The sequence below is a fragment of the Acartia tonsa genome, chromosome 7 (genome assembly GCF_053477335.1).
Source record: "Acartia tonsa isolate MP-2025a chromosome 7, ASM5347733v1, whole genome shotgun sequence".
NCBI classification, from domain to species: Eukaryota; Metazoa; Arthropoda; class Copepoda; order Calanoida; family Acartiidae; genus Acartia; species Acartia tonsa.
Window position 1 is genome coordinate 38,328,449 of NC_137266.1, and position 72,089 is coordinate 38,400,537.

Genomic DNA, 72,089 nt, shown 5'->3' on the forward strand with positions numbered 1-72,089 from the left:
AACACAGTCAAGTAAAGAAGGAACAACAATTTCTTTTTTCCTCTAAACATGAAAGTTATGTTTTTATGTATATTGTGTAATAGAGTGAAGAAAATACCGTGATTTATAAATCCACGTACTTCCTTAGATTTATAAATGATGGATTTTTTGAGGGATAATAACTTATTAAAATCGATACATTTGCCTCAAGCCATTTAGGAGATACAAATGGTCTTACTTCTTTTAACATTAATTAATCTTCAAGCAATACATATTGGTAAAATGAGCGCCTGTTTATGGGCCAAGACACTATACTGAACTTTATTAAACATCAATTACATGCAGAAAAAATTAACTTAATTTTTTCCTAGAATTAGGATCATTTTCAATTAGTGCTTTTGTTTTATATTCGAAACCTATATCTACGTATATCTACAGATTAACACGTTTTTAATTAAGTGAACTTCGTAGCGGGCTTAAATCACAAGCCATCCCACCCCACCCCATCCCCTCCCTTCCTACTGGAGGATCAAACTGACAAAAAAGTGATGTCCATGTTAGCAACCTAAATGGACGAGAAGTTTTTCCCTTGTCATAATATGCACGTATAATGTTCTACATCCATTGAACCAATAAATATTCAAGTTGTCTCAACCATGACACTTTGGTTGAGTATGACTTCCGAATTAGCGGGAAGTTCACGAGATCAGTTGGCGAACATACAAACCCCCAATACCAGGAACCATCAAGTTTCAACAGCAGGTTTGAATATAGATTTATTGATGAAATTATTTCAAAGTCCTGAAATTACAAAATCAATTAGTTCATAATTCCAGTTATTTATAACCACGTAATCTTAATTGCTTTTTAAAAATCATTTTTCTCTACGATTAAGAATCTTTGGAAACTTTGGCTTTAAAGGAAAATTATTTGGTTTAATAAATCATTGTTAAATGCAAAAATAAAGGCACATAAAAATTACTAAAACATATATTAATCATAATTAAGTTTCATGCTTAGCTGGCTAAAGCCTTTTTAAAACTACATATAATCGTCCTATACACCATTCTTCTTAATAAAATTAACAAATTCTACCTGAAGTTCTTATGGTTTCAAATCCCTGGTATACTAGGGTCGTTCACACACTATGAGACCAATGATAGGCCCAATTTTGTTCTCCGAAATCTTCACACACTCATATCTCATTCAAAAGTAACGAACGTGCGCATCAAAATATATAAACAATCCATGCCGCGCCACATTATGAAAGGAAAGCCACAAAAGACGACATTTGCGCTTAGTTTTTGGATAATGATAAGGAATTAATTTCGAACTTGATAAACACAAAGCTTCCTCGAAAAGAGGTTAAGACACACCCCCCGTTTGAAAGTCAAATTAACTTCCTTAACGAGATTCAAGGTTTTTTTTTTTGCGCTGAGCACTAGCAACATTTCTCACTAAACTCAACTCACCATAATCACATGAGAATGGCCACATCCCGAAAACGTGACAATTTTGCTCCTAACTAAATGAAACCCCGTGAAATGCATACACAATATTATACTCCTCACTAGGACTCATAATACCTCACATTTTAGGATAGAAGGATGGGGATTGGTTTGTACCATACAACATTCCATGCACATGACAATCACAAGATCACATACACAAATCCTAAAATAGATAATCCTATTAATCATGATGTTGTAAATATAACAACTATACTAAATAATAATCATTTCATAATCAATAGGTAATAAATCATTATAAATAAATCAATAAGTACCTACGAAATCAGGTTGAAATGTAAACAATAATGGTAAAATAAAACGAAATAAATCTTAGACAAGAAAATTAAGATTTATAGGTACTTAAAACTAAGTTTGTTAAGCATCAAAAAGAGTAGTAAGAAAAAATATTTCAGAATCCTTGGGCAGAAAGTTTTTCAAACTTAATGAATAAGAACTGTACTATCTTAATCAACAATAAAACTTTTTAATACTTAAAGAATAGCAAAATAATAATCTCTTCGTTAGAATTTTTTTTTTTCGGAATTATAAAAAAAAATACCAATTTTTTTTTTGTAAAAAAATATGAGACTTTAAATATGAATTTTCAATCATTCCTTGATCTGAATAAAAAATGTTTTACTTGATTGGAATTCATATATAATTTTTAAAAAAATCTGCTAAAAAATACTTGATTTTTTTCTTAGAATAAATATCGAATCACGCAACCTCGACACATTTATTCCTTTTTGTTAAACTTTTCAGGTAAGTTTTATAATGAATTGTGCTTTTGAAAAGAATTTAAACTCAATAAAATTAAATTTGAGCATATGAAATAGAATAAAATTTAATCGCATTTCATTTGATTCTTATTTTAGGCATAAAAATAGGCATATGAAAAATGTGGCTTTTTTACTAAAAAAAATCTCAATTTCCACAAAATAAGAATCAATTATTAATCATAATTTTTAACAACTGCCTGACTGATACAGCATGTTCTTCCAGGGGAGATTTATCTGTCAGCCTGAACAAGACTCTTGCAGTCTTTCTCCCATCCTCAATTCTCGTCACTCGGCCCATCCTCAAACATCTCATCAGCGGATTGGTACTCGTAACCAGAACTATATCTCCGTTAGCTAGTGGCTCTGCCATCTCATCCTTCCACTTGGACATCCGTAATATCTTCGGTAGGATCTCCTGGCGGTAGGCAGTCCAAAACTGGGCAGACAAATCTTCTAACAACTTCAACCTGGAGGAAATTTGGTCCTCCGGTTTCATCGCCACATTGCACAACGGCTGGCGGTCAACATTTCCCAGCAGCTGGCCAGGGGTAATCAGCCGCCAATTCTCCACGTCGTTCGCAGCTTCTATCGTCAACGGTCTGCTATTCATCAACTTGCTAACCTCCGCCAACAGCACCAGGAGCTCGTTGAAATTAACAGAACTATTTACCAACTTCTTGGACAGCAATCTCTTGGTTAATCCCACCATTTTCTCAGCTTGCCCAATGAAATGGTGGGCTCGGGCCGGGATCTGAGACCAAGAAAACTCTACCTGGCTGCCCAACTTCTGCTCTAAAACCTTGCGAGCACCGGATAATTGTGTGCCCATGTCGCTTACTATGACCTTCGGCAGACAATGAACAGCCTCCAACTTGCGCAGGGACAACAGGATACTGCTGGTATCATACTTTTCCAAGGCATCTAACCATAACGCCCCTGAGAACCTGCAGACCACCACGAACACCCACACCTTCTTCGTTGCTGTCTGACTCCTCGTCTTGGCGGCAGCTCTCCTCGTAACCAGCGGACCCATCAGGTCGACTTGCACAGCTTCAAAAGGCCTGCTCGGGACCAACTTGTCAGGTAACACATCCTTCATGGTAGTACGACATTCCTTAGCCCTCTCAACACTGCAGGGCCAACACTTCTTCACTTCCATGATGGACAACCTCCTTGCCTTCACAATCCAGCACCAACGGCGGCTCTCAGCTAAAGTTCCACGGACACCAGAGTGAAGCTCAACATGCGCTTCTCTCATAAAAACAGCGGCTAACCAATTACCAGGCTCCAAAATTATTAAACCTGGCATGTCTTCAAATATCATTTTACGGCCACCAGTAATGGCGTCAATGACGGGCTCTCCACGACCAACCATTTTAAGAATTCTCATCTCCCTGGTCACATAATTTCCTCCGGGACCAACGACAGGCCAGGTCAATGATACTTCATGCACTAATGGATTCAATGACGCATAATTGCCTTTAGCGTCATTTATCCACTCATCCTCTTGGCTTCGTGACACAATGAAAAGTTCCGCCGCCGCCATAAAATTGTACAAAGACGGCTTGTACACAGAATCTGCGGCTGCTACATGACTACCAGCGGCTGTAGTCTTACCTTCTTGTCTGCTCTTTAGCTTCTTCAACCAGGTGTTCGCTACTTGCAGGACAGCTGCCATAATACGTTTGGCCTGTCCAAATGATCTCCTGTGCTTAAACCTAAAGACATCTTCAGCGGCTTCTCCGGCAACTTTCATTGAACATAACTTAACCATTTTGGTATTCAACTCCTCTGGGGGTAAAACCTGCTTGACTTCTTCGGCAGTTCTCACCGGCCACGCGCTTTCATCCTGGCGCAACCATTCTGGGCCCAATCTGTACCTGGAACCTGGTCCCAAATCTGATACCTTGCAGGTGCTTCTGGTGCCCAAATCTGCAACATTGTGTGTCCCCGGGACCCACCTCCAGTCATCCTTGTTGGTTGCAGATTGAATTTCTCCAATGCGATGAGAATTAAAAGTGTTCAACATAGCACTGTTGGAAACTATTTGTGATAAAACACACGATGAATCAGTAAAGTACATCACTCTGACAATATCAAAGGGCAGGGCATCTCTGATGGACTTTGACAACCTTGTGGACATCTGGCACCCCATCAATTCAAGGCGTGGAATTGATTCACACTTGACCGGCGCAACTCTTGACTTGGTGGCTAGCAGAAATGTTTCAAATCCTTGTCTAGTTGGCCACCTCAAATATGCATTACATGCATAAGCCTCTGATGACCCATCCGAAAACATCATCAAGGATGGAAGGCCAGTTGGTTCCTCCGGGACCACACAACGGTCAAACTCCAATTTAGCGACCTCAGCTCTGTCCTCCAGCGACTTAACAAGTTCATCCCGTAGACTTTTTGGAATGAAATCTTGCCAGCCCAAATTCAGCAAACATGTTTTCCGCAGGACAAGTTTAATTCTCAACAGAATAGGGCTGCAAAGCCCAATCGGGTCGAAGGTTTGGGCGGCGAACCTGTGGACCATCTTCTTTGTCAGATTCTCGTCCAAGGCGTCCTGGAGGTTGTACAAATCAGCATCCTCTTTCACCTTCTTTCCCTTGACTTTACCATCTTGGTTGACTCTTGTGGCGATGGACAACACATCGGTGGCTGGCTTCCATATCAGCCCGAGAACCTTGGTAGGCTGGCAATCATCTCCAGAATAAATGACTTGTTTGAAGGAAAAACTACCTTTGCCGATAATTCTGTCGGCCTCTTTCATCATCTCCTTGGCTTCTGGCTTCGATCCTGCTCCCGAAATAACGTCATCTATGAAGCTGTGCTTCTCAAGCTTGACTGCAACTGGAATCTGAGGTAACTTGAATTCCTCATCAGGGTAGGTAGGTATTTGTGGCTCCTTCCATAATTCAGGTTTAGCAACAATTTCACTACCGTTTATCTGCCCCTCTCCATACATCTCCTTGACCTCTGCTTCACTCTTTCCGCCGAACAGGCGGGACGTCAACTTCAGGGCTGTAACTGCCAAGTTTCCCGCAGCCAACTCGCCAAAATTCACAACTTTAGTCAGGTAAATTTCAAGTGGACCGTCTGGCGTCGGGGAAAATAAAACTCTCTTCATCTGGCTGTCAAACTCTGTGGCCAGGATGGAGTTATAAAACTTGGAAATATCCGCGGTTATACCAACCTTGTAACCGCGGAAAAGCATCAAATGATAAAAAATCTTCTGCATTGGCGGCGGGCCTCCCAGCATTATGTTATTAAAACTGGTACCTTTGAACGTCAGAGAACTATTTGCACACAATCTCATGGGTGTGGAACTTGAATCCTCCTTGAAAGCAACCACTATTGATGAACAAGACTTAGGCCCTCCATACTGCAATTCTTCAGGCGTGGCTTTTTGGAATACGCCTCTTTTTATGGCGTCGTTGAATACCTCCACATACATTCCATAGGTACCTTCCTTGACCATCTTGGCACGATCCTTTTCAGCAATTTTGCGGGCTAAACTCTCATTGTAGGGTAAAGTGTGAGGATCTTCAATATAAGCATATTGACCTGTCCACTTGTTGGACTGCAAGTCTAGTGTTAAACCTGCCTCAATTATCCTCTGCCTCTCACGCTGGTCCCAGGTAGTGCCGTCGGCCATAGCCTTGCACTCTTGACAGGCAGTACATCCTGGACAAAGTGCCTGCGGCTGTACGCCAAACGATTCAGACGTCAGAAAGTCTGGCAAAGTGCCTCCACTGACACTGACAGCCTTATATGCCGACTTTTGATCTCCAGCTCCACCGTCAGCACTCGTACAGATAAAACCACTACCAAAAATGGTTCGCCACAACATAGACTGGCCCACTTTCTGGTAGGTTGATGGAAACACGTCAGGATGTGTATTTCCAATGATGATATCTAAGCCTCCACTAATATATGTAAACCTTTCTGGCGGCATTTTAAATATCTCGGCGGCAGTTTCGGGGTGGACCGAGCGCATCTCGTTGGCCCCGCCGAGGGTAGGCATGACAGCTGCCTCAAACTCCCTCAAATTGCCGTCCCTATCCTTCAGATAAAACACAACATTGCGGCAGGAAGACTCACTGCCGTCAGCTACAGAAATAGTTGTATATCTGCCGGTAGATTTCAGCTTCAACTTGTTGGATAATTTCTCAGACACAAGTGGCAAATTTGCCCCAGAGTCAAACATCACAGTGGCGTGGCAGGTGCCGCCGCCAGGTGCTACAACAGGAACTAACTGAAGTAAGAAGGTACAGGGGCTGGGTGCAGAACTTGACTTGTAGACCGTATTCACACCAGCACTAGCCTCATGGAGTAACCTAGAATGGTATCTGTCGCAATTATTGGTACCACAAACACCAAGCTTATCCGATTTATTACACTTGTCAGCAGTATGGCCGTCACACAGGCAGAGTTCACATAACTTCTTCTGCTGGACAACTTTCTTTCGGTCAACCACATCCATCTTCTTAAACGTGAGGCAACGGAATATCGGGTGTTTCTCCTTGCAGCTCTCCACAGGACATGCACTGTTCCACTTGGAAGCCTTGTCCTTTCCAGCCTTTCCATTCTTATTGTCGCTGCGGCCAGATACTTGCGCGGCGGCAGCTCTGTCACGATTTCTCTTGCCGGCGTTAGTGTCATAGGACATATCACCGGCCAACATGGCACCCCTGGTCCTCTCCAGCAGTTCTACAATCTTCTGGATGTTTGGTTGGTTCATGCTACCTAGCTCCATCATAATTTTATCTCTCAAATTTTCAGGGCACTTGTCTTTAAAAATATGAATAAGAGTTAGGTGATTGTAATCCTTAGCTGCAGAACCAACGATGGTTTCTACTTCCTGCATCATGCTCTTGAAGGTAGCAATTGCGCTAACCACGTCCACAGGTTTATCCACAGGTTTCATCTTGTTCAGCTTAGTTAAAATCCTCATGAACCGGCGAGTGTTTGATAAAAACATCTGATCAAGAAACGACCATTGTTCATTATGATCTCTAATCGCTGACACTTGCTTGCGTAGTTCCGGGTTGGTTATCACCTTCTCCATACACAACATCAGACTTAACCTCTGGTCAGCAAATCCATAACCAGAGCATAGATCCTTAAAGACCTGTTTAAAGTTTGGGTAATCCGTGTCAGTACCGTCGAACGACGGCAACAAACTGTTGTCCCAGCGCCCATACTGCGGGTTGGAACTCCGAATATCCACGGCAGACATACTTCTGGAGAGCATGGCAGGTGTCCCACTCTCATCCAGATTAGATGAACGACGTTCCATCTCTCTAAGCCTTCGGTACATATCACGTACTTCTTGGCGCAACTCCACGGAAATTTTAAGCACTCCCATGTCCATCTTCACCTTCTCAATGACGTCAAGGTTCCTGGCGACAGTGCTTGACCTCGCGTCGTCTGAATCATTGTCAAGCCAGTACAGAATTTTTGTACACTGCTCCAACGACGCATAAACTTTATCTGCAACAGTTTTCTGCTCACTAGCTTCATCCAAATCACGCTTGAACTCACGCAGCTCACTAGTCTCCACGGCAGGTTTTAGACTTTTTATTAGGTCAGATTGGTCCTTGACCTCACTAAAAATGTCACGAATTGATTTTACATTCACATTTTCACATGAACTAAAACTTTGGCAGGCTTTTAGATTGTCATAAAACACTTTTAACTGTTCGTCAAACACTTCTAGCCTTTCACTGCCAATAGCGATAGCTCGCTCAATTTTCTGCTTTTTGGTTAGTGGCATATTGATTCACTAGGTACTTATTTCACAGAAAAATTGTCACAGTTTATTGCATCAATAATTCACTGGATGCTATTGATCTCTTGATGAATGCTAACGCCTATTCATCAGATACTTTGAAATTGTCTCAACCATGACACTTTGGTTGAGTATGACTTCCGAATTAGCGGGAAGTTCACGAGATCAGTTGGCGAACATACAAACCCCCAATACCAGGAACCATCAAGTTTCAACAGCAGGTTTGAATATAGATTTATTGATGAAATTATTTCAAAGTCCTGAAATTACAAAATCAATTAGTTCATAATTCCAGTTATTTATAACCACGTAATCTTAATTGCATTTTAAAAATCATTTTTCTCTACGATTAAGAATCTTTGGAAACTTTGGCTTTAAAGGAAAATTATTTGGTTTAATAAATCATTGTTAAATGCAAAAATAAAGGCACATAAAAATTACTAAAACATATATTAATCATAATTAAGTTTCATGCTTAGCTGGCTAAAGCCTTTTTAAAACTACATATAATCGTCCTATACACCATTCTTCTTAATAAAATTAACAAATTCTACCTGAAGTTCTTATGGTTTCAAATCCCTGGTATACTAGGGTCGTTCACACACTATGAGACCAATGATAGGCCCAATTTTGTTCTCCGAAATCTTCACACACTCATATCTCATTCAAAAGTAACGAACGTGCGCATCAAAATATATAAACAATCCATGCCGCGCCACATTATGAAAGGAAAGCCACAAAAGACGACATTTGCGCTTAGTTTTTGGATAATGATAAGGAATTAATTTCGAACTTGATAAACACAAAGCTTCCTCGAAAAGAGGTTAAGACACAAGTAAAACAGAACGGTGAAAAGAACATTTTTTGCAAAAAAAAATATTTTTGCAATTTGTTTTGTTTTAAAGGAATACTTTAGGTATTCTTTCAAATATCTAAACAAAGATTTTCTCTCAGAATTTTTCGTTATTTTTGATTGGCAGAAAAGTTTGAGGCAAAGTATATTTTTCTTCATACTAAGTATCTCTCCCCTAAATTTTAATTAGGAAAGATTTAATTTCTAATTTAATCAAGAATGAGCTTTTCAAAGAATATTTTGAGTTTGGCTTTACATTCAGTGAAGCTTTATTATAGTCCTGTTATTAATTTAAGTTTTTGTATGTAAGTTTCAATGTTCTTAAACATTTATGGTATTTTCACTCAAAATGCATATTGAGAAGAGTTGTTTTTTTACTTCATGTACTCATTACCCAATTTCAATTAAATAAACGTGACCTAAAGTAATAAACAAACAAATGAAAAACTACCCCCGGCCTTCCTCATATATAAGGTATGATATAGAGTAGCAGTGCTGAAACCTATATTTGTTTTAAAATTAAAAGTAGAGATAAGAATAGTTTACTATATAAACTGCATATCACAGATAGATCCGTGGATGATAAATTATTCTTTCTATTTTCTTAGTAATGAAGCTGCTAATTTATTAAATCTTAATTGGTTTGGATTATTTTCAGTGATCGGCAGCGATTGCTTAATCCTATTCATATATATATATGACTCACGGCTTTGCCCCAAGAGGTAATTTTAAAAAAAATTGGAGATGCAACCATTAATTTCAAACTTATTTTTAAAAAATTGAGGGTGATTTTTTCTTTGGGAAGGGGTGGGGGGATTGGGGGTGTCCCCCCCTCCCCCCCAGAAAATAGACTAAAACCACCAAAGAACCAGTAGGTATATTCCCTGAAGAGTAAAATCCAATCGGTTCAGTGGTCACCGAGATCTTAAGGGACGGACTGACGGACAGACATCATTCTACTTTGTATTATTGATATCCTTATACTAAAGTAACAGGATGTCTGTGTGTCTGTCTGTGTGTACCGAAGGATCTCGCTAACCGCTGAACCGATCGGGTTCTCCTTAACAGGGTAGATTCTCATATGTCCCAGGAAGGTTTATAACTATTTTGGGGGAGGGTACCACCACCCTCCCTAGAGAAAATAAATTATTTAAAAATTTCCCAATTTTAGAAAGAGAGTTCAACGAAAAACAAACATCAAACGTAAAATATTTTTTAACTTATTCTTTTAAAATCTAAAATAAGAAATTGAATTATTAAATTCGACTCTCTCCTCCTCAAGTGCCCCTAGAGGCCTCTAGGGGCGTAGCCGCTAGTACGTAGATATATTGACAGGGGAAAATTTGTCGTCAATTTACTTTATCCAGTAGGAGTTAAGGGGATTGTGTATGAGGGGTATCGTTATTTGAGCCAGATGCAAGCATTACTTTATCAGAGTATATGGAAATCTGGTGCAACATCCAAGTAATAGTATATCGATTCCTATTCAGAATTTCTACTCACATACATAGTATAACTGACCTAAAAGAATTAATTTTGTATCGTGTTACAAATTAAAAATTTAAGAGGAATTATATGTACTACAAAGGCTACAGGGATAGTACAATAGTACAGATACATTACCATTACCTCATAAGGGCGGGATTCTCCTTCGATTTAAGTGATCATCTAGAGAATCCAGAGCATCATCATTGGTGTAATGGGATGCGATACTCTAACACCCAAGAATATTATGTTAAGTAACATCCATCAGACAACTAACCCTTTGATTGCACGACCTTTGTCTGAGAAGTCCTAACTGTGCATGGTAGTGAGTTGCGCCTGTTTATGGGCCAATGCATTCCCCCTACTCTTACTATTTATGTCGCGCACCTGGCAGCAGTAGGGACCATTTTTTACGTCTTTAGTTATGACGCGGTGTCAGCCCGAGATTCAAACCTATCATCTCCTCAGATACGAGCAGATGCGCTACGTGTTGAGCCACGATCGTGGGTTAGTACAGATACATACAACCTTTAAATGTATCACACAAAAAAAACAGGGCTTGACAGTCGCTTGTCAGCCGCCTATAAGCCTCAATTAAATCATTAAAGTAAAAGAATAAAGGTGGTATGAGCTAAATGTAACTCTACCCACGGGTTTTGGACCCTATGCTAACTTTAAATTGGGACTTATCAAGTTATCATGGCCAAGTTGCTAAAAATGACCAGAAAGCAATTTGTTAGCAGACGATAAAGGTCCCCAACACTAGGTCCAGCAAGTTATCTGGGTTAAACATCTATACTCGTACAATTATTGCAAAATCAAACTCTTTAATTTTTTAGAATTAGCTGGAAGTTTTAACCTGACCCAAAAATGGCTATCGCACTTTCAAAATTGTTAAACTTAGACTATTTGTCATAAACCAATCTAAGATAAGATAAACTTTGATTTCTCAGTAATGCAATATTTAAATTGATCTTTTTATAAAAAATTCAAAACTAGCTTGGTCGCAAGACAATTTAAAAGAAATCAACTATTTTATTTTGTATCCAAGCTATTGATCAGGGGCGTCCAAGCTTTTTTTTTGGGGGGGGGTAAAAAATTTTTAAGGGGGGGGTAATTCGTTTTTTGGGGGGGGAAAATGGCGCGCGAAGCCCGCCGCAAATTTTTTTTTTTCCCCAAAAAATTTTTACCCCGGGGGTAAAATTTGCTTGGGGGGGGGGGGGGTAATTACCCCCATTATCCCCCCCCTTGGACGTCTATGCTATTAATGGTCGGTTTCTGATCAATATGTAAAAATGCTTTTCTTTTAAAAGTTTTTGATCAATATACAAGAGCATTCCACGTAACCTATTTGTTGAAGTTAAAAACCTATTATTAAAAAGATGCAAAATTTACATAACATTTCAGCAACAAAATTTTCAATAGATTTTATTCAATATTTCTTTAAACAAACTTTAAGGTAAACTCTTTTTTTTCTATTTATGAAACTTATTTGTACTTTATTTTACTCATAGACACTATCTACTTTTTAAAAGGAAGGAGTAGGGTCACTTTTTCCATTGTTTTTTTCTCAATTGGTTGGAAAAATCCTATAATATAGAATAATAGTACGTCTATTTATAGAATATTAAGTTTTATGTATATTCCGTAAGATCTCACAAATGTCTGGACCAATCCGTCCCCATTTAACAAAATTCAATACTTGGTTTAGGACTGGTTTTAGGCTATTCAGTTATATTTCATGACAGTGTCACGAAAAAATTTATACCCCACAAATATATAAGACATTAATGACTTCGCCCTTACCTGTTAGGTGCTTTAACCCTTAACAGTCGGGCCCCTTGCCGCACCTTAATCAGTCGGGGGGGGGGGGCGTTCAACGCCCCCCCTCATTATCTCAGTTCCTATTAGAGCTAGAGGGCTAAAATTTTTTGTGCAAGTCCCCTGTGTTATGGTGAATTTCCGACCTTAAGTAAGTCAAGGTCAATTTCCGCTTCCTTCACCCTTTTATTTAACAACCTTTGTTTTTAGGTACTTTTTTACTTAAAAATTTCAAACGGCTGTAATTTTTTTATTTTTAAAGCTAGAAGAAAATTTTTTTTTGCAGAAAATGTTTATTTTATTTAAATTTTATATTTGAAATATCAAAACATAAGTTTCAGCGGCCGCAGCTGTACTTGGCAGCTGCCAGCCGCCGCAGTCGGCGGTCGGCGGGAAAACGGCGGCGGATCTTTATGAAATTTTAATACAATATGTAGACATGTAAGAAAAGCTTAAGTCAAAAATTGCGGCCACAGGAGCATTTTAAAGATTTCTGGAGACCTGGAGGATCAGGACCTGCAGGATCATACCTGGAACCTGAAATTGACTTGAACACCTGTATTTAATATGAGGATGTACTACTAGAGGATATTTTAGTATTTTGGTAAGATAAAATGCTTTGTTTAAATCAAAAACAAATTTTTGTTCTTTACCTGGATGACCCTGCCAGGTTTGCTAGCATCCTGTGCCCGCTCAGTTATGTGTCATACCCATACTTAAAAAGTCAAGCAGTTTGGGCTCTTCATCTTTCACACACAGAAAATGAGATAGAAAAAACCGGATGGGGGGGCGTTCAACGCCCCCCCCCCCCCCCGACCGTTAAGGGTTAAATTTGACAGAGAAGAGGTTGCAGAAAAATAACATTAAACCATCCTAATAACTATGTAACCCTTTCTTATAATGGAGAAATCAATCGATTGAATGGTCCTATTGATTAAAAAACCTTACTACTTTATATTAGGATACAATTTGTATTTTTCAAACAAAATAAGGTTTTAGAGTGTCCTATTAACCTCTAGACTAAACAGGAAACCTTTATCGTCATAATATAGAATTATAGACAGACTATTTTTATGCAGAAGCATAGCTTCTTACAAAGAAACTTTATCGGTCAGTCTTTTTCTTCATAATATAGACAAACAGACTATTCAAACAAAAACATAGATTCTATTAATACACTTAATCGGTCAGTCATTTTGTGGTAGTCAGGGATTAATATATTGGTTTATAAAAAGTTCTATTTTACTTTAGACTAGCTACCTGAATTTTATTCTATACTTTATCTACAAACACACACACACACACACACACACACGTTGATAACGAACTAATGCACCATCCCATAACTGTTTTAGGCCTTGTTTGAAATAATATTTTCCTAGTGGTAGTTTTGAGTTTTAGCAACAAAGAACCGCCATAACATAATATAGAATCAACACTCAAAGTTTAGTAAATAGTAGATGCCTTGTCTCCTAAATAGGCATAATCTATGATTTCTTTATTCCTTGTTTTATGAACGTCATTTTCGTCTGAGAGGCAGGGACAAGTATTACTAAAAAAAATAGAATTACAAAATTATTGTGGATAGGCTATTAGGCTCTAATAAGTGGGTTGAAGAGTGCTGGGATCTAAAGGGATAAGATAATTTTGTGTAATTCCAATGATGATACACAAAATTATCTCATCTGTAGGTAGATTATAATTAGTGTTTGAAATGATTATAAAGCAACCAATCAAAATTATTTATAAGTTCCAAAAGTTGTTAAACCAACGAATAAGAAAACATTATTATTAAACTTTGCGGACTAGTGTTATCAACAGCCAAATGCCCCACTACTTCCAGTGAAGAAGGTCTTTTCCGTTTAAGCTAGATAAGTTATATTAGCTATTTTTATCCTCAAAGGCAAAACTCTCTATTATTAGAAATATAACTTGAGCTGTTTAAGAGATCCATAAGAACAAACAGACATACTAATATTCTACTTCTTTGCTAATTATTATTTTTTTGGCCTTTATTCATTTTTTTATTCTAACTTTTAATAAAAAATGATTCTCCCTGATTTTTGCTTTTTATTGAAATTATTCCCTTTTCGCCAATAAAATAAAACCATGGTTTGATGGAACAAAGCCAGGGATAAATATGTTCATAAGTAGCATAGTTTTTCTTTAAAAGCAACAAATTTTAAACAGTATGAGTGGGGCTTGGCAGCCGTGCATAAGCCGCATTTAAGCCTCAGTGAAATCGTTATGTTATAACTTTAAATTCACCTATACCTGTTTCTAAACAGACAATCCATATTTTTAAAACTCTTTTTTTCGCACAAGAGCTGGTTTTAATTTGAGGTTTATGCGCGGCTGCCGCGCCCTGAGTATAAGTGACTTAATTCTTCAGAAACCTTTAGTGAATAAAATCAGATAAAAATTTTGTGTTTTGTTAATGTTTTGGATTATGGTAAAAAAAAGGTGCATAAAAAAAAACATTATCAACCAGGTCAGTATTTGTCCTGGGTAGATTTTGGTCTATTTTAAGAAGGGCTAGGATGTGATTGGAGGGGGAGGGGGTGACTAATCAACCTTCTAATTTTTAAATGTATTGAAACTTTCAATAATATTCCTTCTCTCTTATTTTAAAAGAAACTCTTATAGTAGTAAATTTATCAAAAGTGAAAAAAATAAAAAGCAAAAATATTTTGCGTTTTAAACCCACTCTTTCATGATTACTGTTTTGCAGACAGTTCTATTTCTGTATTTAATGTTTAGTCCATATTTTGTTGTAATTTAGTTAAATAAATTACAAATTGAATTTTAGTTTTTAATTCATCAAAAAGTACACTTAATCTTAAATTTGATTTTAAGCTACATTAAAGATTCTACCTACTTTGTAAATGACTGGATTATTGATTGAGTTTAGACCTGCACATTTTGTTGAGTCGCTGCGTTACTAAAAAAGACGTGTGACATGTTTATCTTTATTAGAACAGGTTAAAACTACTAAAAGAAGAATTTCTGCAATAAATGTAAAGAATATTCTTGTCATGGAAAGAAAACGGAATTCCGGGTTTCGTCGCATTTTCACAGTAGGTTGTGAAAGGGTATTTTAGGTTAGGTTAAGTAAATGTTAATGATTGCCCCGCAAGGTTAGAAAATATGCCCCGTAGGGGCTAGAAATAGGAGAAAAGCTACTGTGAAAATACGACGAAACCCGCTACTTTGTTTCCTGTCCATGATCCGAATATTCTAACGTAGGCTATGTAAATCTATGTATTATTTTATATTTACCCCTTTAATTTTTCATGATGCTTTATCTTGGCAGGTTTTGTGCCTTTTTTATTGGGGGAAAGATGGCCAAATGCACATTTTCAAAAATCCCCCCCACAATTTTTTTCTTTTAAAATAGAAGACTGAATAAGAATATATTTAGAAAAAAGGATTTATCTCTCCTGCCAAAAATGGACAAAGCCCAAATTGTGACAAAATTGTGCCAAAAATCATCCAAGTGACGTCATAAAAATGAGGGATTTTTTTCCCACTTCTCCTCGCATCTCCCTCATTTTATGACGTCACGTGGATATTTTTTGCTTTATCTCACAAATGCATATTTTACTATATGTGACTAAATTTACTATCTACATTGTATTAACTTTAGCTAATATGAGAACATGTCCACTTTTTGGACAAAAGTAATTTTTCCGGCTCACTTACTCTTTTTTTAACACATATGCAAAAAAAATGTAAAATGAAATTAGAATTTTAAATAATTTGCAAGATTTTTTTTCAAACTAGAACATTTTATATAATAATATATTTATATAAATCTCATTAAAACACCTAGCTTCTCAAATCGACAGGACAAAGATGTAATAAATTGTAAATTTTACAGTAGCTTCGCCATTATGTTATATTTACTCTATCGTCGACGTATTAGCAGGGACGTCCAAGGTGGGAATGGGGGGTGGTAAAGGTTTGATTACCCCCCCCCCCTCCCCCCAAAAAACTTGACGTCCTTGTCTCTATGATATCAAGATTACCCCCCCCCCCCCTTCAAATGAACTTGGAGGTGCTGAAATTGTTATTTTAAATTTTTTACCGCCTCCCCCCCCCCAAAAAAAAATTATAAAAAAGCTTCGACGTCCTTGCGTAATAGTCCTTGTTTTCTATATCTTTTAGAGAAGCTTCTCTATAATCTATTCTTCTGACCGTACATAAGTCCATCTCAAAAGATGTTTGGGAAAGGTGATAGACAGCTGAAATATTTGTGAAGATTCCTTGTACAATTGATCATTCAGTATATAATTTACATGGTTTTTCGGTCTGTCGGTCATGCTCTAAAAGACAGAAAATATAACTTTTTTGAAAAGAAGGTGTCCTAACTTTTGTGATTTTTTGTTAATCCATTCGTGACGAGCTCCCAAAGTTCAAAGTTTTGATTCAACGGGGTACAACTAAATAGATTTTTTAAATAATTATTCAACATAATTGAAAAAGTAAAGTGTTAAATTAAAGACTTTGTTATTTTTGTTCATAATGGCAATTCTTTGCGTTTAAGAACCTGAAAACCAACTTAATTTTTTTAAAACTTAAATTACTTCAAAATAAGAGGTCTACAAATAAAAACTGATTGCATATTTAAATTATATGGATCATTTTACATCTACTACTTACTAAAAGCGCCGACTAGCTATTTTCTTTTAAAAATCACAAAAGTTAGGAATCGTTCTTTCATGATTTTTATGATTTATCTCATATTCTCTCTTTTTTTAAGACAACTGTATAATAAACATCTGCTACTTAACTCACTTTGTCCGCTTGTGCTCGCTAATTATGGATGTTGTCATCCTTATTTAAATTTGCAATGCTATGACGTATACACTAGGATTTATAAGTTGAAGGAATTTTAATTTTAGAGGGAGATTTGAAATCTGCATCAAATTTTAAGGATTTTTTATAAAATTCGTTTTTTGTATAATTATCTATCTAAAAGCGGAAATACAATTTAAGTTCATAGATTTTGACCAATGGGATAGGTGGATTGGAAACTACCTGCGCTCTAATTGGTTGAATGATGTGCGACACTTAAGCTTCTCAGAGCGAAGATAATTTTCAATCCACCAATCACAGATGTCAAAATTAATTAACTTAAATTGTATTTCCGCTTTTAGATAAACAATTATACATAAAACTAATTTTATCAAAAATCCTTAAAATTTTATGCAGATTTCAAATCTCCCTCTAACATTAAAATTCTTTCCAACTTATATATCTTAGTATACATTATTACATGTATCCACAGAGAGGGGGGACAATTTGCTGTTTATTGTAGTAACGTTTTCTTATTCATTAGGACTTGGAAGGGGTAATTTTGTCTGTATCATAATGGGGTATCAAAATTTTATCGGCAATTGTTTTATCACTTTAGATCCGTGACATGTATGACTCATACTAAAGGAAGATAAAAAACAACTAGTCTTGCAAACATTAAAATATATTATTATTAATCATCAGGAATTCAAGGGATAACAGAATAGATTTAGACACTTTAATTAAGGTGCGCAGCGCATCCCTTTTAAATAGAAAATAATGTAAAATGCTTTAATGAAATTTAAGAAAAAGTCATATTAATCAATTTAATAAAAATATTACCAAAAAAATATTTAATCTAAAACTGTGTTATAGAAAAAGTTGCAATCTTATATTCATAAAAAGAATTTATTCTCAAGAAACCCTCTGATATTTATCCAAATGCATCGAATTTAGCTGCTAAACTTAGATTTTTTTATGTAACATTTTTTTGGAGAAAAATCTTCTAAAATATTTGGAAAAAAATCATCCATTTGTTTTGTAAAAATCTTATATTATAAGTATCTTTTTTATAAAGTAAAAAAATGTTGTTGAAATAGATACTGTATAGAAAAAAGACTTTTGTTTCACTCTAGTAAATATCGCATATTTTAAATAGTCTATTTTTCGACATTTAATTAATTTTACATTATCTTCTAGTGCCTTATCCCTTCCATGCATATAAAATTATAGGGAGTGTTTATTTCATGTTTACATCAGTCACAGTGTCATTTTGTCAGAGACAGAATAATATATTCTAAATATCATCTAGGATAAAAATATTTATAAGTAGTACAGTAATAAAACATGGATTTTTATAAGAAAATAGCGGATTCGCCTCTATGGGCTTCTAACTTAGTGGAGGGGGAAAGATGGGTTACCCCACTTTCAATTTTAACTTTTTTAAAAAGGGAAAACCTTTGGGGGAGTTGCATACAGGTGAGGCCCCTCCCCCAAAAAAGTTATAGAACTTCCCTGGACCTACAAGAAGCTTCACTGTATATGGCAGACAGACAGTATTCATTCACTCTTGTATAAAGACAATGCAAATTTTTGTATTCTTGTCATAAATCACTGAATATGAAATGTTATAAAATATCTCTTTTATTTTTGGGTATTTTATTAATCAAGAAATATCAATAAATTTTTTTTTGCGAATACTTTTCCCATCTTAGAAATATGAATGTACTTTAATATTAATTTATTCTTAGAAGAATAAAGGTACTATTTCTATTCTTAGAAGCTATACATTCATTACTATCTCCGTAGCTATTTAAGATTTACGACTGAATTTTTATTACAATTTGCTAACCAATAAGACTCGCATCTATAATTTTTTGTTTAACCGTTTGACTGAAGAAAAGAAATGTGAAATACTCGGCTGCTACACTTTTTTAATTCTTTGTATTAAGTCTCCTTGTTTATGACATAATATAAAGTTGTTAGAAAAACATGATGATTTTTTTCAGAATGATTAGAATACAAATGCATAAAATGTTTATTGATGAATGACATATAAAAATGGGATTGTAAAAACAGTCAAAATGGAAACAAATCTAGGTTTGTAAAAAATATATTGGTGCTTTTACTCAAAGTGCCTATCGAGCACAGACCCCCCCCCCCTACACTTTTTTTAATTTGAATAATTATAGCCTTTTTGTGCTTGCCGGGGCCTTTACCCTGCGGGACTACCATGTCCCCAATATAGCCTAACCTAACCTTACCAAAAAAACTACCCCTGTCTTCTTATTTTTAATTAATTTGAAGTTATGGAGGGGGTGGCTGATTTCTGTAGTTGACTAGGCACTTTGAGGTAAACTGCCAATAGATTTTAAGGAAGACTTTTCTACAGTTAGAGTTTGTCCTACACAACATGAAATCTTTGAAAAAAATTGAGCTCAAGAAATTTAATTAGATAAAAAAAAAATACTTTTACTTGACCGCTGGATTTTTTGCAATCTTTATATGAATTGAACATTTTTTGCATTCTAGCTTTCATCAGTTTGACCTTAAGCAGAAAAAGTTTTAAAAAAGATACTTTTTCCCTAATTTATTTCAGGGCTCGGCAGTCACAGTAGTGTTTAGCCGTTCTCTTGTTATTGCATTAATAAGATTTTAAATAAAAAATAAGTTTATCATATTTTATGTTTTTCTTTTCTTTAGACATTGAGCCTTTCCTAATGGACGACAACTCAACCTTCCTCGACAGTGAAGAGCTTCTTCTTAATGTTGAAGGCGACTTTAACGCTGATCAGCTGGTTCCTTCCCGCCAAAACTTGACATCAGTTTCGCGCCAAAACTTCTCCTCATTCCTTGAAGCTGTCAGGAATATAATGATCATACTATTTTAAGAAGTATTTTGTGTTTATTTCTTTCATTTTTTGCTAAGACTGAAATTGAAGAATTAGCTATTTTACATGGTGAAGTAAAATTAATGCTATATCAATTTTATGATCATTTGTAATTGTCAGGGAAGCCAATGCTTCAGAAATCAGGGTGTTTAGAACTGAAGCAATTACTACAGAGCTTACCACTGAATTCAGTGAATGCACAGACATTGTAAGTTCAGTAGAAAATAACAAGAATGTCGACAACAATCATAAAAGTGAAACACAGAGAAAAGATGGACTTTTGTGTAGGCAATTCGTAATGAGCTACTATTGATTTCATTTGAAATTGAAATTGAACAACCAAATCTAACATGATTCAGTTATTGTGAAAATATTGACATAGACTTCTTATTTTAATTTTATTTAATATGGATCTGTAATCAATTCAAAGTAAATTTAATGAATGCGCGTTTTGCTTTGGTGATTTCTCGTAGGATGATTTCGGAAACCTTCCCCCATAATAGCTATAAACCTTACCCTGAAAGCTTCACTGTAAAGGAGAACCATATCGGTCCAGCGGATAGATATTAATTTAAAATAGACACACATACACAAACACACACACTCAAGTTAGACAAATAGACATCCTGCTACTTCTATCTATAATAAAAAGTTAGTCTGTCGGTCCTTCTGAAGCTTAATAACTGCTGAACCGAATGGCTCTACTCTTCAGTGAATATACCTACAGGTATAAATATATTTCACTATAGATAAAAATTTTGTTTTCTATTTCAGATATACAAATACCTGACTTTCATACTGGGATCTCTGCTGGGCTGCACATTGGTTGTTCTTGTTATACTCGCACTTTTCATTTGGAAACAATTCTATAGGGTAAGTAAGTTTATAGGTCAAAAGGCAATAACTGTCTTACTATTGCTGACAACCAACCCTTTGATTGCACGACCTTAGTCTGGAAGTTTTAACTGTGGTTGGTATTGAGTTTGGTCATATACTAGTAAATGTGCATATATATAATATTTATTTTTTAATCTATCGCTCTATCTATTTTAGAGATCTGGAGGTAAGAAGGTCTCCAGAGCTGAATCCTGGCGCTATGAGTCCTCCATCTATATTAATCCAGGTATAATTTATGTATGTCCCGTTAATTTCTTTGATTTCTTTAAATTTTTTAATAAATTTATATTACAACTATGAATGTAACCATTTTATGTGGAGTATACATATACTATACATATTTCACTTCACTAGTGGCTTTGCCCCGCGAGGCCTTTTATAGGGAAGGGGGAGGAGTTTTATCGACTCCCCACTATCACTTCTAGTTTTAAAAAGATAAAAAAAGTTGTGGGGGCATATTTGTTCAAAGCTTCACTATAATGAGAATCATATCGTTCTCGCGATAAGTGAGATCCTAAGCTGATAACTGTTAGACAGACAGTCATAATGATTTACATAAGGTTATCTATTATGTTTGGTTTAACTTTCCGCTTAATATGTTTTCATCTTTATTATTTTTTTAGCACGACATAAGGGTGGTGTTCCAATCTATGTTCCTTCCCCCACCCTGCCATTAACTCAACCTCTGGCCCTACACTCTCCTGGGGATCAGGAGATCAGTATAGACACCTTCCAGCACAGGATCTCCAGGTATGAAGCTGTTTTTTGTGCCGTCATATCATACAATTGACCATTGATAGGCAAATACACAGACTAAATTACCAATGGCAGGCCATACCTTGGCAATAACCAACTTTGGAATGCCAGAAAAGTTTTGGAATGACATAGGTATCCCAAAAATTTGTAATAATAGCTCCCCAGAACCTCTGGAAACGCCCTAATTTTTTTATAGTATAGTTTAGACACCTTACAGCACCGGATTTCCAGGTATACCATAAATATCAACTCTGGTATGCTATAGGAACTCAAAAAAGTTTAAGGTGGGTGGTAAAAGCCCCCCAAAACCTATGGAAACACCCCAATTGTTTTATATTATTGTGTAGACACTAAGATATATAAGTTTTCCGGAATTTTAATGTTAGGGGGAGATTTGAAATCTGCATCAAATTTTAAGGATTTTTTATAAAATTCGTTTTTTGTATAATTCTTTATCTAAAAGCGGAAATGCATTTTAAGTTAATTAATTTTGTCCAATAGGATAGGTGGATTTTAAACTACCTGCGCTCTAATTGGTTGAATGATGTACGCCATCCAATCAGAGCGCAGATTTTTTAAATCCACCAATCACAGATGCCAAAATTAATTAACTTAAATTGCATTTCCGTTTTTAGATAAAGAATTATAGGAAAAACGAATTTTATAAAAAAAATCCTCAAAATTTGATGCAGATTTCAAATCTCCCCCTAACTTTAAAATTCCGGAAAACTTATATATCTTAGTAGACACCTTACAGCAGGTTTTTCAAACACCTTGGTTATTATGTAAAGCAATACCTAACTGACAACTATTCTGATTTCCAAGTAAGTCTCAATAGTACAAACACTTTAACAAGTACTTCACACACAAAAATATTTTCAGACACTTTGAATTTATTACTTAAACTTAAATTTTCACCTTATTTTGAAGGTAATTACCCAAAGATGGTAGATAAGTATTACTTCTATTAGCTATAAAAGCTATATTAATTATAATCTTATTGTTCTTAATATTATTTTTTATTTAAGAAGTTTTAATGCTGAGATCATACCAGAAGAAGCAAGCAACTTTAACACTATTGAAAGGTAATCCTTAAAAAAAGGGTCTTTGTCTACCTGTGTGTACTGAAAGATCTCGCTAACTACTTAACCACGAAATGGTTCTCCTTAACAGGAAAGCGTCTCAGAGTAGGTCCTAGGAAGGTTTATGATAATTTCTGGGGGAGGGTACCAATACCCTACCAAGAAATAACGCCAACCCCCAAAAAAAAGAATTTAACATCTTTTTTTTTCAAAACTACAGTTGAAATTGGGGGGTCGATTAACCCCCGCTTAAAGGCCCCTGGAGGCCTCTAAGGCATTATGCTAGAACATAAATATATCAGCATATTTGGACAATTTTAAATCACGCAACCTAACGTAAACTTTAAGGTTGCGTGATTACTAATAGTTCAAATTTTTGAAATTACTATTTTTGCGAAGGTTATCAAATGAAGGAAGTACACGAGCTGCTAGCCCTCAACAAACACCTCTGTTATACAGGTGGGTCACAATTATTAATTAACATGTTTCACAACAAGACCATATAACATATATTAGATTTTTATAGAATATTTGTTTGTAGAGTACAACCTCATGAAGAGTTACAACCAATAGGAAATACTAAAAATTGGACAACTAGCAATAAAAAAGCGTGTATTTAACATATAAACTAATATACTCTAATATCTGTAACTCTAAGGGCACTCTAATAGAATGTAATCTAATAACGGTGTACAACATTTCTGTTGGAAGAAGGCAGTGAGAGAAGCGGATACTTATAGAGATGCTGTGCAACAAAAAATAGACAACGAGCGGAAAGAATTTATTTACCCATAATTCGACAGAGAAAGTAGCTCTGGCGTTATCCTGTTACAAAATTTTTTATCAATTTGAAAATTTGAGTACCCCCCCCCCCCCCCGACAGTCTGGATAGTCTGCGGGAGGAGGAAAAGATTTGAACACGGGAAAAAGGCAAGCTTCAATTTAATTCAATAACGTGTCCGTGCTGTGTGGGGAAGCCGAGCGAAGCGAGGCTTCTCCACAGCACGGACACGTTATTGAATTAAATTGAAGCTTGCCTTTTTCCCTTGTCCACAACTTGATGTCGGGGTACTCTAATTTTCTAAATTTCAAAAACTATTTTAGGTTAGGTTAGGTTAGGTTATAGGCTAGGGAGCCGAGCGCTGCGGCCACGGATGTTCGTTGTCTGGGGTACTTTAATTTTCTAAATTTCAAAAAACTATTTTAGGTTAGGTTAGGTTAGGTTATAGGCTAGGGAGCCGAGCGCTGCGGCCACGGATGTTCGTTGTCTGGGGTACTTTAATTTTCTAAATTTCAAAAAACTATTTTAGGTTAGGTTAGGTTAGGTTATAGGCTAGGGAGCCGAGCGCTGCGGCCACAGATGTTCGTTGTCGGGGGTACTTTAATTTTCTAAATTTCAAAAAACTATTTTAGGTTAGGCTATTTCTTTTAAATATTGCTACGCAACCCACAAATAAAATTGTTCTTGCTAAAAATACGCGGACGAGAGGGAGAACATAAAGGGGACTGGGAAAAGGGGGTTGTTGGTCAGATGGGAGAGGAAAGGGGTAAACAATACAGTTAAAAAACGCGGACACGGAGCGGACGAGAGGGAGAACATAAAGGGGGCGGGGATAAGGGGGTTGTTGGTCAGATGGGAGGGGAAAGGGGTAAACAATACAGTAAGAATTCTGTATATAAATAGACTGAAAGCTTGAAGCTGTTTGTTAGTCGACTACAGATTGCCTTGTAGCGAGGGACTGAGATCCTAAACTGGTTGGCATGGTTGACTAAGGAGGCAAGGCAAGGCTCGTGTCTCGCCTTATATACCCTCCCTCCCTTCCTCCTGTCCAACCTAATAATAGTTTACTTAAATTATTATTTTGTTGGGGGGGGGGGGGTACTCAAATTTTCAAAATCGCTAAAAATAATACTAAGAGGAATATACCGTAGCTCTTCCCTAAGAATCATAAACTAACTTTGCCTAAAGTTAAACCAAATAACTTTACTTGACCCAAGCCTTCAGCCTTTAAAACAGGAATAGAAATTTTTTTGTAGAAGAGACAGCCAGCTTGGAACCCCTATTGGTACACCCCAAGTTTCTCCCCATCTACACAGGAACATTAATATTTAATAGCTAATTCAGCACTGGTCAGCTTAAGCAAAATAAACAGTTTCATTTTTTTGAATATTTATTAATATAGGTTATAATTGTCTTGTAAAAGTTAGGTTTTATGAAAGATTATGACTCCAGCAGGGGTTAACAATTGTTAATGTATGTCCAGAGCCCGCCATAACTCCTCAAATACTGGACTCAATATAAGACATACGTCATCATCCAATCAAGGACTCAATGCCAGAACCGGTTCTGTCACAGGAAGGGTTGCCAACATTATGTATTTGAAAATTAATTTTGTATAATTGGAGTTGCTTTTTAAATTTATTTTTTTTACAAAAGTAACAAATGTATGCACAAAATTTTAACTTTTAAAGATTTTTTATTGAAAAAGGTAGATTTAAATGAAATAAAAAAAATATTTTGGAAGTGTTTCAGCCATGTCAAAACTGTAATAAAAATGGACAACCCTGAAACTGTACAGGAGCTACAAGTCCGGGCTGGGGAAATCCAACAGGAATTTATGACATAAATTTTAGCTTTAAGTTTTCTCACTAGGTGCTACCACATTAAAAACAAAACATTTCACATATTTCATTATGTACAATAGTTTTTTAATGTGATAAATTTGCTAGGAAGCCGACATCAAAGAAACAACTCTCTCTCCTCTGTTTTACGTGGTGTAGATATAATCAGGTTTGTAGTCTTGTATTTCTATCTACTTTTAATTTTATCTTTTCCCCATTCCTCCCAGGCGATTTAAACTTTGATTATGGGGGAGGACAAATATTGTTAATTTTTGCCTATTCATTTCGAGGGTAAACCCTCCAAACAGATTTAAAATGTCATGAGAAATACAGTATACCCATATTATAACTTTCTTTGCACAAATAGCTTAGATAAACTAGGGGGTGGGGGCTATTTCCCAAATATTTTCTAAAACTTTAAATCTCTGACACAAAGTTAACAAAGTTGGAAAATTTAGAACATAGATATATTTTCATGAATTCTTTACACTGCACTGGTTTGATAAAAGATTATGTTAAATAATTAAATTGATCTAACTTTAAAATTTCAGGTGTACAACCCCATGTCAAGCATCTCGAGCGAGTCCTTCCCCCACTCCTCCTCAACAAATGGGAACATTTTCCTCCCACAACAACATTAGAACTCAGGAATTGTGTGAAAATTATTAAAATTTTAAGGAATAATTTAAAATATTTTGATTGTTTAAGTATGGTTGTTTGAAGACAGTTAGGTAATAAGAAAGAATTCTAAATTTGTCGCTTTCATCATCAACTTTGACCGGTTAAATAATTTTCATTTTATTGGTAACTAGTTGCTACTAGGGTAGGACGGAAAATAGCATAAAACCACCACAAAATATTTATTAAGCTTGTCTGGAAAATAAAACCAATTCGAACCAGTGATATCTAAGATCTTTAGCTTCAGACAAAAAAATCTTATTTTTATATAGAAAACTAGCAGCAGCGCCCCTAGTATCCAGGGATATTTGAAGGGATATGAAAGGGCATAACAAACCATACAACAACTTTTTATTATAAAAATAAAACAGCCTAAAACCATCCCGGGACCTTCATTCTAAAGGAGAACCATATCAGTACAGCGGATAGCGAGATCCTGCGCTACAGACTAAAAAAGCTTACTTCTTTATAAAACAGGATAGGAGAAATTGTGTCAAATCAAACACTTTGCATAAGTCAAAGTTACTAAATTGATTAAACTAATATATTTGAAGAATATCTTGTAATAAAAAGTAGAATATTTGTGTTTGTCTGTTTGTTTATAAAGTATGATCTCGCTAACTACTGGATCGATTGCATTGAAGCTTCTTGTTGGCCAGGGATTTTTTTTTTGGGGGGGGTATGGTACCCCGAACATCCCAAAAGAAATCTCCTAAAAATGATATTAATCAACCACAAAAACTGAAATTTAAAGTAATGATTTTAAACTATTGTTAAATTAAATTATAAAATTTTCACCTAATATTGCAACAGCCCTCTCCAACTATCCACCCAAGAGGCAATCATAGAAATGGCGGAGGATTTATTGAACTTCAGGCAGAAGATTCGAGTGATGATTTAGTTAATGAGTAATTTGTGGACACATTTTTTGTGAAGCTTTTTAAATTTGTTGATTTCGATAAACTTTTGATTGTTTTTTGTAATAGCTTAGTGGAGTTATTGAAAGGATAGTACCAGGAGAAAGTCGTTTAAAAATCAGACACGTGACGTCATAAAAATGATTGATTATCTATCTTTTTTTATGGGTTTTCTTTCCCATTTCTCCTCTCATCTTCCTCATTTTTATGACGTCACGTTCTAATTTTTGAGCGACTTTCTCCACGTACAAAGGATAACGAATTTTTATTATTAACATGAGATAATTTTTGTTAAAAATAAGACATTTTGCTAAAATTTCTTCCTTCAATTGATTCAATTTTGTTCGTTGATTGTTTTAGCATTTATTAATAAAATTCTTTAGCTTATTTTTTTTATCATGCAAAGCGTGTTCAATAAAGCTTAAGTTTCCTTTCTTGTCTTTAACTGTACAATGCTTATTTTTCATTGAAGTTCTCTGTTGATTTATATGTTTGTAAATTGATTGAACAGTGTTCAAACTTTTTCAATCAATCATTTTAATCAACATATGGGGTAATTTTATCAATCATAATTTAGTGATACCTGAGATTTACTGGAAAATAAAATAGAACATTTTACTTTGTAAAAATTTATTAAATCTTACAATTATAATAATAATAATAATATAAAGAATTAAATAATAACATTTTATTTTATTTTATTTTTTGAGGATTTTTTACATATTGCATAATAAAAAGTGCTATTGGGTAAAATATTGAATGGGAAAATACAATATTTAATAAATAAATAAATAAAATAAATTAAACATTAATAAACTATATACATTAGGTAAAGCTTAATAGAAGAAATTTTAATATGTTTTTTTTCCAAAAATATGAGAAATAAATAAGTAACAATAATGCCATATAATTTACATTAAGGGTTTACATATAAAAATTAACTATTTCCATATTATTTTAAAATTCATGTACATATTTTAGGTGCTATTTTTAGTCATAATCAATCAAAAATACCTTTAATAATAAAACTTAATACTGATGTCAAAATATTAAAAAACAACTTCCTTGCTTGATAGGGGGGAATGTCTTAGCCTTATATTTGCATTGTACAATGTACATGTTTTACCAAAGTAGCGCAGCTACTCTGTAATTATCTAAATTCGGTGTGCGAATCTGGGGCTTGTCTTCTTGGCGAAATCCATCAAAACATCAGAGTCCTAAATATATAAAAGTTATCAGCTTTCCCTACAGTACAAGAAAAGCACAGATAAAAACTTCGCCTCCCACCCTTATTTTGACATGATTCTAGAAAAATATGGAGGGGGGTGGGGGGCTTGTATGGTTACTGGAAAGCCCTGTAGGGTTTGTCATTGGGAAATAAAACAGCAGATAAAAATTAAGCTACGCAAGCAGGTATTTAGACCCACGAAATGATCTTTATTAACGCAGCTACTTAACATCTAATGTGTGTCAGTATGTCTGTTAGTCTGCATTGTGGCTGTGCATAATTGTCAATGTTTCTAAAAGAAATATTAAAAATGAATTACCTCGCAGACAAACCATTTCTTGTGATAACAGGCGATATCATGCCAAACCTAAACATTATATGAATGATTAATAAATGTATAAGTATAGATATATATAACCCTAAAACTACCTGGCCCAAGTGGTTGGGACCTTTTTCATCTGCTAACAAATTGCTTCTATTCTTTTACTTTAATGTATGATTTTTAAGAAAAGGTGTAATATGTCTGTCCATGTCATAGAAGCTTCATATTGGTTCATATTGGTTTCATATAAAATTTCCAAAAATTCGAATTAAAGTCTTCTGGAAGTTTAACACTATCTAACTGACTTTCATTGGCCCAAAACAAGCACAACTTATTACAATGCACAATTAGAACAATCAGACAAAAGGTTATGCAATCAAATGGTTTGCTCTCATGGATTTAAAGGAACACGACAATGACTCATCAATTAATTTACATTCCCAATGATGATACACAAAATTAACCCATCTGTAGATTATACTTAGTGGTTGGAACGTTTGGAAACTTAACTAAATGTACCAACAAATTTGAATTCAAAAAGTTCCCAAAGTTTTTAAAGCCAACTTAAAAGAAAACGTTAATAAAAAACTTTTGGGGACTAGTGTAATAAACAGCCTAATGTCCCCTCCCTCCCTTGTTTGCTTTACGTTGTTATCAAACTTCCCCAGATGTATTAATCAGGTTTAAAACAAATAGAACGATACATACCGCGCCATCGGCATAGAAATTGTTGAGCATAGCAATGCAGGCCTCGTCGTGCTTTCCTTCAACCTAAGTTTTAACAATTTTATATTTGATATAAATTTAGTTTTTATATAGTTTAAAATCACGAAACCTTAAAACTTTATTGACATTTATAAATCAAATCATTATTTTAAAATAACAGTTTTTTTTGTTTGTTTGATTGTCTGTCTGTACCAAAGGATCTCGCTAACCGCTGAACCGTTATAGTTCTCCTTTAAATGGTAGCTTCTCAGTGGTCCTAGGAAGTTTATAACTATTTTGGGGGAGGGTGCCATTACCCTTACAAAAAATCGCCCCCAGAAAAAAAATTTCCCCTACTTTTTTTGCTTTTCTATTTAAATCTAAAATTATAATTTGGCGATGGCCTCCCCACCCACCATAAGTACCCCTAGAGAGTGACTACTAGGGGCGTATCCGCTAGTTATATATTCTAGTATAAATTCATAACAGATTAATATCCGCTAGATTAAAATCGGTTCTCAGCCAAACTGATTGGTTTTAATTTTTAATTTTGATACCCGCGGAAAGCTGTCTAATAATACGATTCGAATAATAACTATTATGTCTTTCTGTGTGTACAATCCATCTTTTTTTTCTTTCTATTTGTATGGCTTGTTTTTCTGTAATGTCTTTCATCCTATATGTCTTGTCTATCTTTATGTATTTTGTATAATTTAATGTTTGTCTGTCTGTATTTCTTTACATCTGTAGGTATGTCTGTCCATATGTATATCTTATGTCTAAATGTCTATCCGTTTGTCTATCTGTAACGGTACACATTTTTCAATCTATCTTACAACCCATTCATATGTATGTTTGGCTGTATGTGTGTTTGTATGTATGCATATATCTGTTTATCTATCTGACTGTTTGTATTCTGTATTCATTAGACTGTCGGTCTGTCTGTCAGTCTGTCTCAACCTACCTCGAATTCTCTATTATCAGGCTGAGCGTCTCCTGCGCCTCCAGTCTTTAGATATTAATTTGTCAATCAATCAATTAATAACATAATTTTTTTACAGTTGTTATTTTTAGACAATGAAAATTAAGAATGTTTTTACAAAAAAAAGTAACGATTGGAACATACTTTTCATGGAAGCTTTATTAATGTCTTTAGGTGGTTTTAGGCTATTTTACTGACCCCCTTCGCCCACTCATATAAGGTAAGGGAATAAACTAGAAAAAATAAAAGGATGACAAATTTTCCTTGCTCCAATCTCCGGTAACTTTGTTGTTCCTGGAGCCAAGTCTTACTCCAGATCCTGCCCAGAACCATCCTGGAATATATAGATATATAGATAGATAGATAGATAGATAGATAGATAGATAGATAGATAGATAGATAGATAGATAGATAGATAGATAGATAGATAGATAGATAGATAGATAGATAGATAGATAGATAGATAGATAGATAGATAGATAGATAGATAGATAGATAGATAGATAGATAGATAGATAGATAGATAGATAGATAGATAGATAGATAGATAGATAGATAGATAGATAGATAGATAGATAGATAGATAGATAGATAGATAGATAGATAGATAGATAGATAGATAGATAGATAGATAGATAGATAGATAGATAGATAGATAGATAGATAGATAGATAGATAGATAGATAGATAGATAGATAGATAGATAGATAGATAGATAGATAGATAGATAGATAGATAGATAGATAGATAGATAGATAGATAGATAGATAGATAGATAGATAGATAGATAGATAGATAGATAGATAGATAGATAGATAGATAGATAGATAGATAGATAGATAGATAGATAGATAGATAGATAGATAGATAGATAGATAGATAGATAGATAGATAGATAGATAGATAGATAGATAGATAGATAGATAGATAGATAGATAGATAGATAGATAGATAGATAGATAGATAGATAGATACTTACCATTAACTAGAGGAGGCTACAAATCTTCTCTTTCTATCTATCTGTCTACTTACCAATAACTAGAGGAGAAAGTTTTCTTTCTATCTATCTATCGACTTACCATTAACTAGAGGAGGCTGCAAATCTTCTCTATCTATCTATCTACTTACCATTAACTAGAGAAGGCTGCAAATCTTCTCTATCTATCTATCTATCTATCGACTTACCATTAACTAGAGGGGGCTGCAAATCTTCTCTATCACAACCCTCAAAGTTGCACTTTCTTCCAGAGGTCCAGAAAAACCTGAAATACATTTAGAATCAATGACTAGTTATTATTGTTTTAGAAAGGCGGACAGAAGGACATTTAATGACAATTAAATAGTAGCTTTGCTATTTAAAAGATATGAAGGAGAATGGATTGATTTATAAAGTTACTAATAGCCTAATAAAAGTATTGTAATATCATACAAAGTTTTACTGAAAATTATTAATTTAATGACCCCTTCTTGCCACAAATTTTATACTTTAATTATCTACCTACATATTTCTCATCCCTTATATTATCCTATACAACAAACATGATTACAGATGTCCAAGGGTTGGAGTAAAGAGGTGTTAACACCCATCAAACTTTGAAACCTCTCATTTTACCCCCCTCAAAATTTAAAAGTATATTGATTACTCCCCTCAAACCTTTGAGACCCCTTATTTTACCCCCCTCAAAATAAAAAGCTTGTACGTCCCTGAAGATGACTGTAGTAAAATTAAATTAAATGAAGAGTAAACCATATAAAGTGTGCTACAACAATTCAGTTTCAGAGTTTTCTAGAATCTAAGGGAAAGGGCATCTGACGAAAAATTACTTTTTAATGAAAAAAAAAACCAGGGCTCTAACGTGATAAGACAAAGGCAAATAAATTGTTGTACATCCCCAATACAACAAATTACCATTTCTGTCAATTACAATTAGTGGTTGAAACGTTTGGACACTTAACTTAATGAACCAACCAATCAAAATTGATTAAAGTCCCCAATTTTATCAAGCCAACGAATAAGAAAGCGTTATTATAAAACTGTGGAGACTAATGTCGTTTCTCTGTGGAAAAACAACAAATGGTCCTTTCTTACAAAGTGCCTAGCGAGGAGCTCCAACCCTGCGGGGATAGCCCAAAGAAGATAAAGTATAGAATAGAATCCAGGTAGAAGATTCTGCCTGGCTAGCCTAAAGTAAAATTGGAACTTTTGAAAGACCAAAACGGCTATAAGGCTGTTAGTGAATAACATGATTTCAGTAATTATTTAGAAAAAATATTCAAAATTAATTCCTTTTGCAATAGTTTACTAAAAGCCATGTACCCAAGAATCCAGCTTCCTCTTCCCTATTTACAATGGATTAAAAATGAATTTAATGTGCATATTGGGCCTTAAAAAAATTTAATTATGTAAATTTTACAAAAAAAAATATTGGTCTCAGTATTCATTTCTATTCCTCCTTATTCTATGGGATAGCCTATAGCAAATATAACATACCATAACTTTACCTAATGTAAAATTTACAACCCCCCTCCCCCCCCCCCCCCCCCGAGTTATTTTCCATTTATTTCATAATTAAGACAAGGATTTATGGTCTCGTCTTGGCACTTTGGGGGGAAGCCACACAACCGACCATTAGATAACACAACTTTTTTTCTAGGTTCTACATATTAAAAATAAGTTCAAGGAAAGGAGTAAAAAATGTTTTTATTTCTGATTCAAAGTCCCTGACAATCTATACTACATGAGTATGATAAATAAACAAAGTGTGCTGTGATTGATAATTTATTAGAGCCACAGAAACCCCGGGAGGGAAGGGACATTGGATTGTAAATTATTCTGGTACCCAAATGACTTTGAGTACTCTTAATGAATCTTGATTGGTTGGTTACCAATTTTTTAATCTAAGAGGGGTATAATTTGTTTATCATCATTGGGGATACCCTATTTAGGTTCATTTAAATTACAGAAGTTTCATATCATAAGATACTATCTAAATCATAGCTGTATGACAGTTCATTGTTCTTTTTTTACTCTAAAATGCTATCAGATTGAATTTGCTGTGCTACTTATGAACGTGGATACTTGAAACCCTTGTCCTAATATTCTATCACTCTAGGTTTATAAAGTTTCTATTGTTTGGCAACAAAAGGAAGTTTTATAAGTTGCAAGCAATGCTGACCTACATATTTATATCAACTATCTATCTATCCATCCATATCTATCTAATATCTGTACCTATTTGTCTATCTACCTAACTCCTCATTTGTTAATATCTATCTTTCTATTACTCATTAATCTATCTATCAAGCAATGCTAAACAACAACTATATATCTATCCATCTATATCTATCTAATAGTTGTACCTATTTGTCTATCTACCTAACTCCTCATTTGTTAATATCTATCTTTATATTACTTATCAATCTATCTATCAAGCAATGTTTACTTACTCATTTATATCAACAATCTTTCTATTTATCTACATCTAATTTTGTTAACTACTTGTCCCCAGCGATACTTTTTAAAAAAAAAGGTAGCATGGTACGTTGTTCGATATCTCAAATGGTCTCTCTCTCTCTCTCTCTCTCTCTCTCTCTCTCTCTCTCTCTCTCTCTCTCTCTCTCTCTCTCTCTCTCTCTCTCTCTCTCTCTCTCTCTCTCTCTCTTTCTCTTTTAATTTAAGCTCCTCTGTTACGATATCGATGGTGAACTCGCATGCTACCTTTTGATTGAAAGGCCGATTTTCCAACGTTTATCGCCAAAAAGTTAGGTGTTAATTTATGGAATTCGAGGTAGCATAGGAATCGGTTCATATATTGCACGAGCTCGAAGGCGACTCTTGCTGGGTCTATCTATCTATATGTCTTTCTACTATCAAGCAATACTAATTTATATGAACTATATATCTATCTATTTATCTATCTATCTAATCATATACCAATCCTTCAAAAAAAAATTCTAACTAGCTAATATATTTATTTTTTTCATCTTTCTTTCTAGTAATTTACCTATCTATACATTTTATCTATAGCTACTTATTTATCAAATATTTCTCTATCACTATCTCCTTTTAAATCTTTAGGACATTTTCTCAAGTTCATTATAATTTATCCACAAATACCTCTCCCTCTATCCCTAGAAAAAATGCGCAAGCCACGGTGATGTGCAGATTTTTGACATCACCTAGTTGTTGCTTCTTAATCATTCTGGGTATTTTTTTATAAGAAGGGCGGGCTAAGGGGGGGGGGTATTTATATTGACTTTAGCCTTTTAGTGTTTCTGGCTTTTTAGGGTTGGGTTTCGATCATAGTTCGTGTCATACTTATTTTTAGTACAAGTGGCTCCGCCCCTATTCTCCAGGGGCATCGCCTCAAGAGGTACTTCCCCACCTTAAAGCTATATCCTATCCTATTATATAAAGTAATAAGTTTTTTTTTCTCTGTAACGAAGGATCTCACTAACCGCTAAACCGATTTAGTTCTCCTTTTCAAGGAATCTTCAAATATATCCCAGGATGGTTTTAGGCTATTTTATTTCCGGATCTATTATGTCTTGGGATGGTTTTAAGCCATTTTTTGCCATTTCCGAGCTCTTGAAATACAGAGCCCCTAGATGCTAGTGGCACAGCCGCTAGTATATGTATATAATTAAAAAATATCTTATCTTTACACTCAAAATTAAACTTATGATAAAAAGCTTCCATAAAATTTACACACAAACAGACATCCTGTTACTTTTATATAAGGATATCAAATGTTTGCGATAGTATTCAATGATAGAGTAATAGATAAATATCTAAAATAAGATAAAGCTTCCCTAAAAATCAAGATAAAATCTACTTAATAGTTATCTTACACAATAGAGATAATCTAGAGACACACTCTCAAAATCAATAGGAAAACAATGGAGGAACAACCCGGTCATCCTATTAGTTAGAAAGTGTACAGATCTATAATTAGTCGTATTACTTGGCTAGATTAAATTATATCCCCGCTCGTTTAATAAGAAGCATAAGACAAAACATAAGTCAGCTATGAATAGTTGAATTTCTTAGGATAGAGATCGCTGTCGAAAAATATAACAAACATGAATAATGGTGTTTGATGAATTGTGGGGTCAGATGGACCATCTTAATATATTATGTCTTTTTTACATGTCTTATTACAACAAACAAAACCGTAAGCAAAGTATTTTAAAGAATGTAATGTCATGCTTTTAGATGGATGTTTTTGACTTACTTAAAACTTATAAATCTTTTTTCGTGGAATTCATAATGTACATTTTTCTCAGGGCTCGACACAGTCTCAGCTGCTTTCATTAGGTGCAGCTTGAATGTTATCTTTTTTGTTTATTGCTTCGAAACCGATTTATTTCCGCTGGCTTGAAACCGGTTCTCAGCCATACAGAAAAATCCTGTCTATTTTTGTATTACAGACCATTTTCCACGAACAATAAAATAAAAATCGTAATATTAATACCTTTTTTGTTAGCCCGGGTCTTAGACCCCTCAGGTCTAACAAAACTGATTTATTCTTATAATTTTTTATTTTAATATCCGCGGAAATCTGCCTATAAAACGATGCGATAAATAACTATTTTTACTCTTTACAGGGTAGCTTCTTTTAGGTCCTGGGAAGGTTTATAACTATTTGGGGTTGGGGTTACCACTACCAAGAAAAAAAATACAACACCACAAAAAAAAACACATTTTTTCTCTCTGTCTACCTTTTTGTCTATCTTTCTGTCGATATTACTTTCTTTCTGTTTGACTCTTTGACTATTTTTCTCTCTACTTTTTATCTTTCTGTTTATCAGTCTAAATATATCTATTTTTTGTCAATTTTGGTCTATCTATCTGTCTGTCTTTTAGTCTATATTTCTTTAAATCTTTTAGCCTATATACTCATTTGCCAAACGTAATTGTTAAGTGATAAAGAAAAAAATTTTAAGAAACATTTTTTAAAACAAAGGATGAACCGTACTTAACATTAAACACACGTAAAGAAATGTACAAAATTTTGGTGCCCCTAGGACATTCTTACCCGTTTTTCTCTTGGAAATGTTAAAAAGAACAATTGAAATTGAATTTATGTGACAATATTGACAATGTCATAGACATATATTCATAATTTTATTTTATTTGTTTATGTTTGTGTTTCTTTAGTGTTTAATCTATTTTTTTCTTTACCTGGGCATTGTTCTTAACTCATTCCCACCTAGCCTAACATATTTTTAAAAATAAATTGAAATGGGGTTGTGCGGTGTTCTGGCCCTGTAGAGCTTACCAGTACCCAATCTTACAACTTACTTTTAATCTATTAAAAAATAGGTTTCAGAGCTCGACAAGGTACTTTGTGGGAAAACGCCTTATATTAAACCCAAACTAGTATTTCAAAGTTTAATTTTCCCCACAACAGGGTTTAGGCACAGGACAATACAACTCTTCCCCTTGAATTCAATTTATTTTAAAAATAGTTTGGAGGAGGGAGGTTCATTGCTCGAAAAGATACTTTAAGGAAAAACACCGTCTTTTACATCTAAAACTAGTTTAATTTTCTGATTGAAGTTTGTGACTATGTATCCATGTTCCAGAAGTGACATAATCCTGTCTACTCGTGTGTGTTTCATGTCATGGCTAGGCTTTAAAAGAACACTCCTAGTAGCTTTTTATATTTAGTAGCGCAGCTACTCTATGACTAGAGAAGTTCTGTACGTCCGTCCATACGTCAAGTGAAATCATCCTGTCTACTAGTGTGTGTTTCATGTCATGGCTAGGCTTTAAAGGAACACTCCTGGTAGCTTTTCATTTTTAGGAGCGCAGCTACTTTATGACTATGGTAGTTCTGTACGTCCGTCTATACGTCAAGTGACATAATCCTGTCCTGTCTACTCGTGTGTCTTTCATGTCATAAGAAGTCTTTAAAGGAATAGTTCTGGTAATCGATATATTATTACTTGGATGTTGAACCAAATTTTCATGTATTCTAAAAATGTAAGAACGATAACCCCCATCCACCCCCTTTACCCCATCCTCTACCCTACTGAAAATCGTGTATAGAATCGTATTACAGAATTTTCTACGAATATTAAAATAAAAATCATAAAATTAATTCCAGTTTTTTGCTGCCCATCGAGTCTAACATAACTGATATTATTTTTATAATTTATCATTTTAATATCAGCGGAAAGCTGTCTATAATACGATGCCATAAATAATATTAGATATTTTTTAAACCAAAATATATAATTATTAGCTGTTAAAATGAATTGATTTTTAACTAAAGATAAAAATTCAAATATGACATAAGCAAAAAGGTACAAATCTTACAAAAATAATCATGAATAATCTCAATTTATTAAAGATAAGCAATGATTGTCCTTTTAATGTATGTAAAAGAATATTTGCTTGTTCATAGAAAATGTTTGTTTCTTTAAAACCACTAATACATATCTAATTTTTAAAGAAGTATTTGATTAGCGGAGGGGTTAGAGGCCAATTTGTTATTACTCTAATGGATATCTTATTTTAGTTCTGAAGTTATTACAAAGGGGAAAAAACAATTTTAGACCATTTTTAAGTTGAGGCTGAAGTCATAGGGAAAGAAATGTTTAAAAGGTGGAATAGTTTTTTCGCAGGCATGTTTAAACATGGGAGAAAAATATGTAAACTCCCCTAATTATCTGTAATGTTTTACAAACATAAGTAATTCTTAGATATATGTCATGAAACAACTTATTTTTATTCAGGATCATGGTTTCAAGAAGGGCTCGCAGCCGCGCATAAACCTCACCTTTAAACCAGCATATGCGAAGAAAAAAATCCCTAAAGGATGGATTGTCTGTTTAGGAACAGGTTTATACATCCAGCTGAATTTAAAATTTATAAAATGATAATTTTACTGAGGCTTGTTGGCGGCAGTCGCGCGGCTGCCGAGCCCTTGTTTCAATTTGGGACAGCAACATGTCTTGTCCGTCCATACATAACGCAGCAATACCAAGTGTTAATTAAATAAATTGTATAAATCCTAGCTTTAATAATAGAAACCTAAATCTACCATGCAACGCTATTGTAATAATAACATCATAATCATATCATCTTAAGTTGTTTTAAATGATTGAATGTCCATTATTTTTTTTAGAATTTTTGTCTCTTTTAGAAGAGAAGTTAAAGAATTCATGGTTTACTTGTAACTGTACTTGGTCTTACTTACTTCTTAAATTTCGTAGGGGAGTTGAAAATGGACATTAAATTAATCTTCCCTCATATTATAAAGTTATAAAGCCTTGTCAACCTTGCTATCTATTTACTACCCGTTGCTGTGTCGTGAAATTTATGGAATCGTCATAGGGTCATAACTAAAGACGTTAAAAATGGTTCCTACTCCTGCTATATCAGATGCGTGACGTAGTGGGAATGACTTAGACCAAAAACAGGCGCAACTTGATTACCATGCACAGTGGTGCAATCAAAGAGTTAGTTGTCTGTTGAGTGTTACTGTGGTATTCGGCGACCCTGAGCCATGTTGCGTGGCAACCCTGACCTTGGTTCGGAGAAGGGCCGAGGGCCCTCCCCCGAGTACCGGGGAAGGGGTCAGCCTGACCCCTTCCTATGCTTTAAAATTAATGATAGATTTTGACAGCCGTATTATGGTTAAGCTGCATTGTTTGGTTCCCCCACCCCTTCCAGGGATGGGGGATCATTGTTGCCCATTCTGATTAATGTATATGTATTTATATTGATTTTGCTTTAGTATTATTTATTCCAATCTGTGTATTTATTATTTGTTGTATTATAAATTAGTAACCTTTGGACCCTGAATAAAGTAACATCTGAATAGACTTTGTTTGTTATTTAGTGATAGCTAGAGAAGCCCAGCTTCTCTATAATTATACGTGTCCATGTCTGTTCGCACTGCCGTAGTCATTTGAACTTGGGTAACGGCCATTTAACCGAGGCGGTTACCACATTACCTTGCCTAATAATATGGGCAATTAAGCGTGTTACACTGCAATTTACACGGAGAGTGTGTTTAAGGTGGCGTGAAGAGGACTTGTCGTCACCTAGCCTCCAAGAGGTCATCTATTTACCTTTGTAATTAGGTACTTCTACCTATAAATTTACCAATCTTTCTATCTATCTATCTATCTCACCTGATAAGGCCATTAATCATTCTCTGTTTCACAAATTCATTCTCCTCTCTAAATAAATGAAATATTGTACATCAAATAAAACATTCATAAAAGATGCTTTAATAAACCGTCATGGATTAAATAGATTCTAAACTCAATAACTATCGCTGAAACGATATTAATTTATTTAATAATTTCGGTGTTTTCGCTCAAAGTTCCTAAGGAGCAAAGAAATCATCCTGTTTTCTAAGTCATTGAAATTAAGGAATTAGTAAGTTTTTCTTTATACTTATTCCCTTTAGGGCCTAATTTTGTGCCTTTAACGCTGTTGTACCCAATGTAACATATTTTCATTTATTTTTAGGTGGGAAGAGGGTTAGGTTGTGCTCTATTAGGTACTTTCACGGAAAGCAGCCGTAAATTCTTTACCTGGTTTCAAGTGACACAAGATCCATGCAGTGGCGCCTACAGATATTTCTACCAGTTATCCAATCAACCTAAATAAACAGGGATCTTAAGGGATAAGACAATGTATGATTAATATACATCCCAATAATGATGATTAACAAAATCATCCTTTCTGTAGATTAAAACTATTTTAGGAAACCAACAAATAAGATTTGAAATAATTATAAACCTTGCCTTGACCTTTAGGAAGCTTCATTGTAAAGGAGAATCATTTCGGTTAGTTGTCTTAAAACAGACAAACATCCTGTTATTTTTCTATATAATATAAATGCACTCGTCAAGTAATTTGCACACAGGACACACACAAGAAAATGAATACCTTAAGGTCTTTGGTTAGATCATACTCCCAGGAGAAAAAATAGTTGTGGGTTCCAAACTGGGCATGGCGAATTCTATTAGCACAATCCTAGATAGACAGTCAGATCAATAGTTTTGAGTTCCAAACTAGGTATGTCTGATCCTATTAGCATAATCCTAGATAGATAGATAGATCAATAGTTGTGGGTTCCAAACTAGGTATGTCTGATCCTATTAGCATAATCCTATATAGATAGATAGATCAATAGTTGTGGGTTCCAAACTAGGTATGTCTGATCCTATTAGCATAATCCTAGATAGATAGATAGATCAATAGTTGTGGGTTCCAAACTAGGTATGTCTGATCCTATTAACATAATCCTAGATAGATAGACAGATCAATAGTTGTGGGTTCCAAACTAGGTATGTCTGTTCCTATTAACATAATCCTAGATAGATCAATTGTTGTGGGTTCCAAACTAGGTATGTCTGATCCTATTAGCATAATCCTAGATAGATAGAAAGATCAATAGTTGTGGGTTCCTAACTAGGTATGTCTGATCCTATTAACATAATCCGAGATAGATAGACAGATCAATAGTTATGGGTTCCAAACTGGGTATGTCTGATCCTATTAACATAATCCTAGATAGAGAGATAGATCAATAGTTGTGGGTTCCAAACTAGGTATGTCTGATCCTATTAGCATAATCCTAGATAGATAGAAAGATCAATAGTTGTGGGTTCCAAACTAGGTATGTCTGATCCTATTAACATTATCCTAGATAGATAGATAGATCAATAGTTGTGGGTTCCAAACTAGGTATGTCTGATCCTATTAACATAATCCTGATAGATAGATCAATAGTTGTGGGTTCCAAGCTGAATATGTCTGATCCTATTAGCATAATCCTAAATAGATAGACAGATCAATAGTTGTGGGTTCCAAACTAGGTATGTCTAAACCTATTAACATAATCTTAGATACCTAGACAGATCAATAGTTGTGGGTTCCAAACTAGTTATGACAGATCCTATTAACATAATCCTAGATAGATAGATAGATCAATAGTTGTGGGTTCCAAACTAGTTATGACAGATCCTATTAACATAATCCTAGATAGATAGATACTAGATAGATCAATAGTTGTGGGTTCCAACCTAGGCATGTCTGATCCTATTAACATAATCCTAGATAGATAGATAGATCAATAGTTGTGGGTTCCAAACTAGATATGACAGATCCTATTAGCACAATCCTAGATAGATAGATAGATCAATAGTTGTGGGTTCCAAACTAGTTATGACAGATCCTATTAACATAATCCTAGATAGATAGATAAATCAATAGTTGTGGGTTCCAAACTAGGTATGTCTGATCCTATTAGCATAATCTTAGATAGATACACAGATCAATAGTTGTGGGTTCCAAACTAGGTATGTCTGATCCTATTAACATAATCCTAGATAGATAGATAGATCAATAGTTGTGGGTTCCAAACTAGGCATGTCTGATCCTATTAACATAATCCTAGATAGATAGATAGATCAATAGTTGTGGGTTCCAAACTAGGTATGTCTGATCCTATTAGCATAATCCTATATAGATAGATAGATCAATAGTTGTGGGTTCCAAACTAGGTATGTCTGATCCTATTAGCATAATCCTAGATAGATAGATAGATCAATAGTTGTGGGTTCCAAACTAGGTATGTCTGATCCTATTAGCATAATCCTAGATAGATAGATAGATAGATAGATAGATCAATAGTTGTGGGTTCCAAACTAGGTATGTCTGATCCTATTAATATAATTCAAGGATCTAAAGGAATAAGACAAAAGCCGATAAATTGACGTACATCCCCAATGATTATACACAAAAATACCACTTGAGTAGATAAAAATTAGTGGTTAAAACGTTTGGACAGTCAATTTAGTGAACCATCCGATCAAATACTCAGCGAATAATAAAACACAAGACTTTGGGGACTAGTGTAATAAACAGCCCAATTTTCACTCCTTGCCTAATAAAAAATAGATAGATAGAATGAAAAATATAAAAACAGATGAATAGATTGATAAATACCTTGGGATTAGGGAGGGCTAGCTCCCCCGTAGAATTATCATTCTGTGCCCCAACTGTGCACAGTACAGTAGCACCTACAACACTCATTAACAGTAATCTATGCATTTTTATTTTCTGAAATAGAAATAGAATTTAATAGTTAAAAATCACGAAACCTTTTTATCTATATAATAAAAAGCACAGGTAATGAATATAAAAGATACATCCTTTCTAAATCATCCAATAGGAACACAGTGGAGGACAATTTGGCCATATTATTGGTTGAAATGTGTACAAGATGTGGTACAACAGGGCGGTTTTTTTCTTATTTTTTTTTATTTAATCATGAACCTATTTAGAAGATAGAATATTATACATATATCTAATGTACTGTGTTAGACCAACTTTAACCTAACCTAACATAAAATAAGCGTCATAAATATGTTAAATTATGTGGGGGAGGTTTATAAGAAGATCAATTGCAAAATAAGCGGTTAATTAATTATATATAAACTTTTTTAACAGTAATAAAGGACTATTGTATACTTAATCTAGTATGCATTTTTTATTACTTTATAACAGTAAATTATTTTAGGGATAAAAGTCAGATTCTAAAATAAATCAACCTTCAATAAAATTACAGTTACTCATAAGTATAACCTATTGTGATGTTATGATAGCAACTAACAGAAGAAACCGCCCTAATTTATTCTAAAATGTTAAATGGGTAATCTATCATCGTTTAAAGCCTTCTTGTTTCATAATATATTAATCATAAAATTAATTAATTCTTTACTTCCCTCTATTAAAAACATGAGGTGCTTCGCCCCTAGCCTTAGCTAAAGGAGATGCTTTTCAAATTTTTCCATTATGGCTTTGAAACCAATCAAAATCCGCTGGTTTAGAACGGGCTCTGATTAATACTATAAAATTATGTATCATATCATATCATAAAAAAAATTTACGAATACTAAAATAAAAATCATAAAATCAATACATGTTTCGTGGGCCCGGGCCTTCTGCCCCTAGGGGCCAACTAAACTGGAATTAATTGTAAATTTTACTATCCGCAGAAACTGTTCCTTATTTTACCTTATTATACAGGAAACATATAATAGGAGGACAGATGCTAATTAAAGAGAAGCTTCACTTTTGACAAACATATTTTGGTATTTAAAATGAAAATAAAGTTTTTTTTTACATATGATGATTATTAGGTACTACGTCAAACCCTAGATACGTCAAACAGTAGATGCGACAAACGCTAGACAGACAAACAGTAGACAGACAAACCCTAGACACGACATACGCTAGATACGACAAACACTAGAATGCGACAAACGCTAGAATATGACAAACACTAGATTTTTTCTAAAGGCGACAAACAATAGATACGACAAACGCTAGAATTAATCCTATTATGTAAAGTAATACGCTTTTTTTGTCTGTAGCGATGGATCTCACTAACCGCTAAACCGATATGGTTCTCATTTACAGTGAAGCTTCATATGTGTCCAGGGAAGGTTTTTAACTAATTTTGTGGAGGGTATCTACCCCCCCCCCCACAAAAAAATATTTTTTTTCTTTTTAAAACTTAAAAAGAAAATGAAATAATCTTTTTTGTATGTAGCAAAACTGATATGGTTCTTCTTTAAAGTAAAGCTTCATATAGGTCCAGAAGGTTTTTAACTAATTTTGTGGAACTTAAATTATATTGCCTATTACTGACTAAAATTATATGGTGATTATTATTTAAAGTAGTGCCTGTGGTAGGGGTTTGTAGAGGGATGACAACACCTCCATTTAAATTTGAATTAGTATTGCCAGCATTCCCCTATTTTTCCCCCAAATGACCCCAGATGAATCGCTGTACTGATTCAAAGACAAGGACAATATCATATGTAAGTAGTGCAGCAACATTAAAGCAAGATTTTTTTCTCTTGTAATAAACAAGTATTGTAAGTATGAATCTAAAAAGAAAAATTTCATTACAATTGAAATTATTTTATATTATTTGATTTAACCCACGGCCTAGGTGAAATAAGATTTCTGTAAAACGTTTCAGTCAAGCAACGGATTGTCAGAATTATAGATATACATACATACACTTACTACTAAATAGCTGCGCTGTTGAAAAAGAGTTGTAAGGCGAAGTCATAAATAATCAAATAATTAATGCTCATAAAATATTGCTCATCCTAAGTGTATATAACTCCGCCCATTTTATCTCCCTTTGGTGTTTAAACAAAGCAACTGTAAAATAACTTTATACAAACATGTCATTTAAAAATAATAATATTTAAATTACTAAAATTCTTTATCTCTTTAATTATATTAGACTTAATTTAAGAAACCTTCTTTGATGTATCGTATAACTGTTAATGACTATAAATACAAAAAATAATACATGCTGGTTTAGTTTTAACTGTATTGCAAAATCACCTTTTCATTGCTATATCACATTTTCTGCAGGGAAGAGACAATGATAGCAGAGCGAGAGGGGAAAATGGACTGTTTAGTACAGTAGTCCCCAAAGTTTTATAAGAACATTTTATTAATCGTTGGCTAAACAACTTTTGTTACTTTAATGAATTATGATTGGTTGGTTTAATAAGTTGAGTGTTCAAACGTTTCAACCACTTATTATTTGCTATAGGTGATGTACATAGATTTTTACGTCAATTATCTTATCCAGTTAGATCCCTGCATTAATAGAAATATAAATTTAGTATTAATGAACGAAAAAATTTATAAATATTTTATAAGTTTATAGGTATTCTAGCGTATGTCGCTTCTAGTGTTTGTCGCACTTTACAAATTCTACTGTTTGTCGCGAAATGGCAAATTCTACTGTTTGTCGTAGTCTAGTGTTTGACGTATCTATCGTTTGTCTGTCTATCGTTTGACGCGTCTACTGTTTGTCTGTCTAGCGTTTGTCGCATCTACTGTTTGACGTATCTAGGGTTTGACGTAGTACCTTATTAGGTACTACGTCAAACCCTAGATACGTCAAACAGTAGATGCGACAAACGCTAGACAGACAAACAGTAGACAGACAAACCCTAGACACGACATACGCTAGATACGACAAACACTAGAATGCGACAAACGCTAGAATATGACAAACACTAGATTTTTTCTAAAGGCGACAAACAATAGATACGACAAACGCTAGAATTAATCCTATTATGTAAAGTAATACGCTTTTTTTGTCTGTAGCGATGGATCTCACTAACCGCTAAACCGATATGGTTCTCATTTACAGTGAAGCTTCATATGTGTCCAGGGAAGGTTTTTAACTAATTTTGTGGAGGGTATCTACCCCCCCCCCCACAAAAAAATATTTTTTTTCTTTTTAAAACTTAAAAAGAAAATGAAATAATCTTTTTTGTATGTAGCAAAACTGATATGGTTCTTCTTTAAAGTAAAGCTTCATATAGGTCCAGAAGGTTTTTAACTAATTTTGTGGAACTTAAATTATATTGCCTATTACTGACTAAAATTATATGGTGATTATTATTTAAAGTAGTGCCTGTGGTAGGGGTTTGTAGAGGGATGACAACACCTCCATTTAAATTTGAATTAGTATTGCCAGCATTCCCCTATTTTTCCCCCAAATGACCCCAGATGAATCGCTGTACTGATTCAAAGACAAGGACAATATCATATGTAAGTAGTGCAGCAACATTAAAGCAAGATTTTTTTCTCTTGTAATAAACAAGTATTGTAAGTATGAATCTAAAAAGAAAAATTTCATTACAATTGAAATTATTTTATATTATTTGATTTAACCCACGGCCTAGGTGAAATAAGATTTCTGTAAAACGTTTCAGTCAAGCAACGGATTGTCAGAATTATAGATATACATACATACACTTACTACTAAATAGCTGCGCTGTTGAAAAAGAGTTGTAAGGCGAAGTCATAAATAATCAAATAATTAATGCTCATAAAATATTGCTCATCCTAAGTGTATATAACTCCGCCCATTTTATCTCCCTTTGGTGTTTAAACAAAGCAACTGTAAAATAACTTTATACAAACATGTCATTTAAAAATAATAATATTTAAATTACTAAAATTCTTTATCTCTTTAATTATATTAGACTTAATTTAAGAAACCTTCTTTGATGTATCGTATAACTGTTAATGACTATAAATACAAAAAATAATACATGCTGGTTTAGTTTTAACTGTATTGCAAAATCACCTTTTCATTGCTATATCACATTTTCTGCAGGGAAGAGACAATGATAGCAGAGCGAGAGGGGAAAATGGACTGTTTAGTACAGTAGTCCCCAAAGTTTTATAAGAACATTTTATTAATCGTTGGCTAAACAACTTTTGTTACTTTAATGAATTATGATTGGTTGGTTTAATAAGTTGAGTGTTCAAACGTTTCAACCACTTATTATTTGCTATAGGTGATGTACATAGATTTTTACGTCAATTATCTTATCCAGTTAGATCCCTGCATTAATAGAAATATAAATTTAGTATTAATGAACGAAAAAATTTATAAATATTTTATAAGTTTATAGGTATTCTAGCGTATGTCGCTTCTAGTGTTTGTCGCACTTTACAAATTCTACTGTTTGTCGCGAAATGGCAAATTCTACTGTTTGTCGTAGTCTAGTGTTTGACGTATCTATCGTTTGTCTGTCTATCGTTTGACGCGTCTACTGTTTGTCTGTCTAGCGTTTGTCGCATCTACTGTTTGACGTATCTAGGGTTTGACGTAGTACCTTATTAGGTACTACGTCAAACCCTAGATACGTCAAACAGTAGATGCGACAAACGCTAGACAGACAAACAGTAGACAGACAAACCCTAGACACGACATACGCTAGATACGACAAACACTAGAATGCGACAAACGCTAGAATATGACAAACACTAGATTTTTTCTAAAGGCGACAAACAATAGATACGACAAACGCTAGAATTAATCCTATTATGTAAAGTAATACGCTTTTTTTGTCTGTAGCGATGGATCTCACTAACCGCTAAACCGATATGGTTCTCATTTACAGTGAAGCTTCATATGTGTCCAGGGAAGGTTTTTAACTAATTTTGTGGAGGGTATCTACCCCCCCCCCCACAAAAAAATATTTTTTTTCTTTTTAAAACTTAAAAAGAAAATGAAATAATCTTTTTTGTATGTAGCAAAACTGATATGGTTCTTCTTTAAAGTAAAGCTTCATATAGGTCCAGAAGGTTTTTAACTAATTTTGTGGAACTTAAATTATATTGCCTATTACTGACTAAAATTATATGGTGATTATTATTTAAAGTAGTGCCTGTGGTAGGGGTTTGTAGAGGGATGACAACACCTCCATTTAAATTTGAATTAGTATTGCCAGCATTCCCCTATTTTTCCCCCAAATGACCCCAGATGAATCGCTGTACTGATTCAAAGACAAGGACAATATCATATGTAAGTAGTGCAGCAACATTAAAGCAAGATTTTTTTCTCTTGTAATAAACAAGTATTGTAAGTATGAATCTAAAAAGAAAAATTTCATTACAATTGAAATTATTTTATATTATTTGATTTAACCCACGGCCTAGGTGAAATAAGATTTCTGTAAAACGTTTCAGTCAAGCAACGGATTGTCAGAATTATAGATATACATACATACACTTACTACTAAATAGCTGCGCTGTTGAAAAAGAGTTGTAAGGCGAAGTCATAAATAATCAAATAATTAATGCTCATAAAATATTGCTCATCCTAAGTGTATATAACTCCGCCCATTTTATCTCCCTTTGGTGTTTAAACAAAGCAACTGTAAAATAACTTTATACAAACATGTCATTTAAAAATAATAATATTTAAATTACTAAAATTCTTTATCTCTTTAATTATATTAGACTTAATTTAAGAAACCTTCTTTGATGTATCGTATAACTGTTAATGACTATAAATACAAAAAATAATACATGCTGGTTTAGTTTTAACTGTATTGCAAAATCACCTTTTCATTGCTATATCACATTTTCTGCAGGGAAGAGACAATGATAGCAGAGCGAGAGGGGAAAATGGACTGTTTAGTACAGTAGTCCCCAAAGTTTTATAAGAACATTTTATTAATCGTTGGCTAAACAACTTTTGTTACTTTAATGAATTATGATTGGTTGGTTTAATAAGTTGAGTGTTCAAACGTTTCAACCACTTATTATTTGCTATAGGTGATGTACATAGATTTTTACGTCAATTATCTTATCCAGTTAGATCCCTGCATTAATAGAAATATAAATTTAGTATTAATGAACGAAAAAATTTATAAATATTTTATAAGTTTATAGGTATTCTAGCGTATGTCGCTTCTAGTGTTTGTCGCACTTTACAAATTCTACTGTTTGTCGCGAAATGGCAAATTCTACTGTTTGTCGTAGTCTAGTGTTTGACGTATCTATCGTTTGTCTGTCTATCGTTTGACGCGTCTACTGTTTGTCTGTCTAGCGTTTGTCGCATCTACTGTTTGACGTATCTAGGGTTTGACGTAGTACCGATTATTATACTTCCTCATTTTTTCCCGCACACAAAAAAATCGTGCAAATCCAGGAATACATGGTTATGTTAATGGGATTTTATTTAAGTTTTAATTAAACAAGAACGACCACTTTTTATACTCACGCAATTTGTTACATATAAAAATCTTTCTATTTTATTATAATAGTTATTTCTCGCATCGTATTGATTGTACATTTTTATATTTGTAGAAAGCTGGATATAATACGATGCTAGGCATAGTTTTTTCGTATGGATGAGAACCGGTTCCTATCCACCGGATTCGAATGAATACGAGAAAAAGTATTAAGGTATTTTGTTTTTTAGCTTATCTATTGAACAGATTAAGTGTTCCATTTTAAGTGTAGGCTTTTAAGGCCATGGTTTTAGGCTATTTAATTTTTAGATTTTAGTCTTTGGATGGTTTTGGGCAATTTTTTATCTTTCATACCCCTAAATTCTAGGGGTGCAACTGCTATAAATCAATTGAATGATTAATTTCAAAATGTTTGCCAATAATTGTCAATAAATCACAAATTAGGACATTAACATCACATGTCTCATTAGTTAATCGGCAATTTTTTAAAACCAACTTCCCATCCCTCAATTTGTAGTGCAAAATATAATATGCTTGATAATGCACGACAATAATTAAAGCAAAAATCAAATGGAATTAAATCAAGCGTTAAGAAAAGTCGTAAATATCATCATACAATAAAAAAAAGTTTCTGGTTGCGAATCTACTCTATAGATTTACAGCTTTGGTCTGCTGTTTTTAACTGAATTGGTTTAGCAACAATTTTTTTCTTGTTTAAGGTTAGGTCAAGTAAGGTGTATTGGAGCCGCAGGGTTGAACTACCCCCTCAGATGTAGGTAGAATTAGAAAATTTTGAATTAAGGGGTATGAGGTTTTATTTGGTCCAATATATGGAGCTTATTAAGTGATAAGACGATTCTTACAATAAAGTAACAGGATGTGTGTTTGTCTGTTTGTCTGTCTGTTTGTACCGAAGAATCTCTCTAACTGCTGAACCAATCGGGTTCTCCTTAACAGGGTAGCTTCTCATAGGTCCCTGGATGGTTTATAACTATTTTGGGGTAGGTTACCACCACCATCCCAAGAGAAATCACAAAAAAATCAAAATTTTTTACGTTTCTCGATTTTAGGAAGAGAGTTCAACTCAACATAAACGTCGACGAAACATAGACATATTTGAAATATAAAAAAATATTTAAAGTGCCACTTGAGGCCTCTAGGCGCGTAGTCGCTAGTTGACGATAAATTTTAAAAAAATATTTCTTCTGCAGATTAAAATTTCTGGTGAAAAAGTTAAGACACTTAAAGTTTGAAAACCCAATTAAGATTCAATCAGGGATAAGGGATGGGAAACGTAGGAAAATATTATTTCAGGCCTATTTCAAGCCTAGGCCTAATAAACCAGTTTTGGGATGGCGCAGTGGTTCGTCCTAAACGCTAATGAAAAAGCTGTGTGTGTGTGTGTAGATAAAGTATAGAATCAAATACAGGTAGCTAGTTTAAAGTAAAAAACATAACTTTTTATAAACCTATATATTAATGGCTTTTGTTAAAATGAAGTTTTTTCTCTCCCAAAATTTTTTTATCTTTTACTTTGGTAATTTGAACTGTCAGAAAGCTATCGTTGGGTTTCCCTCAGACAGATTTTAGTTTGTATTATTTGCATTTTTATTAATGAGTAAAAATTTTATTTAAAAATTTCATTGCTAATTAAAATTCAAAATAAATAAATAAATATGCACTTGGGTAACATTCTATCAAGTTCTTTGGATACTATAATGTAATGATATATCTGTACTGTGTTGTATTGTACAAAAATTAGGGTTAAGGTGTTGTATCAATTCCATATTAAATTTTTAAAATTCAAAATACAACATCTAATTTATAAACTACCAAATGAAAATTCGTAGCTACCTTCTTTCCAAAAAATTAATCCCGTTATTTTTGTTTTTTCTATATGGCCCTTTTTTAATGTTTAACTCTAAGCAGATTTAATAATTAAACTAATGTGATCTAACACCATTTATATTTATTTTTTCGTAGCAGACAAATCATTATTTTTTCTAGAATTGTCTGCTTCTAAAATTTCCACCAATTGGTGATTGGTTAATACAAAACAAGCCCAAATCACAGAACACTATTGGTTTAGAGCGGTAGCCACTATGAGCCGTCCGCCAGTAAGGTCATTAAATTAGGCAAATGATAATAGTTGCATGATCCCTTTCAAAACCAGGCCGAGACCTAATTTATGGCCAGGTTTCCTATCCCTTATCCCTGGATTCAATAAAAATACCCAAAGTTTTTAAGGCTACCTTGTTTTACACAAATATCATAAAATTTAAATCGATTATAATCTGAGAATAATACTTTATGATTAATTGAGAATGCAAATTTTTATTTTGATGTATTTTTGCATCCTAAATATAAAACGGTCCATCTAATGATAAATTATGGAAAAAGTGTGGTTACAAAAAAGCTACAAAATTTTAAAAAATAATTTTTAGTAGCAAATCAACTCTATAATTCAAAATGCACGTCTGTCTGTCTTTCCATTCGTCCGTCCGTTTGTCCATACATGTGTCTTTCATCAACTTTTTGAAGACCACCCTAACCAATGAGCATTCAGTATGTAATGTACTTGGTCCGCCGGTCTAACAGTAATGCTCTAACGGTCATTTGATTTCATTAAGAAAAATTTGATTTAATATAAAGTAAAACGCAGAAAAACAATATTTTGTCTAAATTATGATTACTTTATTTTGGCCGAAAAAAAGGGTAATAAATAGTTTAAATTAGACATAGAAATTATTATAATCGTTTTTAAACTTTTTTGGCTATTGCAACAACTTAACTGTAATATGTGCACATAAAAAATGTTGTAAAAAGAACAAGGAAGTGAATATATTATGTAACGCAAGATAGATTAATATATTATTAATCATTTTTATATTACTATTATGATTTATCACAATTTTACATCATAAATTTGCAAAAATATGTTATAATTTTAACTGGAATTTTATTGATGTTTGAATAATAAACACAAATTATAGATAGATAAATACCCCCAGACAACTAGATGTTTCCAGTAGTGGGGACCTTTTTCGTCTGCTGGCAAATTGCTTTCTGTTTCTTTTGTAGCTACTTGGCTGTGATAATATTTTCGACACGTTTGGCTGATATTTAAAGACCCAATTGAAAGCCGGCACAGGGTCCCCACGGCGTAGCTTCTTTAAAATTATGTTTGTCTATCGTTAAAACTACTTCAACTTGATTATTGATTTTGCAAATGTAACAAGGATGACATGATCAATAAAAAAAACTCAAGGATGGATGGACAAACGGACAAAGTAAGTTAAAGAGCAGATTTCAGAGATCATAAATAAAAAAGGTGTATAATATCACAAAAACTTTAATGCATGTTTTTATGCTTTTTTTTGTAGCGTGACTGACAGACAAACGGACAAAGTGAATTGTATTTACTTAATGCTTATCATTTCTATTTTTTTTAAATCCGGCGTCAATCTTGAATAGCAGCCGTGAAAGTGACATTTCATCCATTGTGTTACAGACTGCAAAGTAATAAAAAGGCAAAAGCAAAGCAAAGCGAAGCTTACCAATCTAGGATTGGTCAAAGGATTCTCACCTCCAATCTCATCGTGCATCTGAATCCTAACTTCAGAGAATCAAGGCTACATACATACATAAAAAGGCAAAATGTTTTTTTTCTAAATATATGTACCTTATTTCTAAAACAGGGGCTCATCTTGTTCTGTCAGTACGTCCGTCCGAACGGAATGAAGAGCCCATATCGTAAATTGAGGCATGTTAGAATTGTCCTCTTAATTCGGGGACAAGGAAATGTTGGCTTGAGAAAGAAATCGAGGATGACAACGTCCTTGAAAGCAAAATTAAAAAAAAACAGACATATGAAACAGAATTCTGGACAAAAAATAACATTGTATTTGTGCCTAATCTCCTTAGGAGTCGTTATTCAAAAAAAAACTATTTGCGCCACTGACTTTGACAAAATTATCCTTGTTCCATAGTACAGTTTAGTTAATTAGAACATTAAGGTTGCATTTTTAATATCCAGGATTATGGACATATTTTCAGAGATTTTAATCAATTTAAATCCTGAGTAGGAAAAGGATGTTTAATTGGTTTTTTTTTTACTGCGATGCTATACACGATTGTTCTGTATTGCTGAGAACTGGTTCTAATCCAGCGGATATTAAAAGGTTTCGAAGCCATACTGGAAAATGATTCTACTTTAAAAGTCTTAAAACCCCTACTGGGCGTCTAACCGCTGAACAAAAATGATTCTTCCCTTAAACTTTGTTAACTTATTCTGAATATTGATGGGGGATGGGCCAAAGTAGCATTCAAAAACTTTTCAATAATTTTAACCTACATATACCAAGTGAATGTGGATATGTTACTAGACTTAAACACATAATGTTCGCGATTCTAAAAAGATTAAAACCGCTGAAAAAAATGTTCCTATCCTGTAGAATATTGTATAATGAGACAAATAAATTACAAGAACCTGGTTAATTTTGTAATACAAAGCTTAACCAAGATCATATCTTCAAAGTATTTCAACAAACGTTATGTTATATAAAGGTTTTTGATATATAATCTTAAAAACAAGAGGAAAATATTTAACTCTCAGTGGGTTTACTTATTAAAAGTCTGTAATTTTCAGGGTGGCTGTCTTTTGGTTCTAGACAAAAATTTAGGTGTAATTAACAGTAACTCTATATATGTTCGTCTGTATGTCTCGCTACACTTGAACCGAGATTTCCTTCTACTTATCCAGAGAGGTTGTTATTGGCCCAAGTAAGAATTTTTAATTTCTTGTATGTTATGTATTTAAAAAAAGAGAAATAACCACATCTCTTTCTGAATTTGGATATAGAATACATAATAAATGCCCTTAAAACTACTATTTTTTAATTACTTTGGTTATTACATCATATTAATTATTACTCCTATTTTTTAAGTCAGAGATCGAAAATTATCATTTCATAGTTTTGTACATCAATGTAGGAAACAAATTTAGTAGACCGCTTGTTAAAAATGATAATTTGTCTACCTTTTAAGTAGCGAAGCTACTCTATAACCATTGTACGTTCGACCATAAAAATCCTTACAGTATTGACAATCACAAAAAAACCAGTGAGCTAAAAATTACTATTGCTCTTTCTACTAAAATTAACGTTTCTAAATTCGTTTTAAGACTTCCGTTTACTTTACTGTATTTATTTACTGTTTACTGTCATTATCAAATTTAACGTTTAATCCTTCATTTATAAAAATTACGTGTAAACACAAATGTATGAAATGATTGTTGTTGTCCGCATGAGTGAGATTATTATAATTGTTATCTCGACCTTCATAACTTCCCTGAAAAGTCAAAGATAAAGGAATAGTTAAATTTATTGCAGTAATTTGTCAACTAGATGAGTAAATGGAGAAAGTCGCTCTAAAAATACATGTGACGTAATAAAAATGAGTGATTATCCATCTCTTTTTTAGGGGGTTTCTTTCTTACTTCTCCTCTCATCTCCTTCATTTTTATGACGTCACATTGAGCGACCCTCTCCATTTACAATGGATGATTGTAAGTAGTGCTTACAGGTTTTCACCTATTTTTCGTAGTTATACCAACCCCCTAAAAAGGGCCATTTGAAAACTATTTAGTAACTCCAACCTGTACCCTAAAATCGTATCGTGCCGTATTATAGAAAATTTGCCATGAAAAAAATCTTAAAAATTCATCTCTGTTTTGTATGCTTAAATATAGAACTAATCTTTGACATTTCAATTTTCCATCCGCGGAAAACTGTTTGTAATACTATGCGATAAATTACTGCTTTAGAATAGAGGAAGCTTTACCATGAAAATGTACTTTTTTTCATGTAGAAATTTATCTATCACTTTTTTTTCTGTGAGGTAATTAGTATTAACATCATACTTATTACATATCTCTTGTTTAGTAGCGAAGCTACTCTATAATCCACTCGATCTAAATATTTTGTACTTTTGCTCAGGGATCTTAGGGGATAAGACAATGGACAATAAATTGATGATAAGAAAAGCATCCAAAGTTTTTAAGCCATCGAATAAAAGAGCGCGGTATAAAACTTAGGGTACCAGTATAATTTACCGTCCAAAGCTTCCTCCCTCATTTTTAAAACTTTTACAAATGCTTTATTTGTCCTATATCTAGCATAAACATAAATTGTGTTTCCTTCCTATATTTAATTAGTGTAACTACATGAATTTTAATTTTTAATTACTAACCATTAAATTGATGTTCCATAACATTGCAAAAAAAATCAGGGAGGTAGGGGTACATTGGATTGTGAATTAAAATGGTACCTAAATTTTGTGAGTTCAAAACCCTCGGGTTTTGATCGGTTGGTGTTCAAATAGAAGGGGTAATTTTGTCTATTTCATGGGGCACATACATCATCTATTGTCTTATCTCCTGTGATCCCTGCAAAAACTAATAACACATGTTTTGCACGCTAATATAGTGCTTTGCTTTTAAACAAATTAAAACAGGGGGCAATTATGTCCATAATTAGCGAAGCAATAATAGTTATTTCTCGCATCGTATTATAAACGGCTTTCCGCGAATATAGAAAGTACAATTATGAGATTTAAACTAGTTTTTTTAGCCCCGAGGTGCCGAAGGCACCGGCTAAAAAACTGGTTTTAATCTTATGATTGTACATTTCTATATTCGTAGAAAGCTGGATATAATACGATGCTAGACATAGTTTTTTCGTATGGATGAGAACCGGTTCCTATCCACCGGATTCGAATGAATACGAGAAAAAGTTTTAAAGTTTTTATTTAAATATAAATAAGTAAAGTAGTATATAAGTAGGTTTTAAGAAGTTAAAATATGTTGGTAGGTATAGTCAATAAATCAATGAATATGACATTGTTTGAATTGTTAGTAATGTATAACGTTTTCCCTTGAGATGCCTTGTTGAGCATCGAATCCCCAACTCATGTTTCTAGACAAAATTGAAGGGGGGAGTATTTTTTCATTATTTTGTTTATCACTTTATGTTAGACTAGCGGCTACGCCCCCTAGAGGCCTCTAGGGGCACTTGAGGAAGGGGGAGTCGAATTTGATAACCTAATATCTTTTTTTTGGGGGGGGGGGGATTTTTCATTTTTGGGGGGGTTGGGGGTGTCACTGTCCAACCCTCCAAGAAAATAGTTATAAACCTTCCCGGGACTTATGAGAAGCTACCCTGTTAAGGAGAACCCGATCGGTTCAGTGGTTAGCGAGATCCTTCGGTACAGACACACAGACAGATACACAAACATCCTGTTACTGTAGTATAAGGATTAGGTTATTTTGGGATCTGGTTAGCCTTGCAGGTGTAATTGAGACATAGGCCCTGAAGACTTTGGTCCCAAGCAAGGAATAGGCATTTGAAAAAGAAAAAATACCCTCCTACCCCCTTTTATAATGTTTTTTTAAATTTGGGGTGACAGGCAGGAAAACACCTAATGCTTTTTAAATTAACTAGTGGATGCGCCCCTAGCATCTAGGTGCTCTATATTCAAAGGGATATGGATGGGCAAAAAATAGCATTAAACCACCTAAGGACCTAAAAGTAGCTTCACTGTAAAGGAGAACCATATCAGTTCGTTAGTTAGCGAGATCCTTCGCTACAGACAGAAAAAAACTTAATACTTTATATAATAGGATAAAAGTAGCAAAAAATAAACAAATTAAAACTATATGCATAATTTTGCAATATTAATTATGACTAATTTATGACAAAAAAAAGACATAAGGAAGAAATTAGTGGAAGGACTTCACGTTACACATGAAAAATCATAAGTTTTATGAACAAAACTTTTCTTAAATTAGGCTATATTAGTGCAAAACAATAGTATGCCAATTTTATATTTAAAGAACATAGACTCTAAAACAATCTTTATGGTATCTTAAGAAAGAATTTAATATTAGATAAGTCGATTATCCAAATAAAGATCTCCTAGGGGCTAGATAATTTAAAAAGAGGTAAGATTTATGCATATTTTTTGTTTCATAAGATCTCCATAACCACTCTACTGAACAGATTATTTTTTCAGAGATGGTTCAAAAGAGTCCAAGGACAGGTTCTCATAAGTATTATAAGGATTGGATAATCACCTTAAGCCTCCCCCCCCCCCCCCCCCATTAAATAATTGTTCGGAGCTTCTAGGGGCTATAAAAATAATACGATTTTTAAGAAATAACATTATTTAAAAATACTTTTTTTTTTTGAAACACCTTATTCAAAAGCTAATATGATACATTATCTTTAGACTTCCGCTGTGTGCCTCTTTGTATACATGTCTCATTTATGAGATTTAATGTAAGGGGATAAAACATTATCTATGTATGATACTAAATTTGTGTGTTAGGTTTTTCACTGTGCTTTAGTAAGCTTCAAACTATATTACTACAATTTCCTAGTTTATTATTAGATTTTAAAAATCAAAATTTTTAAAAGTGTTATAAAAGATTACACTTTCTATATTTACTGTTTTACACTTTACTGTAGTTTTTATATTCTTCTAATTTACTATTTTATAACCCAAATGCTTTAAATTGATTATTGGTTATTATTAAATGATTTATCCATACATTTATTAAATCTAATGGAACGAAGGAGATAAAAAAAATGATTTGGTTGCTGATATGTGTTGAATATGAGGCCTGTCAAGTCATTTTTAACTGCGAATATTTTCTATAATTAAGTTTAAGTAAGTCATACGTCTACGATATTTAGTCTGTTTAGGCGTCAAAGACTTGAATGAGACTTTTTGAAGGGCTGTGGGGGATTAAAAATGATAGAAAATTGAGGCAACCTAAAAAATTTAGTATCATCAAATAAGTTATTCTTTTTATCATTATGTTTCATTTTATAACAGTAGATAACAACTATCTTAACTTCAATTCCATAATGTGATTTTATGGTTTTTAATATATTTAGAACCCTCCATAAAGAGTGATATGTCGTGCTATGTTACACTAAAAAAAGAATAAGTAGACAATATTTTGACCGCCAAGATTTATTTTCGTGATTTCTACTTAACAAACTCTGTACTTTTACTGGACAACAATAAACTATTTTACAAAAAGGACATAAAATATCCTAAAACTTGACCTTGACCAATTGGTCCAACGGTTTCCAAATAATAAATAAACCTTCAGGCAATTAGTTTATTTTAATGAATACTATTGTAACTTGAAAATAATTTCGGTCGATTTAATTTTGTATCAATATTTTTTTTGTCAGTGTCTACTTGTTAAAATCTTAAATAATGAAATGATATTAAAAAGTGTACTATTGACAACAACAAAATACACACACAAAAAATAAAATGTTGAAGGAAATGAGTTTTTCTTCAAATTAATTATCCCTATACTGATAAAAAAAATCTTCCAAATGGAATGCGACCTTGTGTAAAATTTTGAATAGAAGGAAAAATTGAATTAGTTACGATTTCTTCTATAAAATCAATTTATATTGTAGACTAAAGTATTTTGTGTTTTCTGTTCTCTATGTTACTTAATATCTTTTAAATGGCATAATCAAATATTTTTGAACTTGTAAGGAAGCTTTATATATGGTGTATGTTATATAATAGTCATTGTATTATAGACAGCTTTGCGCAGATAGTAAAATGAAAAATTATAATATTAATTTAAGTTTAGTTGGACCTGAGGGGCCAAAGGCAAGAACTAAATAAGCAATTTTATGATATGATATGATACATGATTTTTCAGTATGGCTACGAATTATTTTTTAAGCATTTTTTCCTCATTTTTCCTTTTTAAAAATCTGTTAATTCAAGACAGCCAGTATTTAAAAGTAGTTGCATAATCTTAAACTGTTTAAGATATATGTATTTGGATAGATAGTATATATATAGTAGCTATATATTGTATAGCTAGGTAGATGTATTGTATATCTCAGGAAGGAGGTGATATATCATTTTAAAACATCAAAAACTTTTCATTTTTGAAAATTCTCAAAATTTTTGTTCAGTAATATCCATTATAAAAACACCATAATAGAAATAATCTGTATACTAAAATAGTAAATTATATGTTTATGTTTGTCAAGAACGATCTCATAAACAGTAATCAGATTAAACTGCAATTTTTATAAAAGATAGTTAATAGTCTTTTATTAAGTCTTGATTGGTTGGTTCAAGCTGACATTGTCTCAACTTTTGATTGTCCATTGTCTTATCCCTAGTCCTTTTTACTTTGAATTATTCTGAGAATTTTCAAAGATTAAAAATTTTGTTTGTTTTGTTGTGTGCACAAAATGGATTAATTGTCTGAAAAATCAATCATACACTCACCAGGAGATACACATAGATAGATAGATAGGTAGATAGATGGAAGGATGGATATATATAAGGATAGATAGGCAGATAGATAAAGGGATCTTGGACAAAGTAGCTTCGGACAAAGTAGCTTCGGACAAAGTAGCTTCGGACAAAGTAGCTTCAGGACAAAGTAGCTTCCGGACAAAGTAGCTTCCGGACATTTACTTAAGAAAAGTAGCTTCCTTAGAAAAATAGAAAAAACCTCCTAAACGACAAACCTCCTAATGCGACATCTTTTAAGTAAAACCCCCTAAAAACTTTTCAAGTGATATCACATTTATTATGTGTGAGGTAAGGGTCGATATTTTTAATGCAAGGTTGTATCGGGTTCGAAACCATGCCGTTGGGTAGCCAACACAGACTTTGGGACAACTGTCGGACGGATTTTTAAATTTCACCCTGTAGACAAAGTTATTCAAGAAAGAAATTTCGGTTTTGAATTTCGTCCCTGTGTGTTTTATCGCCATATTGGATTTTATTGTTCAACTTTTTTAACAGCAGTGGTGGATTTTATCCTTAAATTTGGAAGATTTTTTTATTTAATAACTTTTGAAAAATTTTAAGACGTTTTACTTGAGAAATGTCTACACAGAAAGAGAGACATAGAAAAAGGCATAAAGACAGACATAAAGACAGACAAATAGACAGACAAAATGACAGACAGACAGACAGAAAGGCGGACAGAAATTGTAAAAATTTTAAAAAATGTTAAAACGAATTAAAAATTATAAAAAAAATCGCCGAACCCTTTTTAGTAAAATCCACGATCCACTTTTTGTTAAAATTGTTAAAGTTTTGTTTGCTTTCAATAAAATTAGAAGTTAATGTACATTAAACATTCTTACATAGGTTAGGTTAGGTTAGGTTATAGGCAAGGGGGCCGAGCGCCCGCGGCTAGGCAGGCCAGGGGGCCGAGCGCTGCGGCCATAACCTTTATTACTATTAGAAGCTACTTTCTTAAGTAAATGTCCGGAAGCTACTTTGTCCGGAAGCTACTTTGTCCTGAAGCTACTTTGTCCGAAGCTACTTTGTCCGAAGCTACTTTGTCCGAAGCTACTTTGTCCAAGATCCAGATAAAGCATAGATGGTTGGTTAATAGATAGACAGATAGATAAATAGTTAGATTGATAGATAGATAGATAGATAGATATATTTATAGATTAATAGATTGATGGATTAATAGATTGATAGATAGATAGATAGATAGTTGAATCTATAAATAGAAATATAGAAACATAGATAGAACAGAAATAGAAAAAAATATATAGAGATAAATAATATGATACATGATATGAAAAATCTTTGAAAAATCCTCTAAATATATTATCTTTTTTACCCAATCGCTTCCCTTCAATCTTTATCTTATCCTTAAACGCCTCATCATTCATTTTTAGGACATTCTTCAAAACTGTAAGAAAAAATAAGGAAAATGGCGCTTAAATCACTCAAAGAGAAAATTTTATTAGATAAATATTGAAAGAAAGATAGATTTAATGAACAGAGTTTTATCTCTTTTAAATATTTTTAAAGATGACTGTATAAAAATGTATATTTATGTGACATGTCACCCAATTATTTTTTAAACAAGGATAAGGCAACATCCATAAAAGTGAAGATCAACAAATCAGACAGACAAACGAACATTAACAAATAAATCACGTTGCAACAATATCTATACATCTGAACGAAAATTCAATTTAAATCTGTTCCAAAGTAGGTTGAATATGGATTGCTTAATATGGCTCGACATACTTACATTTTAAGACTTAATTATAGAGTTTCTCACCCAATAATATCGTGCCTTATCGCTCTAGAAATGATTATTTCAAAAATGTATATGAAATTATACCCAACTGTTACAGGAATCAGTATACCAAGTTTCTACATCTACATATAGGGAAATGAGACGATAATGACGGTAAGAGCTAACTGCTACGAACGTATATACCTACCCTAATTATAAAAAGCTTCGCTTTAAAAAGAAATCTCGTAGCTGTTTTGTAAAAACGTATTAGTTATCTTATCAATTCTTGAACGCATGATGCTTCATTTTAGAATTGCTAAATTTAAAGTCAGGCTATATAATTAAGCTGAAAAATAATCATTAAATTTTCATTAAAAATAAAATGCTTTTGGGTGGGTTCTTCTTTTAATTATTTAAAAGATCTGGGAAATAACATTAATGATGGCTAAATCAAGGAGAAGTATGACCATAGGTAGCGTAGTAATAACAAGAAAATAATAGACAATAAGATAATAGTTATTTATCACATCGCGATGTGTAAACAGCTTTCCGCAGATATCAAAATTAGAAATTGAAAGTTTAAAACTGTTTTGTCAGTCCAGAGTGATTGAATTTTCGTAACCGGTTCTAATCCAGCATATATTAATCGATTTCGAAGCTTTTAAGAAAAGAACATTCTAGGTTTAAAATTTAGCTTAAATCGGTGGTGTATTTAAAATCTAAAAAAAAGTAATTATCAACCATAGCTGATTTAAGTAAGTCCTTTTAATTCAATTTTAAATTTAATAGTCAAAAATTTGTAAATTCAACGAAAAATAAGAAAACATCGTAAAAAAAATACTTAAAATAATTATAAATTACTATAAAAAGATAAAAATTTACAAAAATAGCATAACACCATCCAAAAATTTATGCGACTTTATTGATTACTAATTATTGTATTTTATATTTAACTTTTTGTGTGTAAATTATTTGATATTTACTTATTAGATTACATGCCCCTTTGTGCGCGCAGTTCAAATGCTTTAAAGTAACATGAAACACAAAATACCGTTGGTAAAAATATCTTAAAGATGCTTGGTGCATAATGAGCATAATTTTATCCATAAGTAACGCAGCTTGAAAAAGTTTAAAAACATAAAAGAGGAACAGTAAAGTTTTATACAGTAAAAAGTAGTGAATTGTAAACTAAATATTATATTCCGTTATGTATAGAATTAAATCTATCAAAAACAAGAAAGTGTCAGTTTTTAAATGACATTGTGATGGACGTAAAGACTCTAACTAATTACAGAGTAGCTTCGCTACTACAAAAATGTATTTATGCACATTGAATTTTGTATTTTATTACAACCTAAACACGCTACATGCTAATTTTAACAGCATTTTTGCGATAAAAGGAATATTTAGTAAAAAAAGGCAAGAATGTGTCCTATTATGTAAAGTAGTAAGGTTTTTTCTCGTATTCATTCGAATCCGGTGGATAAGAACCGGTTCTCATCCATACGAAAAAACGATCTATCGTATTATATCAAGCTTTCTACGAATATAAAAATATATTTTCGCGGAAGGCTGTTTATAATACGATGCGAGATTTCGATATCTACTAAACCGATTGAGTTCTCCCTTTGAGGAAAGCTATCAGGTAGACTGCTCTCCACTAGAGAGCCTTAACAAATGCCATTAGTTAACGATACAATGTATTTTACTTTTGAAGAAAAACTATTTTAATTATTTCAAATAACTGCTTAAATTTAAGGCAAGGCTTTTTTACGATCTAATGTTATTTTTGCACTTAAGAACATAAAAAAGCATTTTAAGGGCAATAGTTTTAGGAAACAGTTTTAAAAATATTGTAAAATTCTCAATAATGCACTAAAATGTTGCTCATGTGCGATTTTGGGAATTAATCTGGGATTTAAAGTATGCGGCTTTGAAGAAAAACATTTATATATAGCATGTTTAAATCATAATATTAAATTAAGTATAGGTTTGATTTTTTTTCAAATATGAGTTTTAAAAATTAAAAGCCTATATGATAAACTTGTGACGGGAAATAATGAACTTGCTAAGTTTCTTGTCTGTGTTTGAGATCTTAAAGAACAATAAAACATTAATATACAGACCTTATACCTTTTATCTATGGTAGGGTCGCATCCCTCTATTGGAATTATGAACCTTTTAACCCCCTTTCATTATTTTAAAACAAAATATATATATCCTTAAAGAGCTTTAACCTAACTTTCGTAAAAAATATTAAAACTTTCATTTCAACATAAGGAAGTTTTAAATATGTGTGGGGGGGGGGGGGGGGGGTTATGGCGATTGAAGGGATATTGACTATAGTGATTTATTGGAACTAAATTTATGTTTTTTTGTATTTGCCTAAAAAATAGACTTACATATTTACATACAGACAGACAAACAGACATACAAACACAGAAAAAGAATGGCAAATAAACTTTTGAAGATAAGAAAAAAATTATATGTTCTATATTAAGCACTATTTACTTCGCCACTAGCCTCTAGGGAAGGGTGAGAAAGGTATGGAAAATAGCTTAAAACCCCCCTAATATATTCCTTAAGTTTAACTAAAATTAATCAATTCGGACCTGCAATTTCCGAGATCTTTAGCTTAAGATAAACTACTTTGTATTATGACAATTATTCTAACGAAGAATACGGCCATAGTCTTATATTGATATTATTCAAAAAATATTTAGCTTGTTATTGGCAATTCTATGTGCAAATATATTAAAGCTAAAGAGTGTACTCTAAAGCACACCTAAAATTGCAAATTCCATAAATGTTGCAAAAATAAAAAGGGGAACGAAAAACATCCATTGAATCGGAGCTTATAAGAAATGCATTAAAAACTTTAGATAGATCATTACAGCATCAAAAAAATATCATTTTAGCAGGTATTGTATATAATTCACTGATATATTCCCTAGGTTTCCAGTTTGGCGTCGAAATCGATTAATATCCGCTAGATTAGAACCGGTTAGTATTGTAAATTTTTATATCTGCCGAAAGCTGTTTATAATACGATGCGATAATTAACTATTATATACTTCTAGAATCTTAAAGTCTACAATTGATAAGGAAGATATCGTCTTCTACCTTATTGAAACAAAATCAAGGTAGGTAGAGTGGATGTACTGACATGCAAAAACGTATAATAGCGTCGCTTTTCAAAAATGTTGAAAGATACTCTACGAAACATCCCACCCTATGTCACTTATGAAGAAATATGCAGGGAATTAGGGATAGAATAAGGAGGAATTAGGGATAATACAATGGATAATAAATTGCTGTACATCCTATGTGTTGATAAACAAAATTATACTTTTTGTGGATTTAAATTTCTGGCTGAAAAGGTTTGACACCTCTATTTTTGAATGAACCAATCAAAGCTTTGATTGCGGGAAAAAGGGTTGTAGATTAATTCAAGAAAAATCATGAGAATTTTATACTTAGGTTAGGAATTTTATTTATTTCCGGGAGTTTTAATCTCCCTCGAAAATAATTTCTAATCCAACATTAACCTACATGATAACGCTTCTATTTTTTTTATCTGTTCTTTAGTATATCGCAAACTTCTAGTCTTATTTAACTTATATTTTCCAGGGAAGTTGTGTGTAGATTTGCAAAAGTCCTTTATTTATGAAATCTATACCATTTTAGCATATTTTGCCTATTTATGGCAATCTTATGCAAAAATGTGTTTTTATAAAACTGTAAAGAATAAGAAACAGCAAAATCAGTATTTTTATATTCTATGATAATTAAATCTAAAAGGCTACCAGATCATAAGAATACTTTAGGACAAAGTTCGTGCAAGCAAAAGTTTGATTGCCTGGGAAATAAATTCAATTCATAATGATAGTTATAATCATATTTCGAATCAAGGAAAGAAAACGAAGTAGCAGGCTTCGTCGTATTTTCACAGAACCTTTTGATTATTTTAGGTAAGGTTTAATTAAGTAAATTTCAATTATTGTCCCGCAGGGTTAAAGCCCCACGCAGAGATATAAAGAGAAAAGCTACTGTGAAAATACGACGAAACCTGCCACTCCGCTTTTCTTTCCATGATCCCATATTTCTAATCAGCTAATGATAAATATACAAAGTTACTAAATTCGCTATCTATTAAAGATGTCTGTATTGTAAAAACCTATGAATATGTAGGAAGTATAAAGATTTATAATAAGGGTTGTCAACTTTAATAATCTGAAATTCGCGGTTGTCAAACATTAAAATATTTCAATGCTACTTTTTTTAGTATAATTTTCGATATCATCCATGAATCATTCAAATAACCAAATTACATACAACAATAGACAATAAAAATTCTTGCTTATTTGCTTGCTTTTGAAGAAAAAAAAGGGTTGTAAATTAAATCGGCTTTGTCTTTTCTCTCAATGTATTATATGTTAAGTATCTTGCTAACTACTGAATTCATTAATTTATTTATTTTATGGAAGCTTCACATAGTACCCATGAAAACTTAAGGCTGTTGCATCTTTTTATGTCCGAGTCATGGAATTATTTTATATTATAAAAAGTGGTTTCAATCAGAAATCTATAGTGAAAAGACAATGGTCGACAATTTAATGTATTTCCCCAATGATGATACAAAACTTACAGCTTCTGTAGATAACATTTAGTGGGTGAGACATTTGGAAATTCAATCTAAAGAACCAACCAATCAAAGTCCCCAAAGCAGTTGAGAAAACATTATTAAAAAACTTCGGGTACTAGTAAAATAAACAATCCAATGTCACCGTCCTCGCCGGGTTTTAATACTTAGCCCCTAGTTTCAAGGAACCTCAGCTGAATAAGAATTACTAAAAAAGATTAAATTTGCGTGAATGTGTGAACACAATCTACAAAGAGATGAAGGGTAATAACTCTTCTTTTGTGTAAAAAAAAACTAACATTTTCAAAGGCATGCAACATTATAAATGTTCATTTCAGAGATAGTTATATTATTACTTGGATGTAACACCAGATTTTCATATACTTTGATAAAGTGATGCTTGCAACTGGCTAAAACAACGATACATCCCATCCACCCACTTTACCCCATCCCCTTCCCTCGCACTTGATAAACGACCTGACCAATAAATGATATCCATGAAAGTAAATATTTTCCTATCAATATATCCACCTATGTCCTATATCCAATATCCATTATTTTCCCTGGTTTCCTGATTTTTACACTGCCTGTCTTTAACTATCAAGGATATGTCAATGGACAAAAGATTAATCTCATCCAAAACTCATAAAGCTTGATATCTTTGCAATGTTGATATCAATGTTGTAATTTACGTTAGATATCGATTTATTTCACATTTAAGTAAAACAATAGAAGGGGTCAAATATCTGTGTGTTCCCACCCCGTAAACCCTGCGCCGACTTTCAATTGAATATTCAAATATAAACCAACAGCGCCAGAAGCATTAATAAGTCGCTGCAAAAGAGCAGAAAGCAATTTACCAGCAGACGAAAAGGGACCCCAAAACTGGATCCAGGTAGTTATCATGACTATATATCTAGACTAATACATTTATTTAGTACACTTAATACTTTCAATTTTCTTAATGAAAGAATATTTATGAGTTGGCCTTTCCATAAATTCCTGAATATTCGCAGACTATTGGTAATAAAAAAATATTGAATTGATTTTACCACATATGATTAAGCACCAATTTAATTTGGTTTTACGTAATACTTCCTCAGATAATCTTTTATTCAATAAAGAGCCAAGGCTGTGATCATGATTTTGAGACGGGGGTGTGAAAAGTGCCCCCCTTCCATGTATGTTATACAAAGAAACTAATTATTGGTAGTGTGATGTAAAGAATTGTTTTTCGAGTAGGGCAACCAATTGATATCCGCTGGATTAGAACCTTTTCTAAGCCACATTAAGAATCATGTATCGTATAGTACTATATCCAGTTTTCTACGAATATTAAAATAAAAATCATAGTATTAATACCAGTTTTGTCAACCCAGGACTTTGGTCCATCGGGGCTATCAAAACTGGTTTTAATATTATATTTTTTTAATTTAATATCGGCGGAAAGCTGTCTCTAATACGATGTGATAAATAACTACACACCTAAGCTTTCCTAAGAGAAAAACTGTTGATAGGTTGCACATTTTAAGGTAATGTCAATGAAAAACTGAATATGAAATATTTCATTAAATTGCTGAAAAATAAAAAAAATGCGTCGATAAACAAGAAGGATCGACTACAGTATGACTTACGGACTTATTTTTTAGTAGGTATGCTACTCAAATACTAGAATTCAATCACTTTTTACCTTTAAAAAAGACCACCTTTTCAACATATATTTATTGCTTCTTTTTCACTTCTTGGAGACATTATAAATATATCTGAAACAAAAAAATTTAAATTAAATATCAATATGAAATTTTAACTAGAAAAAAATCATTGTACATACTTAAAGTGTCTAAACATTTCCACCAATAATATTAATCTATAGAAAATGTAGTTTTGTTTATCATAATTAGTGGTGTACATCAATATATCGTCCATTGTCTTATCCCTTAAGATCTCTAAGATTTCAAAAGACAGGAAAACAGAAAATGATTTTGAGAACATAAGTTTTAATATTAATCAAGCCACTTTACTTGTAAACAATAATTTTTATGATTATTGAAACCAGGCACATATACATTCCAAATGATGAATCTACTTCTGTAGATTATAATAATAGGTTGAATAATTTGGACAAAACTTGTTTGGAAATAAATAATCAAGTACTCAAAATTTTTGAGTCAACGAATATGATACCGTGACTATGAAACTAGGTACCAATGTAATTTATACAGTTCAATATCCCCTCCATCCCTGATAAATCATAATTTACACTTATGAATGTTGTACTTTAACAAGGATAACAAAATCCATAAGCTCATTTTCTTGAATTGAAACAGTATGTCGTCAATATATTAGGGATGGAGGGATGTATCCAAAGTTATATACATCTGATGGCTTTAAAACTTTGGGTACTTTTAATAAATCTTGATTGGTTGGTTCAAAATAGAAGTACCCAAACTTTTCAACCAATAGTTGAATTAAAGAATGTAATATTTTGTTCACTTGGAGATACGAATCATTTTATATACTATTATTAGCGGTTGCGCCCCTAACATCTTTAGTTTTGAAAGAGGGAGATATGTATATTCCTGGACTTGTGTAAAGCTTCCATAATACATAAATCAGTCTAGTGGTTAGTGAGATCTTAACGGACAAGCAAACAAAAACTGACAAACTTACAAACAATAATTATAGAGAATGATCGCTTTAAAATCTTTGATATAAGACATATAGACAGGATATTCAATTGTTTGTCCAAATATTTATACACTTCAGAAAAAAGCTAAACATTAAAACTATAGGGACAATTATACTAAATATATTATAAACTGGCAGCATGTTTGCAAAATAAGATATCGAAAACGGCTGGACCAAAATCAATTTAAAGGGTGCTAAGTAGGTTTAAGTTAAAAGGATAGATAAATCATTAAAAATGATAAATTCTAATTTATCTTTATTTTTTCTCATACAAAAATTGTCCCTCTACGTTGGCATTACAGAAAATTATACTTTTTCTTCCAATTGTTAGTTTATTTATTAGTGTTAAATGTTAAAATGATTTAATTTTTTTATATTGGATAGCTAACTTTACCCGTAAAATAGCTTAAAACCAACATTGAATTTGATTCTTCAAAAGTCCGAACCCAAATTAGGATTCAGCTAATTTTGAAATAATCTCCTTAAGATAAACAAACAGACATAATTACTTTAATTTTTTGGATTTAACTATTTGTCAAAAAAGAAAATAGGCCTCTTCGTCTCCCCCCCCCCCCTCTCAACACTTCTAATCCTCCCTAAAAAAACATTAACCTCACTAACCTCAAGTTAGAAAATTTTGGGTAATGGGGTGGTGGGGTTTAAGGTTAAATGGGGGGAGGGGAAAGGGCAATTAGGCAGATTTTAGTAGAGAAATTAAAGCCATTAAAATAAGTGTTCTCAAAAAATTGCCAATTGTTTTTAATAGCAAATATTCTTTTATACAATAAGCTGAAAAAGGCTGTAAAACTGTTTATTTTATCATTAAATAAATTAAACATGAAATGCTTGCAATTTTTTAGGGGCTCTTGTTATATAGTATCCTTGCTACTAAAATTCCTGCTATTTTAAAGAAACACCAATTAAAGCCATAGACAATTAGCCAATACAGACAGAAGTCAAATACATTATCAGGGAGGGAGGGGACCATTGAAGTGAAATTAATCCACAAACTTTTTTTCTCCCCAGAGTATCTTTGACCAAAGACATGATATTACACATAGATATTTATTGGGGAAAATTAATTAATATTCCATTGCCCGAACCCTAAATCCCTGACAATAATAGAAGTAAACAACTTAATCTTTATTGTTTAGGCCATATACAATTATACACATATACAAATTAAATTCACTGAAAACATATTTTTTTCTGAGCAAAAACAAGACCTAATTCAATGGGACTAAAAGTGGCTTTTTCTTGCATTACGTGCGCTGCGCAAATTCAATATATTTTTAGATGTTTTTAAAGGTATCTGGTTTGAATGCCGTTAACATGTCAGCCATAACCATTTCTGTTTCATGCTATATAGTCGACATAAACTAGGAAAATTGTATTTTAACAGTATTTTTCTAGAAGGGGGGGGGGGAGTCAATTAACACCCCCGTGAAATTGGAATGCCTTTCTTTCCCTTTTTCTCCTCCTCAAGAATTTCACAAGAAAATTCACAAGAAGTTCTGTACACGCCACTGCTTCTAGGTTTTAAAAGGCGAAGAGAGAAAGAATGGAGAATACACAAAAAAAACTTAGTTCTCAGTTAGTTTGTATTGGTGTGATTACTACTACTGGGGGCTCATTAGGGCAGGTCAAAAACACAATTAAAATACAGGGGTCAGGGTTTTTCAAAACAAGTGGTTTAATCATTTGTAGGGAAAAGTGTTTAGAAAACAAAGAAAACAACATCAACAAGTAGAAAAGAAAATGAGAATAACAAGAAGATCCGAAGAAATCTTAAAGAATTTCAGAAGCAAACATTAAATAGCAATCAAGTAATTACATTTTACCAACAAAAATATCATTCGAATTTTGTACAAGCAGACCAAGTTAATTAAAGAGTTAATTGTCAAAGGCCCTAGTAATCTTCACAAAAATTCCAGCCTTCTTTCTTAAATTGAGGCTGAGAAAATCACGTTTATTCGAAAAGGTTTAGACAGACGAAGAAATGGACAACTAACAAGGATGACAACATCCATAAGTAGCGAAGCACAAAAAATCGTCGATGGGAATACGTACAGGTAGACTTAAAAGGTTTTTACTATAATCAAGAATAGATTTATTGGATAAAATAAACATGAAACCTTGTTTTATTTTGCACGAAGACGATGGTCAAAGTAAATTAATTAAAGATACTCATAACAATGGGAAAAATTATTTTGATACAGATATCCCATAAAAGTTTGAAAATTGCATCAAAATAAACAAAGATATGGGGAAATATGTAAAACTTATAAAAATAGCCAAAAACCTGATAAAAGGCAGTCTGGCCGTCATGGTTGTTTTATTAAAACGACTAAAAATTTAATTTTTAAATCCTTAACTTAAAAAATTTGGAAAATCGGACCATATACACTGAAGATATGGAAAAAAGTGTTAAATATATAAAAATAGCCTAAAACCTGCTAAAAAGGCAGTCTGGCCGTCATGGTTATTTTGTTTAAAAGACGGGAAATTTAATTTTGATATCTATAACTGAAAAATTTTGAAAATCGGACTATAAACACTGAAGACATGGAGAAAAATGTTAAATATATAAAAAAAACAGCCTAAAACCTGCTAAAAAGGCAGTCTGGCCGTCATGGTTGTTTTCTTTAAAAGACGGGAAATTTAATTTTGATATCTATAACTGAAAAAATTTTGAAAATCGGACCATAAACACTGAAGATATGGAGAAAAATGTGAAAAATATAAAAATAGCCTAAAACCTGCTGAAAAGGCAGTCTGGCCTTCATGGTTGTTCCTTTAAACGACGGGAAATTTAATTTTGATATCTGATACTGAAAAATTTTTGAAAATCGGACAATAAACACTGAAGATATGGAGAAAAATGTGAAATATATAAAAATAGCCTAAAACCTGCTAAAAATCGGTCCGAACGCCAATGATGTTTTATAGTCAATTGTGCTCCTTAATGATGGGAATGTTGTCAAAAAATTTCAGCATTCTATCTTTTATAGGAGCTGAGTAAATCCCATTTCCCCCATTGCGTTACGGACGGACTGACTGACTGACGGACGGACGGACGGACGGACAAAGTGAATTATAGAGTAGCTTTGCTACTAAAAAGGATATTTAAGTAGCGCAGCTACTCTATTATGAGATTATATATCTGTACGACTGATTGACGATTGCTATTCCTAAGCACGCAATGTTCATTTAACAGACAATCACTCTCTGCACACACGCATTTGCTATAAATATTACATTTTCTGAGTATGTCATAAGATTTCCGTAATATTACAGTGCAGTGTTTTGTTATCTAAGACTTTGAACAAAATTAAAATTATTTTAAGATATTTTTATCAGATTTAACTGATATATAATTTAATAATAAAAAACATCAATAAAAAAGAGCCACAAAAAATAACTGATTTTAATTCTAAGATCTTGATTACATTTAAAACCACTTACCATAAAAAAAAATACAAAAAAAAACACTCTTTCATATCTTTTTTATGTAACTTAACCCTTACAGCTCGGGCCCCAATTCCCACCTTAATAGATCGGGGGGGGGGGGGGGGGGGGGGGGGCTCCAAGAGCCCCCCCCTCTATCTCGGCTCCTGTTACAGATAAAGACGTAAATTTTTTTCTGGTGGTTCATGTGTATTTTTAGAGAAAATTACTTTTTCTAGTCATAGCAGCCAGGCCGCTCCTTAGCCGCTTTTTAGCGGCCAGCCGCTAAATTTTAAAACAGCTGTAGAGCGGCCAATTTTGCAGCTAGGATGACCAAATTTTAGGACGAACTTTTATTTTTTATAACAAAAAAATTACTTTTTCTGATCATCGCCAAAAAACGGCAAATAACGGAAACCGCCATTTTCGGCGGTTACGGCGGTAAAACGGCGGTTGGCGGCGCCGATTAATATTTTTATCTGTTTGATGTTGCTCAAGGATTTACCAAAAAAATTTATAGGACTCTAGCTGTAA

The 72,089-nt window shown here is 33.2% G+C and overlaps 2 protein-coding genes across 2 annotated transcripts; one reads left to right on the forward strand and one right to left on the reverse strand.

The window, feature by feature from the left end:
* Nucleotides 1-19,012: 19,012 nt before the first annotated feature.
* LOC145324309 (uncharacterized) lies at nt 19,013-27,081 on the forward strand. The gene is made up of 14 exons (XM_080166925.1): nt 19,013-19,122; nt 19,726-19,882; nt 20,028-20,121; nt 20,688-20,786; nt 20,967-21,036; nt 21,434-21,560; nt 22,595-22,651; nt 23,048-23,107; nt 24,686-24,742; nt 24,910-25,000; nt 25,224-25,258; nt 25,377-25,439; nt 25,822-25,915; nt 26,759-27,081. Exons 1-14 carry the CDS (start codon nt 19,071-19,073, stop codon nt 26,858-26,860), a joined length of 1,158 nt encoding a protein of 385 aa, XP_080023051.1. The 5' UTR covers nt 19,013-19,070; the 3' UTR covers nt 26,861-27,081.
* Nucleotides 27,082-27,596: 515 nt separating this feature from the next.
* LOC145323710 (L-selectin-like) lies at nt 27,597-42,198 on the reverse strand. The gene is made up of 10 exons (XM_080166178.1): nt 42,080-42,198; nt 40,016-40,102; nt 39,658-39,725; nt 39,250-39,297; nt 31,288-31,364; nt 30,366-30,436; nt 30,085-30,129; nt 29,124-29,186; nt 28,413-28,460; nt 27,597-28,082 (listed from the first exon to the last, which is right to left on the reverse strand). Exons 1-10 carry the CDS (start codon nt 42,182-42,184, stop codon nt 28,020-28,022), a joined length of 675 nt encoding a protein of 224 aa, XP_080022304.1. The 5' UTR covers nt 42,185-42,198; the 3' UTR covers nt 27,597-28,019.
* Nucleotides 42,199-72,089: the final 29,891 nt, after the last annotated feature.

Bases quoted from the DNA above. Each gene is read 5' to 3' on its own strand.
- LOC145324309 (XM_080166925.1), top strand. From the start codon at position 19,071: ATGACATATAAAAATGGGATTGTAAAAACAGTCAAAATGGAAACAAAT. The intron at 20,122-20,687 runs GTAAGTTCAGTA...TTTCTATTTCAG, and splicing joins TCAGTGAATGCACAGACATT to ATATACAAATACCTGACTTT. The intron at 25,916-26,758 runs CAGGAATTGTGT...CTAATATTGCAA, and splicing joins CCCACAACAACATTAGAACT to CAGCCCTCTCCAACTATCCA.
- LOC145323710 (XM_080166178.1), bottom strand. From the start codon at position 42,184: ATGCATAGATTACTGTTAATGAGTGTTGTAGGTGCTACTGTACTGTGC. The intron at 31,365-39,249 runs GTGAGATAGATA...AATGTATTTCAG, and splicing joins ATGATTAATGGCCTTATCAG to GTTTTTCTGGACCTCTGGAA. The intron at 29,187-30,084 runs GTAGGTTGAGAC...GTTAAAACTTAG, and splicing joins CTGATAATAGAGAATTCGAG to GTTGAAGGAAAGCACGACGA.